General features: G+C 39.2%; 5 protein-coding genes across 5 annotated transcripts in view; 2 read left to right on the top strand and 3 right to left on the bottom strand.

Annotated features, from left to right (window-relative positions):
* Positions 1-1,660: 1,660 nt before the first annotated feature.
* On the bottom strand, positions 1,661-18,919 carry LOC139478996 (dynactin subunit 3-like). Its single transcript, XM_071261723.1, has 8 exons — positions 18,821-18,919; positions 14,973-14,993; positions 6,879-6,963; positions 6,065-6,151; positions 5,556-5,639; positions 4,396-4,454; positions 3,851-3,910; positions 1,661-2,257 (listed from the first exon to the last, which is right to left on the bottom strand). Exons 1-8 carry the CDS (start codon positions 18,917-18,919, stop codon positions 2,168-2,170), a joined length of 585 nt encoding a protein of 194 aa, XP_071117824.1. The 3' UTR covers positions 1,661-2,167.
* A 7,717-nt stretch (positions 18,920-26,636) lies between these two features.
* Positions 26,637-29,387, top strand: LOC139478987 (la-related protein 6-like). Its single transcript, XM_071261713.1, has one exon. It carries the CDS (start codon positions 26,951-26,953, stop codon positions 28,484-28,486), a length of 1,536 nt encoding a protein of 511 aa, XP_071117814.1. The 5' UTR covers positions 26,637-26,950; the 3' UTR covers positions 28,487-29,387.
* A 14,037-nt stretch (positions 29,388-43,424) lies between these two features.
* Positions 43,425-44,360, bottom strand: LOC139456120 (uncharacterized). Its single transcript, XM_071237655.1, has one exon. It carries the CDS (start codon positions 44,358-44,360, stop codon positions 43,425-43,427), a length of 936 nt encoding a protein of 311 aa, XP_071093756.1.
* A 2,217-nt stretch (positions 44,361-46,577) lies between these two features.
* On the top strand, positions 46,578-49,826 carry LOC139465061 (uncharacterized). The gene is made up of 3 exons (XM_071246762.1): positions 46,578-46,665; positions 47,494-48,153; positions 49,457-49,826. Exons 2-3 carry the CDS (start codon positions 47,524-47,526, stop codon positions 49,748-49,750), a joined length of 924 nt encoding a protein of 307 aa, XP_071102863.1. The 5' UTR covers positions 46,578-46,665; positions 47,494-47,523; the 3' UTR covers positions 49,751-49,826.
* A 5,710-nt stretch (positions 49,827-55,536) lies between these two features.
* Positions 55,537-60,948, bottom strand: part of LOC139478978 (phosphorylated adapter RNA export protein-like) — a 5,764-nt gene continuing 352 nt past the window's right edge. Inside the window, exons 2-5 of the mRNA XM_071261702.1 lie at positions 59,257-60,115; positions 57,998-58,089; positions 57,479-57,615; positions 55,537-57,138 (exon numbers count right to left, since the gene is read on the bottom strand). Coding sequence (XP_071117803.1) covers positions 56,796-57,138; positions 57,479-57,615; positions 57,998-58,089; positions 59,257-60,115 — 1,431 coding nt within the window. The 3' untranslated portion in view covers positions 55,537-56,795. The remainder of the gene's footprint in view (positions 57,139-57,478; positions 57,616-57,997; positions 58,090-59,256; positions 60,116-60,948) is intronic.

Raw genomic sequence — 60,948 nt, 5'->3', positions numbered from 1 at the left:
TTTGCATCCCAGAATGCAGTGGCCATAACTTTCTTCACTGATCTTGAAGCCTTGAAAGTGGAATAGTGCCATTTCATGGATTGACGTTTGGACTCGGGATCATAATGGTAGACCCATATAGCATCACCTCTTAATAATCTCTTTTTGAATTTAGCGAAATCCTCCTCAATTAGCTCTAAATTTCCTCTGGCAATGTCACTTATTTTTTCCTTAAGATCAAAATTTAAAACATTTGGCACCCAAAGAGCAGATATTTTATTCATCTGTAAATGTTTATAAAAAATAGTTTCAGTAGGTCCATAGCTTAGACCTTTTGTCTTTCTCAAGTTCAGCAATGGTAATACGTCACCTGACAATATAAGTTTTTTCTATCTCCTGGAATGAATCTTCATTGATGGACGTTGAGGGACATCATCAATGCTTGTTCTCCCATCCTTAAACATAGCTGCCCAACGTTTAACAGTGGAATAGCCAGGGCACTTATCACCATACATTTGTGACATGAATTTTTTGGAGAGTATTTTTCTCTTAAGTCAAAAACTTTATGACTGCTCGGTACTCGTTCTTTTCCATTTCTGGGTCTATTTCGTCCCCTATTACGTTCAACTAGCTGTCACTAATATACAAATGGCCTCAACAGACCAAATACACTTGCAATGAACTACTAAATGTTTTCACCAGCCCTGGTATTTGCTGGGATTTATTTAATCTGCGATCATTGTCAGTATAGATTGGGTTTTCGATCTTTTATATTGTCGCCCATTGATACAGCTGATTAGCTGCTAGTAATTAACCTGTGAACCTATTATCACGTTTCAATTATCATTTGTTTCTTTTTTATTGACACCCATGATCATTGGTGCACAACTCCGTGATACACACATATGAAGACTTCAATTAAGTCTCCGCTCCATAAAAATCCAGTGGTCGTCAGTGTGAATGGACCACACAAACCAGTGGTTGAAAGCATGAACAACAATACATGCCAGAGGAGTAAGATGACACTCAGTCTGCTAGTTAATGCCTGCTCTTACAATAAAAACTTACACAGCGAACGACCATACATTTGCCTTCAATAAGAACACAACAGCAAGTTCAGAAAATCTCACCCAAGACTATCCACACCCAGAAGCCATTGTGGCCATCTGCTCCCCATTTGAGTGACCATTCACAGCAGGAATAGACACCATGAGCATAAGTCAACTTGTCCACAGCTCAATCCAGACTTTTTTTTTAAAACACAACTATCCTTCTACCAGATATTCACTGGTCTCGGACAAACGAAATGGAGGCTGTGTTACCCGAAAAGATCTGGGGTAGAATAGGTCTTCAGCAACCTATGCTTGCCGTAAAAGGCTTTTGGTAAGAGGTGACTAACAGGATCGGAAGGTCAGGCTCGCTGACTTGGTTTATGCATGGTATTGTAGATCAATCCTCATGATCTCAATCATTGGATTGTCTGGTCCAGACTCTATTATTTACAGACCGCCATCATATAGCTGAAATATTGCTCAGTGCAGCGTTCAACAACAAAAAACAAACAAACCAAAACAAAGAGTCTGTGTCTGACCCTGGTGACAATAATCAATGAAGTCTTTGCATCACGAGTTCCCAGGCACATCTGATGTCAATCAGAGGAACAATATCATCATGACAATATTTTAATGATATATATGCATAGCGATATTTACAAGAGATGACAACAAAGCATCAACAATGCCTGATAAAAATACAGAGAATGTACACAGCATCTACAATAACTTTAACAAAATGATACCTTCTCCGCATATTTGTCCTATTTGTTACCAACAAGTGTTTAAAAAAGAGTGAGTGAGTGAGTATGGTTTTACGTTGCTTTTAGCAATATTCAAGCAATATCACAGCGGGGGGGGGGCACCAGAAATGGGCTTCCCATGTCAGGAATCGAACCCAGGTCTTTGGCGTAACGAGCAAACGCTTTAACCACTAGGCTACCCGACCACCCCCTTTCAAAAAGGAACAAAATTAGAAATGACAATAAGAATTCACATTTCACAAAGTAAGCAAAAAGGTTTTAAAAACATTCACCTAAATCCCTTATAATAAGTAATATGAGGAAATGACTGAGAATAAATTAGGAGACTATTCAGATTGCACAGGAAGCCAGGGTGTTGCTGTTTGGTCCTCATCAGTCCATGGACTTCCTTGGCTTGGCAGCTATCTCTGCTTTCGTTAGAATTTCATCCCACTGGATAAACTGCTTCGATAACAATGTTACCTGGAGAATGGTCAAGGAATCTCAGGAATGGACAAAACCACAATACATTTATTCATAGATTCTCATCCACACAAGCAGGATTCTCAGCAACCTTTTACACTAGTCACTGATGCTTGTGATGTGATGGATGAATGTTTCATAGGGCAAAACACAATATCTGATTTTGTAATGTAGTTGTTTGATATTTGTTATTCTCCATATATGTAACAACACTGTTGTGATTATTCACATACCTTTATGCAAAATGTTGTGATGGGTAACCATGAAGGTTGATTTGAAAGGCCACCAAATTAGATTTCTTCACCAGTCATGTAGAAAATAATTGCATATCTAAAATGTCTTCACAAGCATTCATTGCCATTGTTATCATTTGAAAAGATATCATTCTCAGTATTTCTGAAAAACTGTACACATAAATAAACTGTTAGGTCTCATAAAATAAACTTATAGGGGTTAAATACATCAGGGATACCCATGATTACTGAGCAATGATTCCTGCTTATCCACAGCACAACACAAGATTAAACAAATCTTTACCTGAAGGGAGATAACTCCTCAAGCTCTAAACCACCACAATGCTACCCACCATCAACCCCCCCCCCCCCCCCACGAGCAATCTCTTTAAAATAAGACCTTAGTTCTCGTTACTGCTAAACAAAGATCTGAAGACATCCCATTAGGGGTCACGTCAGAACAACCTTTCATCCAACCAATCAGAGCGTCACTTACCAAATCATGAAAGTGATAGTCGGAATGTGATTTCTAATCATACAACCTCGAAAACATTAACACGGGATATTCCGAACGATACTTACAGGTTTAGCAACTGAATCCATACAATCTAGACCATCTATTAGCCATTCAAGAATGTTCTTTTGTTCAGGTTTCAAATTTGTAATTGAGAATTTGTCAAAATATGTTTTGAAGCATTGTCGCCAATTTTAAATTAGTGCCGTAAAGCAAGAGAAAGCTGACTTCTGATTGGTCATTCCATTGGTCGGTCAAAGTTCACGCAAGGTCATTCTGACGTGACCCGTAATGGGATGTCTTAAGATCTTTGTTTAGCGGTAGCGAGAACTAAGATCTAATTTTAATGAGATTGATATCCAGAGATGCCCATCTTCTCGAGGCAAGGGAGTTCACTGACTGTAAAAATTTAGTTACCACAATTGCTGAAATAGGCTGGAATTATTTATATACATTTTGGCTGGACTAACAAGTCTATGCCTAGTCCAATCAAATTGTGTAATGAAAACTAGACATCCGGTTCAAAAACAAAATGGATTGCAATGTGCAGATTTCGGTCTACTGCAGGACTTGCATGGCATGTGAACTGTCAACTGGGTGTCGACAGATATTTTGCAGATATGTTTTAAAACAAGGTGGATGCACTTCGTAGGGAAAGACCCGTTCTATTCCAATATAGTTCTTGATTAGATTGTCTTGATGGGCGCTGCCATTATGTTTGAAGCAAATGCAAGTATTATGAGAGATGGAATCTGATTGGTCAATAGGAGGCACATAGAAGGGACATAACTCAAAATAGCCATCTGTGGCGCTACGATCAAACCTGTCATTTTCCCTGAAGGATACAATAGAGTTGTAGGCTTCTAAACAGGATCTGGCTTCATCATTAAACTGGGAGGCTTGGTCCTGCAATGGGAATCACAACAATCAGGACACAACTCTAGGACAACGTTTTAGCAGCCTTTAACATGTAACATTACAACACTGCATCAATAGTGGAGGGAGTATTAACAGGGGTCCGGAAACGGTCATATGTGCCGGACATGTCCAATTGGGAATCTCAAATGTCCGATTTCAAATATTGCTTACCGGACATTTAAATTTTTCTGTTCGGACATTTTAAAAAACAAACAATGCTACCTTCGGGTTCCAAATAATTGATAAGCGTTATCGTATACCTTCAACGAGGTAAATAACCCTCAGTAATATAAGCACAAGAACTAAATACCAAGGCTGACATTTCAGTACCAACAACATCCAGAATATTGATACACTGACAAACATAACTGTAGCAACAATGAGCTCACTCTGACTTAATCTCACTTGCTTGCTCTCTTGCTCAATCCCTCTCTCATTTACTCTCATTTTCTCTATCTCTCTCTATCTCTTACCTGTTGTTTGATCTGCAGCTGACTGAGCTCATGCAGTTTCCCTGCCAGTTTTGGGGCAGCTGGAATGAAACGTGAGTTTTTGTATGTCAAATCCTTTTTGGGGAATAACAAGAGTTATCTCCCTTCAACCAAACAAGCAGAACTTGTGAATTCATAGTTGACTATCTACTGATAAACATTAAACAAATGAAATCAAGTCATTCTATTACAATCTCCTATAATCTTGAGTGTGTAGCCTGAGTGTGTAGCCTAAACAATCAAGGGGCATTGAAATTACTCTAAAAGTTCAGCGGACTATTACCTATCATAGATTTCTTCACAATGACCTAACAATGATGTCATCTTGATTTCTTCACATCTCTCTTTATGCGCATACTGACACCTACCCTATCTGTGTTCATTGACACCTACTCTTTGTGTTCTCTGCCACCCACTCTTTATGTGTTCACCGACATCCACCCTTTATGCATCCACTGCCACCCACTCTTTATGTGTTCACTGCCACCCACTCTTTATGTGTTCACTGCCACCCACTCTTTATGTGTTCACTGCCACCCACTCTTTATGTGTTCTCTGCCATCCACTCTTTATATGTTCACTGCCACCCACTCTTTGTGTGTTCACTGCCACCCACTCTTTATATGTTCACTGCCACCCACTCTTTATGTCTTCACCGACATCCACCCTTTATGTGTTCACTGACACCCACTCTTTATGTGTTCACTGACACCCACTCTTTATGTGTTCACTGACACCCACTCTTTATGTGTTCACTGCCACCTACTCTTTATGTGTTCACTGCCACCTACTCTTTATGTGTTTACCGACACCGACCCTTTATATGTTCACTGACACCAACTCTTTATGTGTTCACTGACACCCACCCTTTATGTGTTCACTGACACCCACCCTTTATGTGTTTACTGACACCCACTCTTCATGCATCCACTGCCACACACCCTTTATATGTTCACTGACCCCACCCTTTATATGTTCACTGACCCCCCCACCCTTTATATGTTCACTGACACCAACTCTTTATATGTTCACTGACACCAACTCTTTATGTGTTCACTGACACCCACTCTTTATGTGTTCACTGACACCCACTCTTTATGTGTTCACTGACACCCACTCTTTATGCATCCACTGCCACCCACCCTTTATATGTTCACTGTCAAACAGCTCCTCCATGCTCTGCATCTTCTCCAGTCGAGCTGCCTGCTCACGAAGGAAGTCCTCCTCTGTGAACACAATGCCCAACAATTTAAACACCATGACATAAGTGAGTAGAACTCTTGTCTTGACCCAAGCAGTGACAATTCACAGGATGTAATTAGAGTTTAAATGACATTTGTTACAAATTCTGCTCAATAAACAGCGATGTTGAATACATAGTTGTTTGTATTCAGCATATGTCTAAGTTGGTATTTCTGCTATCTAAAATGTCTTATTGTTGATATAAATGTGATGTTTAATAATGCGAGCAAAGGCCACTCGCAGTTTTCACATTTGATTCACGCTCGCTTTAATTTCAACATTCACAGTATTCAAAAACACTTGTTGTGCTAAATTTTACAGCCAAATGAACTTTTAAATGATGTTAAACTTTAACCCAGTCTTTATGGCAGAGGAGAAGGGTACTATGATACAAGTGTCCTGGCCTAACCTGCAAGAATGATTTCTGCCTTGGTGTCATCCGACGTGGTCAGCTCCTCGGTATAGGAAGGGTCGAGGTAGCTCCGGAGATCAGACACTGAAACACGAAATGATGCAGTATATCCAGGAGAACGAGTGAGTGAGTGAGTTGAGTTCACCATTTTTCACTATCATTCAGGTATATAACAGCTGGTCAGATTAATAACGGATGAAAGACAAAATCGGTGAAGATTTTAGACATTTACCACTATGGTAAAATTCCAAGAGCACAAGTATGGTGCTGCCAAATCAATGATCATAATCAGGACAAATCTGGGATTCATCCCCATGAATACCAGCTCCTGGCACGCCTTGAGCAATCAAAGCAAATCTATGGAACCTTAGAGGAGCTGCATGCCCTCTCATGGACCAGTCGAAGTGAGGTGAAATTGGGTTAACAGTGCGTCCAAGATTATTGCACTTCATAGTCTTATATAGGGACGTGCATGCACGTGTGTGTGTGTGTGTGTGTGGCTGCTAGTACTGGGCCGGACTGAGATACCATGCCACAGTTTAACATTTAACCCACTCAGACACAATACTGTACGCATATGAAAAAAACCTTATCTGGAACACTGGTGTGTCATTGTACCCTGAAAGCACAGGCAGTGCTCATATATCAATCAATGGCTTGTCTGTTCAGACTAGACTATTTACAGGCCATAGTCAGGTTGCTGTAATATTGCTGTTGCACAAAACAACAAACACGCAATCTCTCTTCACTCAACCTTAAAGGCCAGGATGGAGTACATGAGTATGTGTGCTTCCTGATCTATTAAACTTACATCGTTCATACGCTTTGGGTATCTTCTTCCTGCCTGCAGTAGCAGCAAACACCTTGCTCTGGATGTTGGACAAATTGTCTATACACTGAAATATACATCACACAATACCTGTCACCACACAGTCCTAGCTGTCAGCCTACCCACACCCACTGGAGGTGTGGCATTAACAACACACACATGCTGGGGAGAGATAGAGACATTGTTATATGGATGAAGTGACCAACATATGTATGAGTCAACATGATGAAACATTACATGAATTATTACAGAAATGCAATGAACATGACCCTCACATGATGCTCACATGTATGCATTCAATAGATGATAGATGAGTCAAATCGTGTGATCATTAATTTGTACTCTCGACTCTCTGACTCCAACACTTGCATGTCAAATACATAAATACTACATTTACATAAACAATAAGGAATAAATATTTGTAAAATCAGCATCATTATATTATAAAACTATCCCTGTTTTTTACTTTCCATGTCAGCAACATTATACTGTAAGTACTACAAACATGTGTTTCTTGCTACCGGAAATCTCACATTAACACAATTATCTGAACTATTTGCATGATACATACAAGTTGGGTTACCATGGTTACTGCACAATGTAAGGATGCTATGTTTTGTTCTATATTTGTAGGCTATATTACCATGGTTACTAAATATCTATGAAACATCAAATATGAAAAAAAAACAATGTTCCCAAAAAACGTTTCCGATCAGCAGATAACTATGTTATCATGATTAATATTTGCATCTTGCTCGAGTATCTGCCAACTTTCAGCATCTCTTAATGATAAACTACAGAAGAACTTTTTATCAAGGGTAATTATCTCTACATGATAGAAGGCCATATATAAATATCTTTTCCATCCCTTCCAAACTGTTTTATCATTGTTTTATTACTGTTTTATGTTTCAGTCAGATTTGTAAATTTTACAATAAATTGTATATTTATGATACTTATCCTTATGGAGAAAAACCGAACAGATTCCCTTGGTGTAAACACGTCACCACTCCAGGGGGATTGGAAAGAGAACAAGTTGCCTGGAAAATCACGTGTTCGGCGCATGTAGGTAGATAGGCATGAAAAGTGGGCATGACCCAGATTGTTGGTGGGTGGCCAGCCAGCCATGGTGATGCTGGGTTGTTCGGGTGAATTGTTTTTTAGAAGCTGGAAACCTTTGTTTTGGCACGGTTCCACTTAGGATCGAACGAAGTATGATAAATGCATCATGTGAGATAGGATCAGTTTTAAAATTCTATATTCATAAACTGAAACATGTCATAGTGTAAGAATAAAATATTGATAAAATATGCCCTATACCAATTCTTCTTTTGAAAAGTGATCAATGATGATTAGAAACAAGACATTACAACTTCTTTCCTCGATTATCCAGTGCATAAACTTCCTTCTGTCTATCATCCATTTTCTGCTCTATTTGGCAAGTGAAAACACCATCTCTCTCATCAATAACCTAATCATATTAATGAGGAACTTCTTTCTCATATGAGTGTAGTTTCATTGAACCAACAGTTTTCAAGCAGTGCCTTTCAAATCAGATTGAAAACAAATCTATTGTATCGGGTGGGTCCAGGCTTTTTAATCATAACAGAATGGAAATATAACACCCTGGATTATCGAGGATGAGTGATGTCCTGTATTAGAGTCTTTGGGGAACATTGGAAACACATAATGACATGACATGTTTTGGATGTACATGACACCCATGACAATATCTAGCAGGTTGTACAGCATGTGTGCATGGTAAGCTGTGCAGGGCAGTGTGTCCAGCCCACTTCATGCAAGCTGAAACAAACACACCACAGACTACACACCACTGGGAGCATCAGAACAGGGGTTCTCACTGGGCACTGATAATCATGTCAGGTAAACTGCATAGACACTGTTTTGAAATGAAACAACATTAATCAACAATAAACCAGTTATTTGTATGGACACAAATGATATTAGGACATTCTAGAACATCTTCAAGACTCAAGCAATTTCTTGACACTACAGTATGTGACTTTAGCATGTTTAGCTACTCGTCTAAAGCCTGTGTTACAATTCTGCCGGATCTAGAAAGTTCTGCTATTGATAGTCCACATACAACATAATAATCTAATGAAAGTGGTGACAAGGACCATGTTTGGGATAGCAGAGTCCATACTCAAAAGTGAAAGGCTCATTCTGTCACAACATGAGGGATGATTTTTTTATCATTACCATTATTAAAAGAATCTTCATGACATTTACTTCAAATTAATCGTGATGTCCTCGAACATTTACCAAACAGAAACCCAGGTTCATCAAGTTGTTTCTTGAATTACTGTAACCCATACAGCTTTAAGAATATCATGAAAAGTTAAAGTTTGACTCAAAAATTTACACAATAAAATACTTGATGAATGACACGTATGACAAGGTACAATGTTAATCTACAAGATTTAAGGGCACATGAACACTGTTTGCTATTTCTGACAACATACATAACAGAGGATTTATCTACAACATTTAGATATCACATCAACATTGAGTTGAATTTGTACTCTCAGCTGGTATGAACTATTCAAGCCAACAATCCACTGCTAGGATTTTATCAATATTATGGAGAGTGGACATGATAACTAAACAGCAAAAGTAACTACAAGCAAATAACTCCACACTTCTCTCTTCTTATTTGTTTGAACTTTACATCTAAACAAATTCAAAATGTCAAATTCTAGTTCTGCCTGGCAATTTCTACATCATTAACACAAGTTAGTTATGTGAAGCAGTTTCATAAGAAAGGTCAAGTTTGAGTTCTGTCATTGCTTTTCACCCTCTACCCATTTCTACGTCAAGCTACCCTGGTTTGTCTTGACCAGAAACCTGTCTGATGAGCCACGGAGTCCATGCCATCATTATTATTACTGACATACAGTATCCAATAAACTGATATGATGAAAGCTAATTTTGAAAATGAATCTTTTTCATGAAGGTGTGTACAGCAAGGAGATACTACATGTCCCATTTCATATTAGCATCTGCATGAAGAAATGACTCGGTGTCTTCTTTCGTTCATTCCAAGTCAATTCAACATACCCTAGCACAAGTCTTGTTGAATATTTGGCAAATTTTTCAAGTGAATTTCTTGATTTAGTTTTGACAGATTAGGTTTGGAAATTTTGTCTTATGGATCTGCAAACACAAAATGTTTAATGGAATAATAAAAGAATAATTACTTCAGGCAATGCCTCTCAGTCTCACCTATGTCAGCAGATGAGAGAGTTTACCTATTTTGAGAGTAAGGGAAGTAAGGCATGTCCTTAAACAACAACTCTAAATAGCATGTTTATTTCACCCACTTTTGACAGACATGAAAAAAATAACCTGGAAAACTTACCTAAATACATGACTAATGCATTCACTTACACATGCCATTATAGTGATATTGTTAATTCTTAGGTTGTTTTTTACAATTACGAAATGAATAAAATGGAGTGTCCCAATATCTGAATGTCACACTTATGAAAAATATGTTGTTAGACATCAACTGCAGGTGTTTTTTAAAGCATGCAATGAATCATGTACGTAAGTACCCAATATGACATTTGTGATATGTATTCCTCAAAGCCAAGAGAAAAGTAAGCAGGCTGCCAAACGATACTGATCAGTTTTGTCCTCAGGCCTACAAAACCTACATCAAAGAATTGATACTCTTTGTAGATGTTATGCCACCAAGATCATCCATTCGCCAATCCCATGAATGACAAAGCACATCACTTAAATAAACATTAACGTTCACTCCAAACATGTCAATATGACAGAAATGATATATTTCTTTCAATCTCTTTTTTACGTTTTAGGGGCAGGAATATTTTTTTGTAAATAAATAAACTTTTTGTTATTTCTGATTTAATTTTATTTGTATGGGTGTTTGTGTGCAGTCTTGCAGCTACTTAATCTGGACCCAACCAATCAGTGATTAATATTATGAGCAAAGATTCAAATCCAAAGGGGTACAAGGGCAGGCAATCAACCAAGTCACCAAGCCTGATCAGTGATCACAAATCCTTTAAGTCTCCATGCCCGACAACATAGGTTGCTGGGTATCTATTCTAAATCGAAATTGCTACCATACCTCCGTACATCTGACATATACAGCAATGATTCAGTAAACAGCCAAAAAGATTATCAACAAAATCAACCCTTTAACAATAACATTAAATAAAAAAGTTAGTGGGTTAATTGTTATACCACACAAAGCATCAACAATAACAAACAGAAGCTGTTTGTTTTCTTAGGCAAAAGGCAAAAGAAAACAACTTATGTTTCAGGTAGCCCAAAGGACCCACCGTATCACTTGTATTTATCACAGATGGAAACAGCGGTCAAGAAATCCATATGTAATATTTGGACAAACATCAGCTGTTTCCACATATTATCTTATCGTCATTACCAGTGAGGCTGTAGTGCTGTAAGATGCCATGAATGCTGCAGTTCTATCATGATTACCCCACTCAGACACTCTATACTGACCAGTTCTTGTTCTATCTCCTTAATGCCAAACATCAGGAAGGGTAACAACAAGTGCCATCTTTTAAGGACCTTTGGTAAGACACGACCTGGGATAGAACCACAGACCTTCTGCTCCCTGCAGTTGGCTCCCATATCCGCAGCGGGTGCTGATGCAGGGAAAACGTCCGAGATACACTGATTCAGAGACAGTGAGTAGGGTTTGTCAATCCTTGGTTTGTATCACAATTTTGATATGTGCCCTTGAAGTGTTCAAGATATAAAGCAAAGACGTGATCTGATGTAGGTAGGCGGGTAGGTGGGTAGGTGGGTAGATGGGTAGGTAGGTGGGTGGTATGGTAGTTTGGGGGTAGGTAGGTAGGTAGGTAGGTAGGTAGGTAGGTAGGTAGGTAGGTAGGTAGGTAGGTAGGTAGGTAGGTAGGTAGGTGTACTGTGTCTAAGTGGGGTACCAATGATAAACTGACACATGGTATTTCAGCGGCTTGTACAATAAAAGTGACATAAGTCCGGACTGGTACAAGCAGCCACACATACATGAGCATGCACGTCACTATAAAGGTGCAATACTTTTTAACGCAACGTTAAACCCCATTTGACCTCACCTAACATTATTTCCTGCAAGCAAATTTGTGTTAATTGCCTATTTCATATCTGTGTACTATATGTACACCAAATTGTCACTGGAACAAACAACTGTGATTCAGGATTAGTAAGCAAATGATTACAATTACTGTGATACTGATTTTTATACACTGTAAATATTGTATTGTTTGACAGGCATTACTTAGAAGTAGACTGATGACAAAGTAGACACAATTTATGGACAACTTCTTTGATACTGTAAAAATCAACCTTTCAGTATAGATGCTTATATCTAAGTCTTGCTTGACAATGATATAAGGATCTATACCGAAACATCACTTTTTGAAGTATTAAAGAAGTTGTTATCCATAAGTTATGTCTACTTAGTAAATATTGTAATTGCATGATTTAAACGAAAAGAGAAAAATCATCAATCTCATTCAAGTCAGATCTATCACTCCAATAAAATACCTCTCTGTAAGAAGATCAGAGAACACCTCCATAATAGGTCGTGTCAGGTGAACTTCCTCATCACTCAGTCGGCATCAACTTAGAGGCTTTCAAATTCTCGTTACAACAGACAATGAGGCTGTCTTGGACATGATATCAAGTGTTTTTACATGCAAATTTTCTATAGTATTTATAGCCAAGATTATTTTTGCTGAAATTGTTGATTAAGTCAAACCTCATCAATATGAATAATGTTTACATTTAAACATGTTAAACATGTTAAAGAACATTTCAAAATATTGCAACAAAGTTTGATATCCCATAGCTTTTGACAAGAGTTACATGTTTTCACTCAATAGGGAGTTCATTAGTCACCCGAAAATGATTCCACAGATTATAATTATCATGATTATCGCCCTAGGCAATTCATACAGATTACAATTATCATGATTATCATTCCAGTCAATACATACAGTATCATAATTATCATGATTATTGCTCTGGGCAATTCATACAGTATTACAATTATCTTGATTATCATTCCAGTCAATTCATACAGTATTATAGTTATCATGATTATCGGTCTAGGCAATTGATACCGATTACAATTATCATGATTAGCATTCTAGGCAAACCAATTTGTGAAGTCAGGGAGTGAGATTTGAAGCTGGTTTTTTTCTAAATATTTCAGCAAAATCAAGACGACGATTGACAAAGAATGGACTTCTTGTTTTGTACCCATGTACAGATTCGAATGCAGGTCTTTGGCACGACAAGCAAATGCTTTTACCACAAAAGCAAATGCTTTAACCACAAGGGTATCCCACAGCTTGGAAATGTTAAGAAGCACACTTATGCAGCACTGCTGCTGATGACACAGACTTAATGCAAAGAGACAAGACACACGACACAGCCTGTGAAAGCTCAGTTGGTCCCCATTTTGTGTATACTGGTAATCACGATAAATCAATAAGTATACATCATTATATGGTAGCATACATGGTCTAAGTTCATAAATCATTTATTTTAACATACTGTCACTTAGCAGCGATAGAAACTAACTGTTTTAGTCCACTAGTCCTTATAATGATACCAGACATATATCAAAACCTTTAATAATGGCAAATTTCTAATGGTCCTTATGATACCTTACCTATTGGGCAGTTTGGCAAGGACTATAGGACTAGTGCCAATTTCTAACGCTGCTTAGCATAGATAATGTTCAATATTCCCACAGTCATACAAATAACGTCACTAGCTGCATTGTTTATTGATTAAAACCATGTAAATATAACACTCTGACGAGAGGTCCTATTACAGAACACCCCCACCATTATAATCATGGTAATACAAGACAGACTAAACCTGTTAGTAACATACATAATTTCTTCTATATAATCATATCATGAACACATTTCGAAAACATGTTAAAGGCCACATCAAATTAGTTAAGTCAAGAAATAACAAAGTTGCATCAAGAAAAGAAACTGCAAACAAATCACACACAGAATGCAAATGGAATTGAAATGTACATAAATCTCAGAACACTCCTTTAGGATAGTCAAATAAATATACTTGTTTCTGATGATTTTGTCACAATGTCTGGCTAGGGAGAGAGGATATTATTTTTCTTATTTCATTATATTAATAGGATACAAATCTATAAATGTTTACTTTATCCTAATGATAGAGCGGCCATAAATTCCCAAGTCCCGTGACGCCTTGTCCACATGACCAAGGAGATTGACCCCGTCATCAAGCTGACAATGTAAGGATCCCTTCTGTGGGACGACTCCGTGCCCTGCTACATGCCATTGGACCTTTTTAGCCATGCCCCATCACCTTGAATTATTAAGAGATGCACACATAGAAATTCCCATGGTGACATAACAGGGAGTCCTCCTTGTTCCCATGCAGTCTGACACACTTTGATGCATGGTATGTCCAAAAGGTTTGAAATTTGATTTTTAAAAAAGAAACTGACTTGGAAAGAATGTTTCTTAAAAGTGCATAAAATGTAAAAGCAATGATTGGGGCTGGGGCAATTCCAGAGGTGGGTCAAGAGAAACAAGAAATTTATTTGACAAACCATATCATTATTATCGTGTATTAATGTTAATGCTGAGAGAGAATCCTGCCTGAAATATTTATACAGATGATCAGAACAAACACAGGAGAAGTAGTAGACCCATCACCAATTCTTTATTCAAATGAACAGAAAATACCACTGATTGGGACTTAGAATGTGATTTGTTACTGTCATTTCTTTAGCAGACAACTTTACTATTCCAACATTTGTTTATACAAAGACAGAGTAGTGTCCTTTCCAACAACATATTTTTGTACCATTTCATTGGCTTTTCAAACAACAAATGTTAGCAAACATGTAAGTAATTTGTTGTGGCCTATTGAAGACATTTCACGGGTAGTACATTAGTCTGCTATATACACCAATACTTTGGATAAGCTGGGTTAGTGATCTAACTGTGCAGGCAACGAGCATGTGAAGCAAGACAAGCCGTGTTTTACCTGTGGACCTAGGCTGGAATCCTGTGACAAGAAAACAAGGAAACAAACACAAGTTAATCAGGCTGCATGCACATACATGTTGACATGTACAAGACACAATGAAGAATATGAGATACCAGGAACAATAATGTGCTGTAAGGTGGCAATTCTTTTGGTTTACAGACTGACCAACTGGTGCAGAATAATGTCATCATAAAACAAAAATTATTTTTACATTTTTTCATACCCACTCTATATGATATGGGAAAATAAAAAGTACACTTTATTTAAGATAGTGATTTTGATATTTATTATCAATTACTTCAGCATCTTATTTGGAAAACAAATGTTAAAAAATCAATCAACTTTTCACAGACGGTTATAACAGCTAGTGAGTGATTTGAGAATGGTTTTACATCACTTTAAGCATTATTCCAGCCATATCATGCAAGGTAAACCAAGAATAGGATTCACACGTGGGGAATCGAAACCCATCGTCAGCATGATGAGTGAAAGCTTGAACCGCTGGGTGGCCACATCACTTATCATTCAGTGTTTCATCAAGGATCAGTGAACAGTAATGTACATATGATCAGATAATAAAGCAAGCAGTTAAAGCCAATATGGGATACAAGCTGTAAAGAGTTTTCAAGAAAGATCAAATTCAGAACATGTGGGTATAAAGTTGATCTAAGAATATTCTGTTTCCTCCAGAATCACAACTGCTCACATGTAGCTTACTTCTACATTAACTGAAGAACAAGGAAAAAATGTTTTCCTACTTGGGTCATGTCAAAGTGGAGGCATGTAAGTGTTAATGATGTCATAAAACTGCACAGTTTGGCAATGTTTTTCTCATAGGAAAATGAATCTGATGAAAATGCTATGGCAACCAGACGAAAAACAGAAATAAGAAGAGTCTTGTCGATGTTGAATACCTGTACCTATGACTGAAGTGTCAAAAATGAAACTGTCTCATATGAACATAATGAGTGATCAGGATTGTAGCCGAAACAGGTGTAAATTATCATGAATCATATCAAAAACCTTAGTGTTACACACATCTAACACTGTCAATCGTTTTACAATATGTTTACGCCACACTCAGCAATATTCCAGCTATGTGACAGCAGTCTGTAAACAATTTAGTCTGGACTAAAGCAAACTTGTGATTCACATAATGGGTATTGATCTATGCAATTGGGGCAGGATGACATGCATCATCCAAGTCAGCAAACCTGACCACCCGATCCCGTAAGTCTCTTCTCTAGACAAGCATGGGTTGCTGAAGATCTATTGTAACCCGCATCTTCACATGTACAAAATTGTCTTTACTAGAAGTAGAAATAGGATCAACATTCAAACCCTGCTGACAAAATGTCTCTAACTAACTATGGTGAAAAAGGCAGAACCACTGTATTATACTATTACTGTATCTTTTGAAACCAAATATTGAAAGGCACAAGACAAGATATAGTGTAGGCTTAAGGTGGGCATATAATGGGGATTTTCTCCAAAAATAACCAGATCTTCATTTTCATATTTAGCAATGGTGTCAATTAACATACTGAGAATGTTACATGCACAATGTTGTAATTTGTAATGAGACACTTACTAAAAAATGAAAGTTAATTATCATGATTATGCACACACATAAAAGTTTTGTCTTTTTGGTGAACATGCTGTTATCAAATTAATGTTTAGCTCATATAAATTATCTAGACATGCAACTTTCCTATCACTAGATGGCCATTGCTGGTATCAATATTGATAATGAAATTGTTCAAATAAACATTCAATTTTAGCACAGATTTAACATAAATCTTAAAAAGTTGTAAAACAAGTAACCCCCATCCTGGTAAATTGTAACAATTTAAGAGATACACACATGTAATTACTTTGTTTAAATCCCACAGAAATGTGTACATGATGCACCAATACTGTACTTAGCCAAGAACATTTTCAACTGCAACTTTGAATGTCTCACTCTGTGTTTGTTGTTTAATGTCCCATTCAGCAATACAAAAGCTACATGACAGGGGCCTGTCAATAATTGAGTCTGGATAAGATAATCTAGTGACTGATATTATGAGCAACAATCCGTGCTGTCGGGGTATGCTGACACACAATCAAAAAAGTCACCGAGTCTGACCACCCGAAACATTAAGTCATATCTTACAACCAGCATGTATCAGGTCGCTGGTGAACTGTTCTTCTCATCTGGAATTCCCACGGGGATATGTCATAGTGATATTATCAAAGAGCATTTTTAATCATGTTAATACAGTATCACTTGCCAGAAACTATACCATCTATATTAACAATAAAATCAATAAGGAAGAGAATTTATGGAAGATAACTTCTTTATTATGAGGGAAACAATGTATCGGAGTACATGTATATGCTAACCGAATGAAGGACCTGATAAAGGAGGAGCATTTACTCTGAAACATTGTGTTCCTCAGAATAAAGGAGTTGACACACATAATTCTCTTCCTTATGTGTATCACTTTTTTAAGTGACATTCAAAGACTTGAAATCATAGCAATGTTTATCCACAACTTCTTTTTGGACAAAATGCTTAAGGACTATCCAAAAAGATCTTATACCCATAGAAAATCAATACAAAACTTATTTATAGTTTCGTATCCTAGGCTTCTTAACTGTATTTTTTACTTTCATGGATGCACTATGTAAGTCGTGGACATCAAAATCATGATACTACTTTATTTACCAACTATTTTGATGTCCAGTAAAGATTTTAGTGTGGCTGCCATCGTGTCTTACAAACGAAAATATTGTTTTTGTTTGATCAAGATTCCTAATGTTTGTTTGTATATATATATCTGTTGTTTACCGTTGCCCTAAGCAATATTCCAGCTATATGATGGCGGTCTCTAAATAATCGAGTCTTGACCAGACAATCCAGTGATTTACATCATAAGCATCGATCCACGCAATTAGGATACGATGACATGCATCAACCAAGTCAGCGAGTCTGACCACCTGATCCTGTTAGTCGCCTCTTACCACAAGCATGGTCGCTGAAGACCTATTCCACCACGGATCTTCACGCATCAGAACCCATATGAAGTAAGGTGACAGGGTTTACAATCTTAATTGGTATCAAATCATAATGTCACAGATAGGTCCTTTTTCATTATCATTCAACAAAACAAGCTAAACGTTAGATTTGTGAATCATGATATCTGCAGAAAAGGTCCTGTGTTACCAACAGTCCAGACAGCCAATATTCATGCCTGTATTGTTTCTATTGAAAGGCTTTCAACTAGGGCTGGGACAAGTCCAAATTTACAACCCGGGTACTAAACCCCCATAAGGCCACCTGACCCTACCTGGGTACCCACTGAAGGTCTCAAGCCTTGGGAACATGATGTCTGATTTTGAATTGTTTTACCGCAGCCCTGGCAAATTGTATTTGTATACATTTATCAAACGATCAGATCATGGGTTCACTGAAGCTTCATCTTTACTCAACCATATAGGCCTACAAGTGTTAAGAATGTGTGCATCGTCAAATTGCGAACATTAGCGACTTGTAGTGTAACCGCTGAGCTTTTTTGTCATTAAACAATATCACATGACTAACTATGGGTCCAGGTAGTCCTGTGGGTACCTGAGTCGTACTCAGGACCCACCCGAACTGAGTACCCGAGTTACCCGTCCCAGCCCTACTTTCAACGGTTTATCAGATAAGAAACGCAGTGAATAACATATCATGTAGACCTAGGTCTAAGTCTTTGACTAAGATAGCTGCTATATTGCATCACAGACTGAGACATCACTCAGCATGCACTAAACTGAATAATCACATACAATACACAGATATAAATAATATCATTATATACCTTTGGGTACAACGCATCTTTATCAGCGTTGCCGAAAACGAGAGCTTCTAGACTCTCAATTCTCTTTTCTAAAACATCAATTTGACAGGTGGCCGCCATCTTTTCTACACTAGTGATGTGCTCTAGAGGAACTTCCACTAGTATCTTCCTGAATGTTTCATTTATTAAACAAAAGTAAAGTAAATTGGACAGTATATTACCTTAATTAAAATGCATGCTTTAAAATAACGTGGGATTTAAGTTCCGTCAAAGCGTGAAAATATATAACATTGTCCTTGAACATCACTTTCATTGGCAATACAGTATTACCCCCCTTTGACTGGTGACTCACTTGAGGTCAATACGCATATTGTACTAGTATTTCTAGTGTGCGCAAAATGTCTAGCCAAGGTTATTTTTGTATGAGGACAAACATGTATACAGAAATGTAAAGTAGCCTCTGGCTTTCAGAAGTATAAACTCAGATGTATTTCGGACAAGAGATATTGTCAAAAAATAAACTTTCAATTATCAATTTCAAACTTTATTTGTTTTATTAATTGATCTAATATTATTAACTCTTGCCTCATTCTGGTCTAAAAAACGCTTGAAAAACAAAGTCCAAGCAAAACAGTGTATAAATCATTGGATTTTCTAATTAATCGCTTGTGACTTTTACCTTTATTACAAATCGCTTTGTCCTTTATTTGAGGTGAATGTGGAATAGTTGTTTAATTTTTTATAAGGCCACGTGATCCATTGTACAAATAATAATAATCCATTCGTTATAAAGTGTAGCGTATTTCCGAGGCCAGGAGCAGATAGCGACCATATTGCGTTGACGGAACGAATGACAAGGCTGTATACAGTTGGCAAGATTGTTTACTTGTTTATCTATAACCCTAGTCTTTCTCACAGTCCCTGAACCGTATTGTTTTCCCTTTCGCCCAGCCCTTACTGTAATGATATAGCCCGAAATAAAGCAAGTCTAGATCTTCCCCAGTATATCCCCCATCTCACTGCGGCTGCTTTCGAATTTAAATGGAGTTAGTTGTTTCTATCAAAGTATATATTTCCAGGGGGAAATTACGTACGTTTCAGAGACTGATCGTTAGTCTACTATAGCCCGGAAGCTTCGCGTTATGTTATCATAAGTTGACAAACTAGCCATGCACTCACTGCATCAATTCCAATAGTCGGGCCTGAAAAGATCTTGGGGATACGATGCCACTCTGTCGTCTCATTAAACATGGCATTCACAAGAACTGTTCTCCACGTATGGGCCGCCTCCGTGGTAGCGCGTCTGCCTGGAGAATTTTGTGGGTTCGATCCCCGGCCGCGTCATATCAAAAGACGTTAAATGATATGGTACTTGTTGCTACCCTGCCTGGTGCTCGGCAATGAAGGACTAAAATAAGGACTGGTCGGCTCGGAGTCAGTATACTGTGTCTGAGTGGGTTTTTCATGTTAAACTGCGGCATGGTATCTCAGTAGGCTAGCACTATAAAATCGTCATTAGGCAGGACTTGTTCAAGCACACACACAGACACGTGCATGCACGTCGCTACATAAGTGCAATATAATCTTGAACGCGAAGTTTGACCCTTTTTCACCTCACCTGATACATACATGTATGTGACACTGAATTTTAATTCTGTAATTGCCGACTATAATTGTAAACACACACAGAAACTTATGTAGATATAAAACCGTGGGAATTCTGGGGCAGATCGTGTTCGCGGTACGGAAGGCGAACATCAGTCCCGAAATAAAGTAATGTTATAAGGTAAAGTAGAAATACATCCCTGAAGAAACCCTCGATTTTTTAGGAACCTGCTAGCTGAATGTGTGTGTGTGTGTGTGTGTGTGTGTGTGTGTGTGTGTGTGTGTGTGTGTGTGTGTGTGTGTGTGTGTGTTGAAGCGGGGTGGGGTGGGGGATGTTTTACTACGTTCTAGGGCCAGTAAGGCGCCAACCGTTTAATATTCTGGTGAGGGGTGGGGATCGAGGGTCGAACATGGGAGCTTTTTTTGGAGGCGGCATAGTTTTCAATTTTCGTCGCCTCAAGACATGCGATTCATTCTCAAGAAGGAGGGAGCAATTTCACTCCCGTTTCTCCGAGCATCGAACATGTTCATTGAATTACAATTAATGGCAATCCTGTGGGAAAATAACTCGTCGACAGGTTTTAAAAAACAAAATATAGTAAAATGCGTTTATAAAGAACACGCTTATAACGAACTACGGTTATACCCCAGATTAGTGGTTCGTTATAATCTTAGTTCGTTATAACACTTGTCTGCTATATTTGGTTTGTAAAACCTGAGGACAAGTTATTATTTCCCATAAGTACCTATTTATGCATGATTGCCTGTGGAAAATCCTAATACCATTCACCATGTGCATGCATGCAAACCATTCTGTGCATTAATGTTGCTGGCTATATATGTGTAAGCGTGTTTGAACAACACATAATAGAAACAGTATAAAAATCCCCCGTTTGGTGGTCAGTCACGATATTTTTGATACAAGTAACAAAGTTATAAGATAAGAAAAATAGGCCTAAACCAAAGTGTAGGCGGGCCATTCCACTGATAAACAACAGCTCATTTTGTGAAATGTGCATGTGTTCATATGCGTCACGTGGGCTCGTGGAAACAGCAGTTGACAACTCCGACATTTGTAATTACCAGCACTGATTAAGCATAGGTCGTTGTCTTCAATATCAACAGGTATAAATTTAAGTTGTTTGCCATGCTTCGTAGTGCTACTGCGCTATCTGGCGTGTCTACCCATAAGCTTGTGTTGGCCTTGACAACGATTGGCGTATACAAGCAAACCTTGAATACATGCATGCGAGTTTGGCCATTGCTAACAAAACGCCTTTTCTTCTGTGGCGGTTCATACAGCCAAAGCCTATCGATCTCTGTTGCCAGTGTCTCGGTACTTACCCCACCCTTCCCCTGGGCCCACCTAAAAGACCCGACCCTGTTTCTGTAAACACGTTTGGATGCTAATTAGTTTCTGTTTTCAATTTTATACAAGTGCGTTTCGTACGAAGATAGACTAACGCTTAGTCTCTGAAAAAAATATAATTTTGATAGAAACAAACAACTACATTTTAACTGGAAGGGAAAACCAGTGAGATGGAAGATTCCTGAACCTGTGTGTTGTATGTAAATCTAGACTTTCTTCATTGAGGGCTCTAGCATTACCATAAGGGTATGGAGGAAGGGAAAGTAATATGGTTCAGGGACTGTGAAACAGACCACATAGGTAGACTGCATGTTTACATTTTTGTTTGTTGTTTGACGCCGCACTCAGCAGTTTTCCAGCTACATGACGGCGATCTGTAAATAATCTAATCTGGACCAGACAATACAGTGATTGACATCATCAGTAGCGATCCACGCAATCAACACAGTAATTACCATGTAATTAGGTACGTTTATATAATTATTTAAACCGACGTGATTTGAACAACTTTTGCGCACCAGCTAGTCCTCCTTGTAGGAGAGTATCCTCCCAAAACGCGGACCCCTCAAAACGCAGAACTTCCAAAATGCAGACCAGAAACTGATTTTCATTACATTATGCATGCTGGTCACAACTAATTCAGGAATGGATCAGTCCAAAATTATTCTTTATACTCATTTCCTAGTCTAGATACCTTAGGAAGTATATATAAATCTCTATAGGACCTAATTGGTTTTTTAAGAGATAACTATTAATCCATTGCAATACGAATTTCGAAACACTTTGTTAATACACTTGTACATAACACCTGACAAACTGTCGTCAATCACACGAGTCATGCTTGACATGACTCGGATCAAACAAACTTGCCAGTGCCCCGTTAGTCATCACTTTCACGGGACACGCGGCTGGTGTTGTATTTCTGCCAGGTGCCTAGTGTGAAAGACATGCCTCGTGGCGAACCTAGCAACGTAGAGCAATTACGCGGATATCATACACAATTTCACACTATGAAATTGATTAATCGCATACACTTCTTCTAAAATGTCAAAGTAAATGTTAGAGTTTTTCCTGTGTCGCCATACCCTGATGGCATTGAACGATGTAGGATGTGTACTAAACGACTTTAATAAAGTGGTGTGAACTGAGTTAGAAAGTTTTGATTTCCTAATGCGTAAAGCCACGGGCATCCGCGTGGCATGTGAAAAAAAGTTGTTATATGGCAGCAATTACTGGTACATTTACCACGGATATAAACAATTTCAACATAAACTTGCTTACGTGTAATTCACAAAGCAGGAGTTTGTAAGCATACATGATTTCAATAAACAAAAAGTTTTAATCGCATGAGGCAACATGCGAATTTACAGAATTATAGACATGAAAGAAGACAAAACAAATGGACCATTTGATATTCTAGGGTACGAGGTTGGGTTGGGAAAACTAATTTGCCCCAAGGTTTCACAAAAAAATATTTGTTTGCTGAATGGCCAGAAAATCATTTGTTGTAAATATATAAAAAATAATTCAGAGACAAAATATGCATGACAGAAAAAAATATTCTCTCTACTACTACTACCCTTTAGCCAAATCTAACAAAAACACACACCCACACTCTAGAATATGATATGATCGGCCCTCTGCCCACAAGTGTAGAAAGATAGACTAATGAAGGTCATGTACAATTAATAAGCTGGGCCCGTCTCGTATCACAAGTTGAGGACGCACAGAGATAGTCGGGAACCAGCTTAGTGTTATTTGGCGATTCTCTGTAATACGACGACAATTTCTTCGTCGATAAGGACACTACTATATGACGTCATTCATTGATTAAAAAATCCTAACACGTCCGCTTTTGGAGATACACCTACGGTGTTTTCAATGCAGAGTTGTCGAACGTAGACTCGACAGCTGTATACTTCAACCACTTCAGTGAGACACAATAAAATCATGTAATTTTGTAATGTTTTGTTCTAAAGTACGCACCTCTTTTGTGACGTCATAAAGGTATATAGAAGTCTATGCATTGTGACGCGGCAGACATGACGTCACAGTACGTGTTGATGTTACTGAATTTTACAATGCGCATTCTCCTACCCAGAGTTCCTTGCGGTCAACCTAGTGTGGAGTCATCACTGCGCCGTCTACAATAGTCGCTCTAAGTATTTCTTTGTCAGGTTTTCCGACTGAAATACATTTACGCACTAACTGTAAATAATGTAGGAACCAAACATATTATTTAGCAATGATAAAGAAGAAAGGCCACTATTCGAAATTGCCGAAGAAGTGCTTCCGAATAAATGTACGTTTGAGGAAATGCCGTCTAACGTAGATTCGATACCGCTAATGGACCAATCAGAAAGCTTGGTTCTAAAATGCCATGGTAGAATTAACAAAAGGTTGACCATATGTAGGGTTGAGACGTATCTCTTTATTTTCTTCCCCAAACTTAAAAAAGACTAGTATATAGAAAATATGCTACTTGAGACTAGGAAATTTTACGGATTATCTGTGATTCGTGAATGAATGCTATGAGTCCCTTGCCAAAACTTTGAGGCTTATGGCATTCATTCACTCGAGACAGAACATCCGTTCTTCACTAGCTTGTTGTTTGGTCTCACCAAATGGTACAGAGATCGCTGGTTTTTACCTGACACGTAAATGAAGTGTGGGTATTTCCGCGTTTACTCGCATTTGATTAGCCGTTGTAGAACTTACTTCCTCTGATTGGTTGAATAGCCATTTCGAAATTATTGTTACGTGACAATGGTCCGTGGGTTTTGACGTTTAGCCATTGCGGCGTTCCAAAGTCGAAACCATACATAAGCATTGGCATATTTCAACGATTTCATGGTTCTATTTGCAAGCTTGATTAAATTTCATCTTTGGTTAAAATGACAATCCAAATACTTCCATGTCACGTGGAATTTCGAAACAGCACACCAAAGCTTTGGCTCCTGTCGAAGGTCGAACATAATGTACAAGTTTTTTGTTTGTTTGGGTTTTTTAGTGTGTGTTTTTTTACGTTAACTCGGTTGAGATGACTATGAGTTATGAGCAATAAAACACTGAGTCATAAATGCCACATGTATCGTCTCGTACAGACACGTATGTCTCCGGGTAGTTAACGGGTAGTTTTACTGGGTCAGTGGGAAGTTCCGGGAGTACATTGCTGAACACCCATACTATGTTCACTCTAAAAAGTAATAAACTGGTTCATTGTAGGCGACTGTCACACCTGAAATACGGGGAACACCATTCAGTTGGGGGTTCGGGATAAAATATGATCCCATCATACTCCTGTACGTACTACTCCATGCTTGACATGAGATTTATGAGCCGATCGAAATGAGTGAGTGAGTGAGTTGGGTTTAACGCCGCTTTTAACAGTATTCCAGTTATATCGCGGCGTGCCAGCTTAATGTGGGAGGAAAGCCCGTAGTGATGCAGGTCTCAGACGTTTACCACTTCGGTGAAACCCACGAGCACGGGTATGATGCTGACAAACCTAGAAACATAATCGGGGCAAACCGGGATTCGAACCCACATCATCATAGGTTTCTGGCGTGCCCAAGGGACGCAGCTCTGCACAGCGAATCACGGCGCCTTAGACGACTGGGCCACCCGTGCCCCCCGACCGAAATGAGGTGCGGGGTATATTGTAGTCTGTGACGAGGATATGTGTCATCATAACCGACTACGTGGATTCTTGCAAATAATATGAAGGCAACAGTATCCATTTTAAAATTGTTTATGTTTGAATACCATTTAAAAATAAGCTCTTCGCAATACGGTAACAACAAAACCATACTGTTTTCGTATTCTAATTCCCCATTCAAGTTACAGGTTTTAATGTGCCCCGTGAAGAGGTGCCAGGAAAGTTATCTAAATTAAACCAAGTAAGAATAAAATATAACCATATATATGACCATCCGATCTAATATCTTTTAAAATAATGAGGTACAAGAAAGTGACCTTCGGGGTCAAACATCGTTTTTGTTTGTTTTGGGTTACATACATAAATCGTATTTTTGTACAAATACATATTGATATGTGTGGCATAAATTGTTCTTCAGTTAAATTATGAAAGGATTAAATTTGAAACATATTTTAAATTTGTATAATTTCATATTGATGATAATATTGATCGGTGTTGTTAACCAGGCGCGTATATTATAACAGGAAGACTTGTTCGACCAATCAGGGCCTCCTCTGCTGATAACGTGTTTATAGGGATTTTATATCAGACGAAACGTGGGAAGAGGAACCGATATACACCTGAGTTTCCTGGAGAGGTGCAACAATGACCGCTGAAATAATTACACAGATGTACACAATGAGGTGTCATCTCGTGGGGTTTCAAAAAACAGGAAGTACCTTTTCCTGTATTTCCTGTATTTATGGAATATATTCTATTTTTAGTCAATTCTATCCATTTTGTAAAAGCTGATTGACACAATGAACACACAGTTGGTGTTGTGAATACGATTAAGTTAATTGAGATTAAGATTATGTTATTTAAATATTTTATAATGTCCTGTCCACGAAACTGCATATGAATAAAAACACTATTCATCTGTCAAGGATATATTTTTAGTTACGGTCACATTCTGAATTTTATACACCGTTTATAACGATATATACGTTATGGTTGTCTTTTCGTGTTTGAAGGGTTTCCCCAACATGACGCAAGCGATGCCTCTTTATCATCAGAAACCGCGTGTCATTCTCAAAGATGAATGACAAATGCGCTGACGTGGCAGCTAGGAGTTGGGTTTCTATCTCGAGTGGCCATATGTGCCGTCTATAAAACCTCAACAGTCACTAATAACTCGTGTAGTTAGTGGTCCGATCTAAACGAATGATGATTTTAATGGTATTTCATAAATCCGCCGTCTTACAAACATGATTATTGTTATGCTTGTTGACTTTGTTTACACACAGCTATCCGCCTACGTCACGAGAAACAACCCCACGTGTTTTGCAAATACCACGCAGTGACGTCACAAATCTAAAAATAGCAGGGATCACATCGAGACAGTCGGCACACAACAGCAGTCAGTGCGAGAGTGTGGCGGTGAGTTGGGAAGCCAGAAGTTTCTGTCTTGAGCGGTATATAGACCCAGGTAAATCAACCCACACGGTTTTGAGTGTCCTGGTGTGTTACCAAGGCAGAAATGAGCAACGATACAACCACTGAGGCACCAACTCCTGCCGAGGAGACGAAGGTAATTGTGAATATCGAGTCAGTGGGTCCGGCTTCCGACCACGAGGAAAACATGGGACGCGAAACGAACGACTCAGAAGTGATAGTTCGTGTGCCGACTCCAACACTTCGAGTTGACCGTATCGAACAGTTGAAAGAGGAAGACGGTGGCAGTAGCAGCAGTTTTACCTACACAAGCGAGGAGGACGTAGGGAGTCACGGGTCCGATGAGTGCGACCAACCCCAGTTTGAGGCTCCGGACGATGAACTGAAGGAAAAAATAATTAAACAGGTGGAATTCTATTTCTGTGATGTCAACATATTGAAAGACGCTTTTCTACTGAAACATGTTCGAAGGAACAAACTGGGGTATGTAAGCTTAAAGCTCATTACATCATTCAAGAAGTTAAAGTCCCTGACGAAAGATTATCGTGTTGTTGCATACAGTTTGAGGCAATCTGATAAATTAGAAGTTAACGAGGAAGGAACGAAGGTTCGTCGTTTGGAGCCCCTCCCGGAATATGACGAAACCACTCCTTCGAGGACAGTCGTGGCTGTCAACTTGCCCACAGAAAACCCCACGATAGAGACAGTTGCTGAGATTTTTTCCAAATGTGGAGAGGTAGTGTTGATTCGTGTACTTCGTCCAGGGAAGACCATTCCCCCAGATGTGAAAAAACATTCAGCCAAACATCCCGAAATTGGAACAACAGTCTGTGCGGTGGTTGAGTTCGAGAGACACGAGCATGCCAAAAAGGCCTGTGTGGAAATGAACGACACTAGTGACTGGAGAAAGGGCATGCGGATTGTAATGTTGGCACCCCCAAAGAGAACAAATAAGAAGAAAAATGATGATAAAAATGATAAGGATGAAATTTCACCAGATGAAGGAAAGGATGAGAAAAAGAAGCGCAGGAGGGGTGGGAAGAAAAAGAAGACCAGGCTGGAAGAAATTGCTGGCGAAAATGAATCCTCATGTCACAGTAGTGGTTCCGAAGGGGAGGGGCCATGCAAACCTCAGAGGCTCAGTCCAAAGATTAAAGACCTTGACCCTAACCACCTCAGTCCAAATCACTCTCCACGAACCTCTCCCCGTACCACACCTAAAACTAGTCCCTTGTCTAGTCCACGATGTCAAAGAAGAGGCCGAGGAAGTCACGGCAAATCTCCATTGGCTGAGCTAAGTCCAGGAGACAACCGATTGAGTCCTAGAAGTAGTCCAGAAATGTCTCGCAAAAGGTTTGAAAATTCCTCAGGAGGCGAAAGTACCCCGACTAGCCCATGGGTTCAACGGAGATTGAAAGCAGCACAAGAGCTCCAGGATCGCAGTCCAGTTGGAAGTCCTCGACTAGGCCGCAGGAACCCAGATGGTACCTTTGCCACGGGAATCACCCCCAAAATGCTGGACATGGAAGGGGTATATCGTCACCCCAAGGGACCAGATGGCTCACATGGGTTCTATGGTGGAATTGGTCGAGGAAAGCCAAGAAGTAACACTGTGTCCTGAGATAGAACTGATCATGGATAATGCTGAACTGTCTGTTCTTTTGCATATGCCAAACTACATTAAATGTGTATTGGTAAATTGAACATTTGAAAATTGTACTTTATTTATATAAATTTGTTAAATGTTAATAAGTTCATCTCAAGACTGTATTGATGACAAGTCTGTGACTTAATATACTTCTGTAAGAATAGTATATTTAAGTGTTTAGATAGATATTTCCTTCAGAATTGATCTTTGTAACTTATATTTCTGACTGGTTCATGAAATCGTCGAGTAATCAAACTGGTATATTTATAAAGTGTTTTCATGAGTGTTGCTCGAAATTGTCTAAGTGCTTAGTGTTTATTTTTTATTTTTTTTATTACAAATCAATTCTGTTTTGTATGAGTATTATTTGTGCAATGCAAAGAGGTGTACAACTTTGCATCAATCTTCCATGCAGTGCTCAAATGTTCAATAAATAGATTGTGTTCATTTCAGATGTTTCGTCAATGGAGGTTACCAATGGCATTTATGAATAGACATGCCCATTAGAAGCAAGGCATTTTTTTTTTTACTGAATGTTTTAGTATACTTTTAGTGTACTTTTGATATACGAACAGCATCATTTTAGCGATGTTAATGATTGAGCAGTGGGCAAACATCTTTCATCCATACATTTGTAAATATTCATGTGTTCATAGTTGTTTTGGAATACCATCGCTGCCGAAGCAGCACAGGTATCATTTGGAGGAGGATTGTTCCAGTGAAACTGGTCCAGATTGGAGGAACATTCCACTGATTTCTTTTGTCTTTTTTTGAATATTTATATGCAGAAATGTCATAAGTTATTTTAGTGTTTTGTATATCATTAAGATTGTTACGTTTATTAAAATGCCAGTGGTTGATATTTTGTCAGTAATGTCTTTTTTTGTTATTTTTCAAGTGTCTGTAAAACTAAGAATTTTATCAGTTATTACAACACGTTGTGCATTTCAGTGGTGTTAATATATTGGGAGGAAGTGGGGTAGCCTAGTGGTTAAAGTGTTCACTTGTCATGCCAAAGACCCAGGTTCGATTCCCGACATGGGTACAATGTGTGAAGCCCATTTCTGGTGTCCCCCGCCGTGATATTGCTGGAATATTGCTAAAAGCGGCGTAAAACCATACTAACTCACTCACTCACTACTAGTGTTTAACACATTCTCACTCTGAAAACCCGGGTTCTATTCCCCATATGGGTACAAGGTGTGAAACCCATTTCTGGTGTTCCCCGCAGTGATGTTCATAGAACATGACTAAAATGCGGCATTAAAACAACCAACTCAAACGATCGAGTTAGTTGGTGTTTAGGGGATGAGATAATTTTAGTTATTGTGTGAACCACGTTTGTTTTGAGAGATAGGGACTGATACTGCTATTAGCATGATTAGTCAATAGATATAGTCTTGTTAGTTGAAATAGTTTAAGCACTTTAAGTTGTTTTCCAAAACCTCGTTACAGTAAACTACTGTTATAACTGACTGAAAGGGACCATAAATTTTAGTATATCATAACCATATATATATACAGCAGATGCCTTGGACCAAAATAACAGTTCATTATATGTGTCAGGTTAGAAATGGTCCAGACTTTGTTTGCAGCCGTGTAGCTGGAATATTGCTGACTGCTGGGTTAAAAAACAAACACACACCTGACAATGGGAAATGTTCCCGTGCTATCAACCACTGGTCAATCAAGTGGTTGGGTTGTCGGACTTAGCGACTTGGTTGATTGCCTTGACATTTGTACACTAACATCATGGGTCGTTGCTCATATCAACATAATTAAGCAGGCACCCTTGTGAGGTGACTTCATGTCTGCCTGTCCTAAACATGTAACATTTATGATGTCTCTTAACTCATTTATCAATAACATCCTGTATATCCAGATAAAAATGTACACTTAAACAACAAATGACTATCAAAATCAAGCAAAAGTTAGTTAATTAAGCTTATCGAGCAATTTGAAATGGACATCTCAGTTAAACAATTTGACATTATTAGAAATGCTTTTTCTGCAATTTTGAAAGTTGTTCATTTTTGTAAGTGGGGTCTGAAATATTTCTTTAAGGGTGAACTATTTGAGGTGGGTATTGTAAAGTATTGTCTTTGTGGACAATTATTTCTGTCTATGATGTGTCCATGTGTCAAAGGATGACATTCACTTTTCGTATTCACACAATGCTAGTGCATCTCCAAACCTGGGATGCCAGTTTGTTTGAGCCTGTGAATTTGGGGTTTGGCTAGTATAGTATTAGGTATAGTAGAATTTCAGGATTGCTGGGGGATGTCCTTATATGTTATTATCATTCACCTTAGTTGATGTTTCAGGTTAAGCTTCATCCCTGCAACAAGTGTGGTGATTGTTGGTCACAGTGGTTCCTTAGTGGACACGTGACTGATGTTGTCTTTCACACTACCCCGTGGATATGTGCTCGCCATACTCACATCCTCTTGGGAGGGAGGGAGGGGTACCTGTGTGCTTTGTCATGAATCCTGTTGGGATTCTAGGTCAGAATAGGTTCCTAGTAGGGCTGGGACGGGTAACTCGGGTACTCGGGTCGGGTGGGTACTGAGTAGGACCCGGGTACCCACATGACTACCAGGACCTGTGGTTAGTCACGTGATATATTGTTTAATGACAAAAACTCACTATACCTCAGTGGTTACACTACAAGTCACTAATGTTCACATATCTTTCTGACGATGAACACATTATTTTTTACTTGTATATGTTTGAGTAAAGATAAAGCTTCAGTCAATTTTAGTGTTTATGTAGGATCTGATCGTTTGCTACATGTATCTAAATAGTTTCGGCCAGGGCTGCAGTAAAATAATCACCTTTCAGACATTTTGTTCCCAACTCTTGAGACCTGCAGTGGGTACCCTGGCCGGGTAATAGGGGTTCAGGTACCCAGGTAGTAAATTTGGTCCAAGCCTTAGTTCCCAGTACCACATGCTTATCATGTGAGCCCTCCAAAGTAGCTTGGGTGGGTATGATGTGTTTCATGTCATGATTGTGTCAGTAATCCCACATCCCCATGAAGACCAGGGTCTTCGGCAAACCATGCTTGCCATAAAGGGTGACTATTCTCCTCACAAGAGGTGACTGATGGGATCGAGTGGTCAGGCTCACTGACACTTTTGATGCATGTCATTGCTTCCCAATTGCGTGGATCGATGCTCATGATGTCAATCACTGGATTGTCTGGTCCAGACTTGATTTTTTACAGACTGCCATCATATAGCTAAAATATTGCTGAGTGTGGTGTTAAACAATAAACAAACAAACATTACTCCCACATCAATCATTGCTCATGCTATCAACCTCTGGTTTGCCATGACCAATTTTGATTATTTACAGGCTGCTGTGATATAAATTGCCGACTACAACTAAACGTCCTTCTTAAGTGACTCATCCTAAGTATTAGCTGTGTTGTGCCAGCACAACTGTTTAAAGGAAGTGGTGCCATTTGTTAGTTAATCCTTTGAAAGAGTCAAAGGTCATGAGTGTGAATTTGTCATGCTGACCTTCCATAATATTTCAGGAAGTTTGTTAAATATGTTGCTTCACAACTCAATAATGCAAAGCAGACGAAGCATCTTGCTTGTCATTATACCTGATGGTTCTGGTTCGTTGTCTGCTTTCAGTTTGTCTGGTCCAGACTTGGTTCATTACAGAGAGGTCTCAATTGATAATAGATCGCCCACATCTTTGCATCAGTAACTGTGTGGCATGAGGGCAGATCTTTTATTAAGGTTTTAAAACAAGGACTGGTCGGCTTGGAGTTGGTATACTGTGTCTGAGTGGGGTATTCATGTTAAACTGTGACATGGTATGGGGTGGTACTAGTGCGCATGCACACGCACACACAAACATGTGGCTATATGCTTACAATAATCTTGAACACATTAAACCCCATTTCACCTCACATTAGTTAAAGCATGTCTTGTAATGTCAGCTAACCACCCTTGCATCCTGCAGGTTGCATGAAAAAAAACATGTTCAGCGAGGAGATGGATGGAGAAGCAAAACCTTGGGGAAACTGGACTTCTGTGTGGTTTTGTCTTACTTTGACCATCTCACATCAACTTAGGCATAGAAGGTGGTCACGGTCATTGTCCCAAAAAATGTTTTTATTTTTTTAAAACTTTTTTTGACATGGTTTTTGACATGATCTGTCTAAGGTCAAGGTCAGTATTCAGACATGGTTATACCTATTGCTAGTTCGGAGGTATGGTTACCACTACAGTTACAAGACTTACTGCTTGTATGCATTTTTAGCTCACCTGACTAAACGTCAAATAGAGATAATGTCGTAGCATCTTTGTGGATAGTGGTGCATCATGAACATCCTTGAAACCACTGGACCAATGAAGCTGAAACTTCACTTCCACCAGTGGTGACACATCAATTCGTTCAAGAGGTTTGAATCCATTTTTCAATATGGCTGCCTACTACTGCCTACTATTTTGACTACACTGAAAACTGAAACTACTTATGGCAATTGCTCACAGAATGAAATTTGGTACGGGTGTAGTTAGTGGTGGGGTTCAACACCCAAATTCTATTTTTCGAGATATTTTAAATCAGAATATTTCTAAGTTTCGAATTAATTTTCAATTCGACTGCTCCAGTATTTTTTTATGTGTAGTGAGAAGAGGGTCTCACATATGTGGTTTAATATTGACCTTGTTTTGACTATTAACTTAAAGCAATTCGACTCTGTAAACATCGCCCTGAAATTGACAGACAGGGGGAGATTAACTTTGGCATGTATGTTTCTTGGTTTTAATGTTAGTTGTTAGTCCTAAATATTTATGAAGAAAACGTTTGAACATCTATGCTAACCGCAATTGTGCCTGTCTGTTTTTGGCATTATAAACTGCTGACACCATATCCAGGTGAGCTACAATGCCCTGGTACTCCTTTAGAAAACTCCAGCCTCTGATGTTGTTAGCACATCTGTATAAAGTCAGGGTCACCATTAAGGGGATGCTGAAAAAGAGTTATCAATCTTTCTTTACTAATATCTTATATCATAAACATCAAATGTGGACTTTCTGTCAGAGATCAACTTTTGGCAATTACCAAGAACTGATTTACATACATATATTATAGGGTTTAATTCAGTTCTTTATCGGTAGGGAACTACCACAGTCATTACTGTTTCCATTAAATGAAAATATTACTAATAGAACTCACCCGGAACGACACCCAATTACTAAATATATTTTAATGTTAATTCATATTTAGGGGATTTGTTGTTTTCCTTTAAGAATGATTCCTAGTGTCAAATGAATCTAGCAAGGTGGAAACAGGGAACAGATGCAACACTCAAACTGAAAATTGTATGAGGTGGGTGAAAGTATCATCACTTTTTTGTGTTCACAAAAAAATCAATTAGGGTACCTCAAGCGAAGCTGTATATTATTCATGTGAGACGTAGGCGTCATTTGCAAAGTGATCATTAAATAATTGCGAAAACCTATTAGACAAATCAGGGAATGACTTCATATGATGGACTTAATTATTGATAGTCATTCTGTATGGAAAGATAGATACCTTTCTCCAGCAGCGCTGTCTAGGGGAGCCATCTACGGGCTCGTCATATATTTATTGTTCCGTCGCTGTAGTTTATGAGAAACCAAATGAGTTCATACGCACACACTGTCAGCATTTGCGTCAAACATTTGTTCTTATTGATGAAAGCGAAATGTGTCAACACACATATATCTGTTATTTCCTTTGTTAAAGGATGGAATTTGCGATTGTAGGGGTGATTACAGTTTACCAATGGTCGCCCCGAGGGTGTAATTCGTCTTCTGTGCAGAGACAGGAGGAAGGGTTTACACATTATTAATGTTTTCCTTCCAAACTATGAAATAAATGTTTGATTGCTGACGTTTTATTTTCATTCCCTTTGCGCTCACGGTCGCAAAGAAGACATACGCCCTGCTTGTGTAAATAACATGTTGACCAACGTGTGTGTCTTCAGACAGACTCCGACAAGACTGGACTGCTGACGAAGTGTCTCAGCCTATCCTCGGGCTGTTGCGTCCACGTTTGATGATGTGCACTGCTAACGTCATTGGTACACATTGACATTGCCGTCTTTTTATCTTAATTATATACAGTTTCTTAGACTGTCTATTGCAATAATGCAAATTTAAACGAGTGATAAGATATACTCCGTGCGTTAACTAACCAACAACACAAACACGCATTGTAATGTTATGTAAGTATCTTGGATTTGGTTTTTAAGGTGTTTATGTCTTATGCAGTATATATACTAAAGTACTCACGGAAATGAAAAAAACCTGTTTTTTCGATCTCAGATTTTAAATAAATGCAGTTAATATACAAAATATTTAAACAACTCAATTAGTACCAATTGGGCCTTGGTACAAATACAGCGTATCAAAGGTTATGTCTTTTGTGAAACTGAGCATAACCAGGTGTTAGTAGATCAAGGTGAATGTCCATGACCTATGACACCTTGACGACAGGTGAAAACAGGTGCTTGATATCCACGTGCATGTGATTTGTCAGTGGTTAGTGATTTGTGAGTGGGATAGTGAATCATCGTCAAAATATAAGAACGTAAAAGTAACATATTCCCTTCTCAAACAACTTACATGTCATTATTATTATGTACATAAACATAGCTGTTATTTTTATTGTTGTTTTGATAACTTTTTTTTCCAGGCTAATTTGCATAATGCCTATAGCCTATTTCTGCCATGTCAATTTGGACTTGAATGTTGAAAGTGCCTACAAATTACCTCCTGTAAAGTACATTTTGTATTGAGCACTGAGATAAAACTAGCAAATCCAGAATAGTACTTTTCCAGTTGTTTTGTTATTTTGTATTTACATCTACGTAATGCTTTGTGTCGATTATTAAATCCAGCAAAACAGTTTGTTTTCATTTCCATGAGTACTTTTTTTTAGTGATGGAAAATTACATAAACGTAGGATGATGAAAAACGTTCAAGTTACACCACGGCTAGACAGCCCGATGACGGCGTTAGTATCTACATCAGTGAATGATAAATATCCAAGCTGATAAATACTTGACGCTTCTATTTAATAACGGTGAATAAAAAGTGTTTTTAAATTTGCCAAAAATTGTTTGCTTGGAAATGACGTAAGCCTGAACAATGGGCACGTTATATCTGCAACAACCACAGGCATATAAGCAGTCTTGTTGCCCACTCACAGGGCGTGATGATTGCACGAATAAGGTACCGAACATTAGATGTTTTCATGTGTGTGTTGGGAGGGATAGGGGAGGAGAGGCGTCTTGCTTTTCATCTCATCAGTTAGCAACGTATTACAGCTTCGCGGCAGTCCCATCGATTAATTGACCCCACGAGAAAACACTGGTCATGCAGTCTCACGACTTCGAGGTATTATGGATGACGTGAGGTGAAATAGGGTTGCACTTATATAGTGATTTGAAATGTGTGTGTGTGGGGGGGGGGGGGGGGGGGGGGGGGGCTGATTTATAGTGCTGGCACACTGAGATACCATGCTGCAGTTTATTTTGAATACCCTACTCAGCCACTACTCCGAGCCGACCAGTCCTTGTTTTAGCCGGGTAGCCTAGTGGTTAAAGCGTTCGCTCGTCACGCCGAAGACTCGGGTTCGATTCCCGACATGGGTACAATCGAACCTGGCGGACGCTCTACCACGAGACCACGGAGGCGGTCCTATTATGGATGACCAACAACGTATAGTAGCCCTGCCCTGCATGTGGAATACTAAGGACAAACCGATACTCATTTCATTATGATATAATATGTTGAATGCATACTATAATAGTGGTTCCAGGTTAGAATAGCCGAGAGTGATCGGGTGGTCAGGCTCGATCACTCTCTAACTTGTCTGATTTTCTGAACCTATTTTGTGGCAATTTATATCATAGGTAGATTTCGACGCGGATACAAAGCATCAGTTCTAATCTGTGTATTCAGATCAAACCGTGTATAAGCAACAAAACGCTTAATTATTTCAACATCAAATCAAGAAAATTCAGTCACAGGTTAAAGCATCTGTACGCCACGTGTAAAAGGATGACGAAATCTCGCACCCCGCCTCTCTCCACTCCGCCGCCATCCTTATCGTCCCCACTGCGAGTTTATTGCCAACGCTGGTGTGTGCTGTTCAAATATATCTAGCAAGGTCTGTTTAAATATCTTAGATTTAGGTGTGACCTCTGGACTACTGCATCTTTTGTTGCCATGAACAGCTAACAAATCACCAAGCAGTTTGTCACGTGACGTATTTAAAATGTTTAACTGGCTTCGTGCGTGATACATTATGACGTAGCCTGCACATGTTACAAATAAGAAAGCAGTGTAGTAATATGTTATGCGTGCACCACCGTCATCATTATCATCATCAACATCATCATCATCATCATCATCATCAATGCGACTATTCTTGTCGTAAGAGGCGACTAACGGGATATGTCATCGTATCCCAATTGCTTGGATCGATGCTAATGATGTCAATCACAAGATTGTCTGGTCCAGACTAGATTATTTACAGACCGGCATATAGCTAGAATATTGCTGAGTGCGGCGATACCCAACAAACAAATAAATCATCAGCGTCATCAGTACAAACTTATACAATCACCACCACCGTCGCACCATTTCCACATCATCATGATTAAAACCATGCACAAAACAAACAAAAACCGCCATCCCAAACATCACTCTTCTACCAGAATGGCTGACCATGACACTTCGACATCATAATTTTTCAGACCCCCCCCCACCCCCACCCCCACCCCACGTCCTGCCGCCTCACACTCCCCTCCGTGGCTGATTGTATTTAGTTTCTTCATGCCTTATTAAATGATTGCCTAACCAACAAACCACTGTGGCACATTTTCTGATACTTTTTAACGTTTATTGAAAACAATTGTCAATGACTAGTTATGTTGACAATATGGTTGCAGTTTATGCAAAAATCCGATCGCAACAATACAAATTAAGTGATACAGAAACACACATACCCCCAACCCCTTCTCGCTTTCACAAGTCAGCTGAGGGTTCGTCTCGCGTGTTATATACATTTAAGGGTGTATGTTTGCATTGTGAACCAAGCCACACACCTATTGCTTACGTTTCTTAACAGCAAAACACACGTAAGTATACACTATACTAAAAATAGCCCCAGCTTGAACAATCATTACAGTGCATTCTTATACATAGTATCTTGTGTCTATATGACGGCAACGCATGCAGACGTCCCTGAGACCGCTCAACACTTCCGCACCGCGTGTAACGCTATGGACTGCGTTGGGAGTAGATCCAGCGATGTCATCATCGTACCGTGCTTACCTACCTACATTCAGTTGTCAGAGTGATTTTTCTAAAACTGTGTTGTCGACTTAGAAAAGTCACACTGCCAAGTCATACCGAAAAACACAAAAAGACATTTAAACGTTGATCACTTGTATCATGTCGTGAGAAAAAGATTTACTGTTGATTCTATATTTGGGGAAATCCCTTTTACATAAGCCATGTCGTTGGCGTAGAGTGCAGATGTGGGCGGAAAGCGGAGTACGACACGCGAGCCTTTACTCGTGGGAGTTTCAGTAGTGTTGTATAAGGCTGCTGTAAAAACACTGTGCTGGCTGATAACGATATTCTGGTTAGAAAAAACACACAAAAAACTCGTGTCATCCCACAAGGCCCGACACTTCAGCTGTGAAGCAGAGGCGACACCCACGGATTGCGAGGCTGGTGTCCACAGCCGGGTTTCGAACAGGAATAGGAAGATATGATTAAAAGGGACTGTATATAAACCCTTTCAATAATCATAAGACATCTGTGCTAAAGGCACAGTCCATTGTGCGATTTCGACTACATTATAAGCATGTGTTTATGAATCGCTATCAAAGAGCTAGTGATGACACCAGGGATTGCGAAAATCCGAAGTTGTGATTATAAACCTAAAAACATGTGCCCCCTTATATATCAATAGTTTAACGCCCTTTCTATATATAGAGAGGATAGTACGTGATTGTCGTGTGTTTATTAAAGGTAGAGTGGTTGACTTGTAGTGTTTGTATAGAGAGAGTGGTTGACTTGAAGTGTTTAGTATAGAGAGAGTGGTTATCATGAAGTGTTTAGTATAGAGATAGTGGTTGTCATGTAGCGTTTAGTATAGAGAGAGTGGTTGTCATGTAATGTTTAGTATAGAGAAAGTGGTTGTCATGTAATGTTTAGTATAGACAGAGTGGTTGTCGTGAAGTGTTTAGTATAGACAGAGTGGTTGTCATGAAGTGTTTAGTATAGAGATAGTGGTTGTCATGAAGTGTTTAGTATAGAGAGAGTGGTTGTCATGAAGTGTTTAGTATAGAAAGAGTGGCTGTCATGAAGTGTTTAGTATAGAGAGAATGGTTGTCATGAAGTGTTTAGTATAGAGAGAGGGGTTGTCATGAAGTGTTTAGTATAGAGAGAGTGGCTGTCATGTAGTGTTTAGTATAGAGAGAGGGGCTGTCTTATAGTGTTTAGTATAGAGATAGCGGTTGTCATGAAGTGTTTAGTATAGACAGAGTGGTTGTCATGAAGTGTTTAGTATAGAGAGAGTGGTTGTCATGTAATGTTTAGTATAGAGAGAGTGGTTGTCATGTAATGTTTAGTATAGAGAGAGTGGTTGTCATGAAGTGTTTAGTATAGAGAGAGTGGCTGTCATGAAGTGTTCAGTATAGAGATAGTGGTTGTCATGAAGTGTTTAGTATAGAGATAGCGGTTGTCATGTAGTGTTTAGTATAGAGAGAGCGGCTGTCATGAAGTGTTTAGTATAGAGATAGCGGTTGTCATGTAGTGTTTAGTATAGAGAGAGCGGCTGTCATGAAGTGTTTAGTATAGACAGAGTGGCTGTCATGTAGTGTTTAGTTTAGAGAGAGCGGATGTCATGTAGTTTTAAGTATAGAGATATTGGTTGTCATGTAGTGTTTAGTATAGAGATAGTTGTTGTCATGTAGTGTTTAGTATAGAGAGAGTGGTTGTTATTAAGTATTTAGTATAGAGAGAGGGGTTGTCATGTAGTGTTTAGTATGGAGATAGTGGTTGTCATGTTGTGTTTAGTATAGAGATAGTGGTTGTCATGAAGTGTTTAGTATAGAGATAGCGGTTGTCATGAAGTGTTTAGTATAGAGATAGCGGTTGTCATGAAATGTTTAGTATAGAGAGAGTGGTTGTCATGTTGTGTTTAGTATAGAGATAGTGGTTGTCATGAAGTGTTTAGTATAGAGATAGCGGTTGTCATGAAATGTTTAGTATAGAGAGAGTGGTTGTCATGTTGTGTTTAGTATAGAGAGACTGGTTGTCATGTAGTGTTTAGTATAGAGATAGTTGTTGTCATGTAATGTTTAGTGTAGAGAGACTGGATGTTATGTAGTGTTTAGTATAGAGATAGTGGTTGTCATGTAGTGTTTAGTATAGAGAGAGTGGTTGTTATTAAGTATTTAGTATAGAGAGAGGGGTTGTCATGTAGTGTTTAGTATAGAGAGAGTGGTTGTCATGTAGTGTTTAGTATAGGGATAGTGGTTGTCATGAAGTGTTTAGTATAGAGAAAGTGGCTGTCATGAAGTGTCTAGTTTAGACAGAGTGGCTGTCATGTAGTGTTTGGTATAGAGATAGTGGTTGTCATGTTGTGTTTAGTATAGAGAGACTGGTTGTTATGTAGTGTTTAGTATAGAGATAGTTGTTGTTATTAAGTATTTAGTATAGAGAGAGGGGTTGTCATGTAGTGTTTAGTATGGAGATAGTGGTTGTCATGTTGTGTTTATTATAGAGACTGGTTGTCATGTAGTGTTTAGTATAGAGAGACTGGTTGTTATGTAGTGTTTAGTACAGAGAGAGTGGTTGTCATGTAGTATTTAGTATAGAGATAGTGGTTGTCATGTAGTGTTTAGTATAGAGAGAGTGGTTGTTATGAAGTGTTTAGTATAGAGAGAGTGGTTGTCATGTATTGTTTAGTATAGAGAGAGTGATTGTTATGAAGTGTTTAGTATAGAGATAGTGGTTGTCTTGTAGTGTTTAGTATAGATAGAGTGGTTGTTATGAAGTGTTTAGTATAGAGAGAGTGGTTGTCATGTAGTGTTTTGTATAGAGATACTGGTTGTCATGTAGTGTTTAGTAGATATATAGAGAGAGTTGTTGTTATGAAGTGTTTAGTATAGAGATACTGGTTGTCTTGTAGTGTTTAGTATATATATAGAGAGAGAGTGGTTGTTATGAAGTGTTTAGTATAGAGATACTGGTTGTCATGTAGTGTTTAGTATATATATAGAGAGAGAGTGGTTGTTATGAAGTGTTTAGTATAGAGATACTGGTTGTCTTGTAGTGTTTAGTATAGAGAGAGTGGTTGTCTTGTAGTGTTTTGTACAGAGACTGGTTGTCATGTAGTGTTCAGTATACAGATAGTGATTGTTATGTAGTGTTTAGTATAGAGAAAGTGGCTGTCATGTGGTATTTAGTAAAGAGATAGTGGTTGTCTTGTAGAGTTTAGTATAGAGAGAGTGGTTGTTATGAAGTGTTTAGTATAGAGAGAGTGGTTGTCTTGCAGTGTTCTGTATAGAGAGAGTGGTTGTCTTTTAGTGTTTTGTATAGAGACTGGTTGTCATGTAGTGTTATAGCATAGAGAGAGTGGTCGATATATTATGGAATATATTTATTTTATGAAATAAACACAATGTAGAAACGTATACAAAAGCCAGCTCTAGCTAGCTCTTTTCCACATGAATCAGCATCGGGACAATTATTTTCAAGAAATGTATTGTGTAATCTAAGATTTCATAGACTAAATGTTAACATTCACTGCCACGTATAATACACCATCCTTGCGTGCACACATTCTGCAATGTTCATAAATAATAAGAAACTTGTAATCACGAGACTACAATGACATTAGTGTTGACATAATTATAAAGATATAACATAGTTACGTCTATATGAGCAGATGTTGGCGAATACAATTTCCACGCGGACCTTGAAAACTGACACAATATAAACATCCTTCTGAGACAAGATAGCTGACATTTATTAGTTCACGTGTCAAAGGTCATGTCACTTTCATGGCTACCTCTCTTACGGATCACAATGTTTGTGTTTTATCTGCGTCTTTCAATACACGTAATAAACATCTTTGAAGCGTTTGTTGTAAACAGTGGTCTCACCTCAAATAGTACTGGCAAGACACTGTTGAAATCAACAACGGTGTTCGGTTCTTGTACACGACCATGCTTTTCAGACAGAGAATCCACGTGGCGGGCGATATTTTTTAGTTATACCCAAAGGCAAAGTAGATTATGGGATTATGTTCAAGGGCGGAACCAGCATTTTTAAAAGGGAGGGGTCCAAAAAATAAAACTCTTCTCTTAGTCAAATTTACTGCCTACATGTTCTAATTTTAATTTTGTATTTTTCAAGAACCATATAGCTCTAAACTCTTTGGGCATTTGAAGTGCAGACAAAATGGATCAAAATGGAACTTTTCGCGTCTGTCTTTTTCACTCAAACACACATCAAACGATATCAATCTATGTCTGTCTTGACATGTGTTTTGTTAAAGATTGATCAAACTATTAAACCATGCATTATCCATATCATCATAAATATAATCAATTTTCCGTATCAGTTCGTTCATACAGACAGATCACAGACACGTTTGGCTTTTAATATATATTTGCATTCATTGCTAATATTCCACAAATGACAAGTGCATTGTTTGCATAAATGACAATTCATGCTTCTTGCCTAGGGACATAAGGCAGAAACATCGTCTGAATTTGTTCAAGCCTGAGACGCCCAAGGGCTCATTCATCATAAAATACTCCCTTCTGTGTCGTCCGCGTGTAAGGTTATTCCCGAGTACATTTTTTGCGTGTCATTTTGGTATGAAGTGCAACTTTGTGTTGCAACCTAATTAAATTATTTTTATAAATATATCTTAAACCGTTTATGAATAACCATAGAGATTGTAAATTTTAAAAAAAATATTGTTCCCAGAGCAACATGACATTTTATCATCGGAGCGCCACGGAGTGCACCAGAAAACGGACGTTAAGTGGTATCGACATATAGGTCATCTGTCATCTTTTACTGCGCTGTAAGACGTGCATTAATGTCAAAACAACAAGCGATGAACTCGCCATCACTAATATGTGTCGGTCACCCCGGGCAGGTTTTGGTACATTAACATTTAAACTCATGTATGGAAATCGGTGACAACATCTGTCGCGTGAGCGCAATATATTGAAGGGAACATGTTTGTCAGTTAGAGTGACGCAACCTGGTTGTTTGTTTCGCTGACGTTTTGACCGAATTACAACGCAGGACATAGTAAAGTGATATCATGTTGAAATTTAAGACGACAAGTGGAGATAATGCATATTTCTCTAAGGGAGAACTTACATAGTTGGTAATCTATACGCTTCAGTGATTCATTAACATAGATAGTACCATCTTCCCGAGACAAGCGTGTCCACTAGCCCATACCAAAGCTAACAATACTTTATAATAAAATAAGGCTTGTAGACTCTCTTGCCTCGGGAAGATGATATAGTACAAATGAGTGAAAATATCGGATTAATGAACACATAGTAAGAGTGTATTCCATATAGACCAATGGCCAAAATACAAAATAATTAAAAAATATACCTTATGCGCATGTTTGTAGCATGGACAGATAGTTACTTCACACCCGTCCCCAACCCACCCAAAAACCAGGCCCACGACCCCCAGTGATTAAACAGATAACATATATTTCAAAGTTTGCTCATTGACATAAGAATTTAGAATTATCTATAACTTTGATCGTATGAAATATGTATTTAGATAAATTATGCCATTATGGTGGATGCTTGACTATATGTCATACCATGTGTGTCTTACTTATGTACCTCGGAAATATTATAGTAGCCGAAAGAGTGAGGTTCGGGTGGAGCTTGGGGTTGTGAATGAGAGGTGGGGGTGGGGGTGTGACTGAGGAGGGGTGGAGTGGTGGGGTGAGAGGGCGTGTGAGTGGCGGCGGTGGGGTGAGAGGGCGTGTGAGTGGCGGCGGTGGAGTGGTGGGGTGAGAGGGCGTGTGAGTGGCGGCGGTGGAGTGGTGGGGTGAGAGGGCGTGTGAGTGGCGGCGGTGGGGTGAGAGGGCGTGTGAGTGGCGGCGCTGTAGCGGTGGGGTGAGAGGGCGTGTGAGTGGCGGCGCTGTAGCGGTGGGGTGAGAGGGCGTGTGAGTGGCGGCGGTGGAGTGGTGGGGTGAGAGGGCGTGTGAGTGGCGGCGCTGTAGCGGTGGGGTGAGAGGACGTGTGAGTGGCGGCGGTGGAGTGGTGGGGTGAGAGGGCGTGTGAGTGGCGGCGGTGGAGTGGTGGGGTGAGAGGGCGTGTGAGTGGCGGCGGTGGGGTGAGAGGGCGTGTGAGTGGCGGCGGTGGGGTGAGAGGGCGTGTGAGTGGCGGCGGTGGGGTGAGAGGGCGTGTGAGTGGCGGCGGTGGGGTGAGAGGGCGTGTGAGTGGCGGCGGTGGGGTGAGAGGGCGTGTGAGTGGCGGCGGTGGAGTGGTGGGGTGAGAGGGCGTGTGAGTGGCGGCGGTGGGGTGAGAGGGCGTGTGAGTGGCGGCGCTGTAGCGGTGGGGTGAGAGGGCGTGTGAGTGGCGGCGCTGTAGCGGTGGGGTGAGAGGGCGTGTGAGTGGCGGCGCTGTAGCGGTGGGGTGAGAGGGCGTGTGAGTGGCGGCGGTGGAGTGGTGGGGTGAGAGGGCGTGTGAGTGGCGGCGCTGTAGCGGTGGGGTGAGAGGGCGTTTGAGTGGCTGCGTGAACCCTAAATGTCTATCCATAAACAATGCATCTCACTTTGGTCAACGAACAAATAATCTATGTTTATGGTCCCAGAAAATGTTTGTCTGGGATTCGTTTTGTATAGGGCATGGTTGGGTAGTGTAGTGCACAATTCCGAGTCAGGGTAGGTCTTCTGTAGCCTAGCTGTGCTAGTCTAATGCCGAACATTATAGGAAAGTAATGCATAACTGGCTTGGCTTGCTGACGAAATCAAGTTGGGTTTGATGAAACACTTCTCTACCTATACAACTATCGTGAAGCAAACTATATGACGTCGCACCAACGTTTCAGAAACGTAGTTACGAAACAAGGTTGTGTGATGTCCAAGCATGCGTTGAGGTGTACATTTACATTAACGTGGCGTTGCATCTGAACGCAACAGTTCATCACAGTGAAATTTCAAACCATGCATGAACAGTACGTGATGCACGTGCATATAGGAAGCCAACATATAGGGAAACTCAAAATCATTAACGAAATTGTGCTAAGAACACGCTGAAAAATGCCCCAGAGACAGTATCTAAATGAAAATGAACAGACAAAATGGCGAATTGTAGGTGCGATAGATCCTAGTTGCCTGAATGTTGGCAAATAAAAAAATGTAATTTTTCGACTGTGGGACAAGTACTGTCAAACGGTCGGGGTTGCTATGAGACAGGCAGGCCTAAAACGACACATAGACAATATCTTCTCATTACATAAATTGCACTACGCAATAGATCAAATCTGCCCCTGTAATCAATAGAGAATTCCGTACAATAACAGGAAGGCGAATTTCAACATCTACCGTTTAAACCGACTCTAAGCAACCCATCTGAGAGCTAGGCGTCATGTGCATGTATAAGCAAAGGTCTGTTTCTCATATTTGACACTCCCATTGTACCCGCTTTACAAACTAAGTTTACCTATTTAGATTGATAGATTATGTGATGAGAAAGAATATTTTTTTTCACTGCGGTCACCCTGAAATCCAAGATGGCCGCCAATATGGCCGCCACTTTTCTACCTAACTTGTTAACTGTATCATTTCTCCATCAGATGCATTTTATCCGTAATTTCCCTTGTCTTATAGATTATTTTACATTGTAAATATACTTATTTGGTAAGAGAATGTAGACGTCACCCATTGTCGTCATCTAAATTACATCCTTAGCAATTATATTTGTTTGTTGTTTAACGCCACAGTCAGCAATATTCCAGCTATATGACGTCGGTCTGTATAAAAATCGCGTCTTGACAAGATAATCCAGTGATTGACATCATGAGCATCGATCTACGCAATTGGGATACGATGTCATGCGTCAGCCAAGTCAGCGAGCCTGACCACCCAATCCCGTTAGTCGCCTCTTACGACGTAAAATGACGTTTCGTTCTACATGGCCAAAACAGTTTATCCGAGATCACAACTGCTTTTCTCAGCATGAATTACTGAGCATATTTTCTATTTTCTATCCATGCCTCCATTGTTAATATATCCAAAGGTTGTAGAGTTTAAAATATATCATCATAATAAAGGGAACAGACCAAAAGGTTAAAAGGGCCACAAATCCAAGACAAAACGGACCCACCAAAGTGAAAAAGGACACGTGAATAAGCATAAAAATACAGCATAAATAGTTTTAGTTTCTAGTTGTTTGTTCTATATACATGTATTCAGAGATTTAAAACATACCAAATGTATTCTTTTCTATTAAAAACACCCCCTGTTTTGGTTTGTGACCGTTTGACTTTTAGGTGTGGCCATATGGACCCTGGGGATTGTGGACTGTATAACCCGTAATAGCTTGTTTGTTTGTTTGTTGTTTAACGCCGCACTAAGCAATATTCCAGCTATATGACGGCGGTCTGTAAATAATCGCGCCTTGACCAGACAATCCAGTGATTGACATCATGAACATCGATCCACGCTTGAAGACCTATTCTATCCAGGATCTTCACGAGTCTAATAACCCGTATTGAAGACGTACGCTGTTTTACAAATTGAATGTTTTGTTATCATGTAATGTTCTTTTTTATTTGGAATATGTGTCGTTAATGGCGTTATGTTATATGTTACAGTATTTTAAGATAAAAAAAACAGTTTAAAATTCAACCCAACTGTTCGTTATAGGGCGTACATTTCAATTAATGAGTCGCATTCCTTAGTGGTACGGAGGCTATCGTTGGACAATATATAGAGAGAATTGTCTCCCCTGGAAGGAATCCGGAAATACGTAATGGCGCAAAATAGAGCCTGATTCAAACTAAGTCAGCTAGCTGTTTACCAGACGTGTAGACGGTACCATATGTGACAACAGCTTATAGGTATGAATTGGAAAATACATGCAGTTGCTTTATATGTGTTAGTATGTACCTGAAACTGGCATCTGTGAGACCAGAGACCATATAATACGGTCTCTGGTGTGAGTCTGTGACTAACTTCTGAGTAGTCTGTAACTATAGGGGTTCAAACCGTAGCTAAAACCTTTTAAACTTGTAATTACTAGAATGAAGTTATATTACAGGTTCTTTAGAGTCGTTATTACGAAAATTAAAGTCGTTATTACGAGTTCTAAAGTCGTATTTTAATAAAGTACGGAAGCCTATTGGGGTCAAAACCGCACAACTATTTTATTTTTTCCAATGAAAGTCTTCATTACGAGTTGTTAAAGTCGTGAAAACGTGAATAAGGTAGTTACAACAAGTTCATAAAGTCGGAACAATGAGTTACTTAAATTACCGGAATATAGTTGGTATTCAGAGTGCTTATGAGCATGATGAGTGAGTGCAGGAGTAAGTATGGTTTTACACTAGCTGCTTTTAGCATTATTCCAGCAATATCATGGTGGGGGACACCAGAAATGGGCTTCACACATTGTACCCATGTTGGGAATCAAACCTGGGTCTTTGGCATGACAAGCAAATGCTTTAACCACCAGGCTACCTGACCGCCCCTGAGTTAGGAAGTATATAGCAGTTAATAGAACAATGTCAGTAAATTTCATGTATATCATGAATTTATAGGTATGGAAACCTATTGGTCAAAACCTCACATTTGTTTTCTTTTGTCTGAAAGTTGTAACTGATTAGGATAATTCATCGATTCCTGAGTATTTCTGTGTCAGAAATTGATGTTTAACCATTCTCCCACAGGTGGCAAGAGTTAATCCAGCTGTCAACACGATGCATGGCCAGTCATCAACTTGCACTGGGATTGAACACAAAGTTCAACAGAGGTCACTGGAATGGTTTTCACTGCGTAGAAACACACTGATCACAGCATCACAATTTGGAGATGCCATTGGAGTTGGAAGAGGGAAGCCATATGACTTCTTCCTGTCTCTCATTTCAGAAGATTCAATATTCGAGCTGGATGGCAATCTGTTGTCCCATCTACAACATGGCATAGACACGGAAATCATTATAAAAGAAGCTTATGAAATGTTGACGGGGAACAGTGTAAGGGATTCAGGATTCTGGGTTCCAAACAAAGACAGCCCTTTGAAAACTCTGATCGGTGCTTCCCCAGATGGTGTGGTCGTTGATAGAGATTGTCCTGAGAATATTATTGGACTTACAGAGTTTAAAGCCCCTGTGCATAAGATGTACTCTGGAAACAATTTGGACTTGGGTATACCCAGGCAATATATGGCCCAGATTCAGGGTCAGATGGCAGTGGTTGGTGCCCCCTGGTGTGACTTTTTAGCAGTGTGTACAAAAACAAGGGAGATAATGCTGAAAAGAGTGCACTTTCATCCCCTGTACTGGCTCCATGTGTCGGATGTCATAAGGCAGTTCTGTCATACATTGCAGGTATCCTTATACAACTAATTACTCTGGGCAAGGTCTTGGACTGGTGGATCCACATCAACTGCACTGCAGTGAATAATGCACAAAAGCACTAGGTCTCGCATGTTGTAACTTATACATATATATCGCTGTTGTGGGTTTATATACGAGACATGTGGCACTTATGAACATTTGCAAATTAGAAATCACCTGAAACAGCATTATAAGTAGAAATATTTTTCAGAAAGGTCTACTCATTGGTTAAAGAATGCCCGATGGGCTGGACCCAAGGAAGTGGAAACACTGAATACTCAAAGAAAACTATCACTAACCTATGTGAATAACATGATAAATGCTTGATGGTTAAAACATCATCTAGAGCCCTGTAGAGGGAACACAATATGGCATAAGTGATTCACTCACTAGGCTACAAATACAATGTTTGGAAGTTCAGTCCCACTGAAATATGTTAGCAACATTTGTGACCCACTAGGGGGAAAAGGGACCTAATGGGTGCTAGGATACAATTGTGCTCATAATAAAAGATGTTTTGCATCAATTAACTTACTTCCGTGTGGACTGTACAAAAATGTCCTTTTTTTTTTCTTGTTAGTTCGTAATGTTATAAAAACATTATTTCAAAACATTTCAGCATAGATGTCAATAAATCAGACATTATATCTAAAAACTACAATCATTACATAAACAATTATTATTCTGAAAATAGGACTTTTGAGAAAATGAGTCCAAATGTTTGATGCATATGTATCTATGTAATATATGAATTGAAGCTCATGAATATTATTTTTGTGCTCCTAGGATACTCTTGTTTGAAGATTAATAAAAAGGCAAAATGTGATTTTTTCACCCATAAGGTTCCTTATCTCAGTGTTGGTCACATTTATTGTTTGATTTTGCATCATTCTGCACATTTCTTTAAGTTAGCATTGTACTGTGTGATGTGTAGATAAAATATATGTCTAATGAGGATAGTGGGACTTTCAATAGAATATTTCTGTGCCAGTGGGTCTTTCTATAGAATATCCCGGGACAGAGGTATATTATGTCGAAAGTCCCTCAGTCCAAGGGATATTCTGCAGACAGTAGGGCTGGGACAGGTAACTGGGGTACTTGGGTACCATTGGACTACCCGGACCTGTGGTTAGTCATTAGATATATTCAATGACAAAAATTCACTGACTCCATGGTTACTTTTTGCAAGCCTCCGCTAAGAGGTTATTGAATGAAAAGATGGTCCTGTTCTTGCGTGAAACATGACTGCCCCGTCATCTAGTCGCCATTTGTCGAAATCTTTTTCCTGTTACAGGAATCCCAGGTGAGGGAGACTTTCGGACAAGATCCTTTAGAATCTCTGTCCGCGAAGAAGCTGAGGACAATACCGATGCACAGACCCAAGTTCCCGGGGGAGGACAGCATCACTGTGGTGGACCTTCTGGAACAGAAAGATGGGATGTTCCGCGGGCCTTCCAAGTTGTTCATGTCATTTGACCTACTTATGGGTTACCCCTGTACCCAAGGTAACTCAAGCCTGAATATAGACCATGTGTTGGAGAGGATAGACAGCCAGATACATAATCCTACACAAAGTCGAGTTGTGTGATCCTTTACATGTCTTTAAGATGTTATTTATTTTTATTCAGATTTTAAGTGATGAATATTATCATTTTATCCAGTTTATCTGTAACCTATTTTATTATTGTTATTTCAATAATTTGTTCAATAAACTATTAATACATGTCAAAGATACCATTGAATTTTTTTGGGAACGATAACAAATATATATACCAAATATCAAGTTACCAGTTATTGGGCTTATTTTTACTAATTCAGTAATTGGATTATCACAACTTGCCATTACTTCAGTAATTGCATTATCATGGCTTGCCATTACTTCAGTATTTGGATTATCGTGACTTGTCATAACTTCAGTAATTGTATTATCATGACTTGCCATTACTTCAGTAATTGTATTATCATGACTTGTCATTACTTCAGTAATGTATTATCATGACTTGCCATTACGTCAGTAATTGCATTATCATGACTTGCCATTACTTCAGTATGTGTATTATCATGACTTGCCATTACTTCAGTGATAGTATTATCATGACTTGCCATTACTTCAGTGATAGTATTATCATGACTTGCCATTGCTTCAGTAATTGCATTATCATGGCTTGCCATTACTTCAGTAATTGTATTATCATGGCTTGCCATTACTTCAGTAATTGTATTATCATGACTTGCCATTACTTCAGTAATTGCATTATCATGACTTGCCATTACTTCAGTAATTGTATTATCATGGCTTGCCATTACTTCAGTAATTGTATTATCATGACTTGCCATTACTTCAGTAATGTATTATCATGACTTGCCATTACTTCAGTAATTGTATTATCATGACTTGCCATTACTTCAGTAATTGCATTATCATGACTTGATATTGCTTCAGTAATTGCATTATCATGACTTGCCATTGCTTCAGTAATTGCATTATCATGGCTTGATATTGCTTCAGTAATTGCATTATCATGACTTGCCATTGCTTCAGTAATTGCATTATCATGACTTGCCATTGCTTCAGTAATTGCATTATCATGGCTTGCCATTACTTCAGTAATTGCATTATCATGGCTTGCCATTACTTCAGTAATTGTATTATCATGGCATGCATCAACCAAGTCAGCGAGTCCGACCACTCGATCCCGCTAGTCGCCTCTTACGACAAGCATAGTCGCCTTTTACGGCAAGCATGGGTTGCTGAAGACTTGTACAGAAACTGACATTGTTTACCCGACAACCTTTCTAAAGCAGAGGTTATTGGACTACTTCAGTTGCTTTGATTTTTGCATATTATATGATTCAGTACAAGCAACAATCCAATGATGCTCGTGAACCTCAGTTTCAGCAATAATTGGTGGTATCTTACACATTTATAAAAATGGGATCAGTGTCATAATATGTCGATATTTAGGATACATGAAAATTTGGAATATGTACAGAGAAATGAAGAGTCTCTGAGCTCCTTTTTACTATATAGCTATGATAATCATAAACTGTTTTTATCTGTAAAATATGTTCATTTCAGAAACTAGATGTTAGTCTAAAAGTATATATTCTCAGTAAAATGCTTCTTCACAGCCAAACTCAATCAGAAGAGTCTACCGGTAGGTTTAAATATAGGAGTTACTGTAGTCGTAGCGTTACGATCGCTTTGCGAAATGGGGCCCAGGGTATTGATCATAATAGAAAGGAGAAAAAACACCCTGGATCCTTGCGCTTGAAGGAAGGGTTGATGTTTCCAGGTGTGAATACAGTGTATGGCGACTTCTGCACTCGGAGGCTGTTGAGACAAGAGTTGGTTGGTTGGTTTGTTGTTTAACCCCGCACTCAGCAGTATTCCAGCTATATGATGGCAGTCTGTAAATAATCGAGTCTCGACAAGACAATCCAGTGATTGACAGCATGAGCATCAATCCACGTAATTGGGATCGATGACATGTATCAACCAAGTCAGCGAGCCTGACCACCAGATCCCGTTAGTCGCCTTTTACGACAAGCATAGTCGCCTTTTACGGCAAGTATGGGTTGCTGAAGACCTATTCTACCCCGGAATCTTCACTGGTCTTGAGACAAGAGAAATAAAGACCAAGCCCATCTTGCATTTTGAGATTTTTTAATGATACAAAACATATGAAAATATACACCTGAAAAATCTCAAAATTTAATAAGGGACAGTTCATAACCAAGATAAAATTGCTTTTCACTGTTTGTGTTTCTTGTTAACATTATGTCTTGGAAATTGTTTTAATGCATGACTTGGAATCAGCCTCCACAGCAAGTGATTGTAGCAACTCTCCCCTGAATGCAATGTGTGAAAATATAGTCCTGCACAGCCATGTTACAAAATTCTCAGGTTAGCATAGAAAAGTGAGCAGATTTATTAGCGTTCATATCACAACAGATGGGATTTCCTTAGTGTTTGCAGTGATGTTCCCAGTTGTTCCTCCAGCGCAGTAGCTTCATCTGCAGTGAATGCATTACACACCATCCCTTGCAGAATGAGATCATGTTGTAACAGGTAAAGTGTCTTTCACAAAGAGTCAACACACGGAGTTGACATCAAAGGTGGAAACTATCCAACTCAATCATATCAAAACATCATTATGAGTGAGCCATTTGGGTTTAATACCGCTTTTAACAGTATTCCAGTTATATTACGGCATGTCAGCTTAATGTGGGAGGAAAGCCTAAAGTGATGCAGGTCTCGGACGTTTACCACTTCGGTGAAACCCATGAGCACAGGTATGGTGCTGACAAACCTAGAAACATAATCGGGGCAAACTGGGATTCGAAACCACAATCATAGGTGCATAGGTCCGCACAGTGAATCGCAACACCTTAGATAACTGGGCCACCCATGCCCCCCTCATCATTATGAACATATATGGAGACTGATTTTTCAAAATGAGTGTCAGTCCAGAGTGAGAGTAATACATGAATTCTTACACAAGTTTCGTATGACACACATGCTTGTTTAATAGTCTCTCTGTTACCAATTTCTTAATCCTTTTGAGCTCCCCTTTAGAAAAGTGCACTGATCATGACCGCCGCCATAGAAAACCACAATTGTGGAATGACGTCCACAATCTTCAGCTAAGACATTTCTAGTGTGATGTCATTCAAACCTAACATCACAAAAGCTTTGAAAGATGTCAACTATGCCGTCCAGATGTTGGAAACAATACACCGATGCACTTGAAGCGCTACTTGCACGAGTGCACATACGATGTTTATAAACTTTTTGTTATTTGTAACCATATGGGCAATATATATATATATATACTACTCCAAAGTTATAGAACACCTGATATTTTCAGGGCATAGTTAATCTGTAATGGCTGGTGCGTAGTGCAACCCACAGCCTTCCAATTGTGGGTGTTCTTTAACTTGAGAAGTGTATTTTCATCTTGGCTTGCCAAGTTAAATCTCCCAATTTCTGCCCAGTAGATACTTTTTTTTCTGATATCTCCCATAATCTACATTGACCAATGGTTTCCATGTACAAATTAGTTATTTCAATACAAGAACTATTAAATACACTACAGTATCATACAATATATACTGAAGTACTTCTCCCTGATACAAAGCATACCATGTTTGGCCCAGTGCACGAATCTACACTCAAACAGGCTTCCTACCACAATGCCCACATGCTGACAACGATGTCTTGTTTTCAGTTTGTGCACACTGTTTGTAGAAGGGGAGCCAAAGTGGACCTTCCCTATAATCAGCAACACCATGCATCAGTCAAAACAGATTTGACCTGACAAACAGTCAACAGACCAATCCGTGTTTACAACATGTAACATGACACGTAATTCACAAGATCACATTACCACGGGACCTGTGAAGATCCTGGGTAGAATAGGTCCTCAGCAATCCTCAGCAACTAACGGGATTGGGTTGATGCATGTCATGGTATCCAAACTGCATGGATCAATGATCGTGATGTCAAACATTGGATTGTCTGGTCCAGACTTGATTATTTACAGACCGCCATCCTATACCTGGAATATTGCTGAGTGCGGCGTTAACAACAAACAACATAATCACTGGATTCTCATCCATATGGGATCTAAGGAGGTTCTGGGGACCTATTCCACTCATGACAAACAGGCATGATCATACAGTTTCTAGAGTTGCTAAGGGAAAGCTACTCACTGTATGACAGTAAGAGTGTCCTATAAGGAACCTGACATGCTACATACTCCCTGACAAGTTCTGTAATAGTCATGATAAATTTAAGTTAACAGATATAACAACAAGACTAATAAGAATGAATAAAATGAATACCCTCACAGTTACAACAATGACATGTTTAAAAACTCAGAATTAAGTATTTCTCCGTTACCATGGTTACTATAACCTGGAAACAAATGAACAGTGAAACTATTTCTTGCTAATCTGCAGCTTACAAGCAAGCCATCATCTTGACCTTTTTACTTTCAGTCAGGGAAAGTAACCATGGTAACGTGACATACATGCAATCCAGTATTCAATGAACCCATGTAGCCAAAAACATTGTAGACACATATAAAATTCACATAAGCAATAATTTCTGATCTGTTCTGGGATTGAAACAAAAGATACATATTATTTTCCTGCTGTTGGATGAATAAGATAGAAAAACATGCCTCACACATCACTAACGTGAAGGTGGTCGCCTTCATCAGCAGTATTGGTGTTCCATGTTGGGTGGAATATTATGACAACACAAACCTTCACAAAGTTGAACAGAATACACCACATGCAGACTCGACACTACCTAGTTGGATCAACACAAGTTTAAAAATAACAAAGACAAACAAAACTCATTCTCATTAAAATCAGACCTTAGTTCTCGCTACTGCTAAACAAAGATCTGAAGACATCCCATTAGGGGTCACGTCAGAACGACCTTTCATCCGACCAATGAGAGCGTCGCTTACCAGATCATGAAAGTGACAGTCGGAATGTGATTTCTAATCATACAACCTCGAAAACTTTAACACGGGGTATTCCAAACAATAGTTACAGGTTTAACGACTGAATCCATACAATCTTGAACCTTTATTAGCCATTCCACAATGTTCTTTTGTTTAGGTTTCAAATTTGCAATCGAGAATTTGTCAAAATATGTTTTGAAGCGTCGTCGCCAATTTGAAATTAATGCCGTAAAGCATGAGAAAGCTGCTTCTGATTGGTCATTCTATTGGTCAGTCAAAGATCGTGCAACGTCGGTCTGTCGTGACCCGTAATGGGATGTCCTCAGATCTTTGTTTAGGGGTAGCGAGAACTAAGGTCAGATTTTAATGAGATTGAACAAAACTTATTCTCAATTTGCCCACTTAAAACCACAACAAAATACACCTCTCCCTACTCACACATTCAAAGGGACACAGTTCATTACCACAGACAATACTTACACTTGACGTAACACCTCTCATGGTTTTGCTAATTTTATAGGTCCTGTCTACTAAAAGTGGGCAGTGATACCTCATTCACATTTCCAGGTTAACTCATTTGTAAAGCGATATGACCTTATTTCAGTCAACTAATTCCATGGTTATGCTATTTCTAACTTATATATATATATTCAATACTAAATCAGACTGAATATTTGTTTCGTGGCAATGTTGAGTTACAAACAGATATTGGTTTGATATTTTAAACTCTGCTTGAACCTCAAGCTTAATCAACAATAAGCACGACAATTTACCAGATTTTATTTTGATGTGTTCAACATGTTCAAGCAGAAACGTCCTTGCTGTGATTTGAACTCCTGTTAATGCTGATGCTGTTCTTATTGAAAAGATTAAGGTGCAAAAATGTTCCATGTTCCATGTTCCAGTAACCATTGAAAAACTTGCATGATCTCAATTTTGTTAGTGCAAGAATACATGGAATAATACTGCCATGCTTTCATTTTTGTCTCGCATACTTCAACAGTGTTCACAATAAATGCCTGTCTGCGGCTGTAACATTTGTCGGGCAGCATGAAATTTCGCTCCATCTGCCCGAATTTAAATATTAAAATTATTTATGTATTCAGTTTTACCGGTATTATGTATATTAATACTCCTTGTAGATTCACTAGTGATTGTTTGCAATATTTCAACTGAGTTAAGACGCGATTTGTCTCTTATCTTTATATTTACAATTACAAAATATATGATTTCAAACTCAAAGATATCGGAGATTTGATGATTGAATTTAACTGCCACAAATTTGACAATTTAAACAAGTTCCTCATATGAAACCATTTCCACATTCAATCACATATTTAAGATAATTCAAGAAACCTGACAACTGTGATTGCTTTAGTCTTAAACCATGTAGGTTTGAAAATGTTAGGATATATTTTGAAAATAATGTGTATTTTTCTATCAGAACTAAATGTGGAAAATGTCGATTCATCTGTACCGTGTTTAATGTAGCCTCAAATGTTTGACATCAACAAGCTTTTTTACAGTGCCTAAAACAATTTCAGCAGGTAGGATTAAAAACTGTCCAGACTGAAGCATTTTATGTAGCCAAGAAATAAACACAGTACCACAGGAATTAACACAAAAAGTTAGTGCTTGTTTATCGAGTGATCAACCAATTGGTTACATTTGGACATTTGTGCGGTAGCTACTTCTTCCCTGCGAAACTTGAAACTTTTTACTACAGATTGCATTGGATTAACTTGCCTTATGATAAGAAAGTGGTACATAAGCTTAAGGATCGCCAGTGGGTTTTTCATTTGCAAGGGGTACTCAACTATAAGGACTGTGGCTTTGTTTGATCATGTTGAACAGAAAGGGGATCCAAGGGCTAAGTGACCCTAACACATCTAACCCTAATGATCGAACATGCACATAAGATCAGTGAAGTGAGAGACACAGGCAGAGCTGATTACCCCAGCGCTATATATCGCTGGGTCTGATAAACCATGGTAAACTGTCTTGCCTACAAGTATCCTTCACAACAAATGTCAAAAGTAACAGGCCAGACATACCAGGCAGTCTAAAGATGTGAATTACTGAGAATCAATGTCAAGGTGTGGGGAAAACAACATTCACATACTAATCCACGTTGTGCTACTGGCCGAGAATCATTCACTCAATTGTATCCTCCTCATCCACAGTGATGGTCAGCATATCCTCCTCCCCCTCCCCTCCACTGACCACGGACGTGCCTCCCTGATGGCTGCCAGTGTTAAGGCGCTCCCTCTCACCAGAGGTGTCAGGAGTTATCTCCCCTTCTGACACACTGCTGTTATCACTGTCACTCTCTCTGTGGAAACCGTTACTATGGTCAGGGTCCATTTGCATACTGGCACTGTTATTTTGGCGTTCGTGGTTATTGTTGGATGTCTCGCCGTTCATGCCACCTAACTGCCGTGCTTCCTGGATTCTCTTCTCTTGGCGTGTCCGTCTCTTCCTCGCTTTCTTCTCAGCACTGAAATAACAACCATGTCAACAATGTATGTCAATTTTTGGTCAAAAGAACTGGAGTTAGTAATAGTATTGTTCAGTTTCTACAAAACTACAAAGAAAAAAGTTTTAAACACTGTAATATCAATCAAACCTGTATTTCAAAACTATTTCTTGTATTGTATTTTATTCTGCAAAGCAATACAATAAACAGTCAAACATGATACACTGATATTGATAATGCCTAAAGAAATAGGCTTGATTTCTTTTATAATTGTTCAAGGATAAGTGAACAGGATGCATACAACTATGATCTGATACATTTGCTACAGAAAGCGACTGCATTCCAGTACAGATTTACTGACTTCTTTCTCCTGATATGTTCAATGTACATCTTGTCATTTTCCTCAAAGACATAGTCTATGTCAGCCTTTGTAACGTCTGAGTCCGACTTGAACAACTGTAAAAACACCCCACCGGGACTACGGCGCCGACTACCATCCTGCAACACAGACACAACACAATGGAGATTGTGTGACAAAACAAAACATTGGGGGTGAACCGGGATTCAAACCCACAATAACAGGTTTGTGGCGAGCCCAAGGGACGCAACTCTGCACAGCAGCCACCCATGCCCAAACCCTGAAAAACAGACGCTGGCACGGCAAAAGGTTTAATGAGCAATGAATTTTATGAGCAATGCAGTTCCAGAGTTAGACACTGCCCATTGTTTGTTAGTCTGAGACTGGTACAAATCCAGAGTGTCTAGTTGCTTTCTATTAACATCTGGTGATTTTACATAAACCACTAGTCCTAAATGAGCTGCAGACAAACTGGACTTGACTAATGGTGTCTATCCCTGGTGTGCACAGCTTTATTCTTACCTTAACCAGCATTCCCCCGTGGTCCTCTACATCTTCGGTCTGGCGGAGGAGCTGGATGCTCTTCTTCTGACCGAGTCGCTTCACAATCCGAGCTGGAAAGTAGAACAAGGAAATTACCAGTAAACAATGTCAAAAGAACAAGAGTTAGTAAGTGAATGTTATTTTACAGTCAGTAACATTCCCACCACTGCCCAATCTCATTAAAATCAGATCTAAGTTCTCGTTGCCGCTAAACAAAGATCTGTGGACATCCCATTACGGGTCACATCAAAACGACCTTTCATGAACTTTGACGGACCACTGAAACGACTAACAAGAAGTCGACATCAGCCAATTAGAACGCAGCTTTCAAGAGCTATACGGAACTCGTCTCAACCCGGCGACTTCCATTTCAGACTATGCTAGAAAAATATGTTGGCGCAGTTCTTGATTAAAACTGTGAAAACTGAACAAACGAACATTCCGGAATATCTAATATATGATTGAGATTGTATGGCAGTGCTTCCCACGTACTGTGTAATGCCTCCTCCATTCAAAAGTGTATACCACGGAAACGAGAGACAGACGGAATCAGTCGTACGCGCCGTAACTGGCGTTCGTAATACCCTGTGTTATCGTTTCCGAGGTTGCATGATTAAAAAACACATTCCGACCATCACTTTCTTGACCTGGTAAGCGACGCTTTGATTGGTCGGATGACACGTAATGGGATGTCCTCAGATCTTTGTTTAGCGATAGTGAGAACTAACATCTGATTTTAATGAGATTGACCACTGCCAGTGATTGGTGGCATGATCAATAATCAATGCCATTGGGGCATGATGACAATCAGCTAGGTCACAACCTGATCCCCACAACCTAAGCTCTTCCCATAATTACAAATAAATCTGAATTTTGGGTGACCTAGTTTCCCTGGAATCGGCTCGACGAACAGGAACAGGAAATTAATTGGATTGATTGAAAGGGTATATCTACCATGTTCATAACCCCTTAACTAGAAGAATGATTTCTAAAGATTATGCTCTAAAATGAACCTCTCACAAAACAACAACCTCATAGTTATTCCATGTATTTCAGTCCATTGTTTACTTTCAGTCTAAATAAAACATTAGCATCTCTTTTGGATGAATCAGTGCAAACCCATTTCCACATACCATGGCCTTTTAATCTAAGTCAGTAATACTCTGATACTAGAACTAATCATGCTAATATCTAAGATTATCCAGTTATTCATGAAAATGAAGATTCAAAGCACATACTTATGAGATCAATTTTAGGTTCATCAAGAACCTCCACAATAGCATCTACAACCACTGGCACTGGGTCCTCCTCTGACACACTGACATTCGGCCTGGGTCTTGGCCCTTGATAGTTAGACTTGTATTTCCCTGAGTTTGAACCAAGACGGCCTTTGACTGACCCCTTGGATTTGTGTCTATGTTCACGCATCAACTTCTCCCCTAACCTATCAAGATTAGACCGATCACCAATTCTGTCTTTCACGGGACGTTTCCGCTTCCGTTTCTTTCTCTCTCTGTTCTTGGCCTCTTCATCTGGGTCTAAATCTACCACCCCACCAAATAGTTCATCATCAGACCTATCCATTTCATCTTCCTCCTCACGGGCAAAAGGTCTCGGATCTTCACGAGCCTTTTTGTAGTTATAACTCTCTACACTACGGTCCTGAGTGTCAAGGTCGTCATCAGAGTCTTCCTTGTCAACACCAAAACTGACCATGTTCTGTGTCAGAGACTGCTCCTGCAGCACAGAGCCCCAGATGTTGTTTGTCTTCTTCTTGGGGGGTGACTGAAGCACTGGTGATGATCTGTGTCTGTCCCGCAAGGGATTGAGGAACTGGGGGGACTGACTCCTGGATGCATCAATCCCTTCCATTTTGAGCTTATTGAGGTATTTGGTTCTCTTGCAGTTCCACAATGGGGAGTCTTCATCACTGGTGTCAATTGAGTCATCGGAGCTGTTACTATTCCTTGCAGAACTACGGTGTCCAAAGGAGTCAGCCGGGGTTGGTGAATCTCTGTGCCGTGAGAAGCTGAAGCCCTGTGGTTTGGTTTGGTTGAGATTAGATGGCACGGATGAGGATTGACCAAAACTGTACACCTGCAGAAACAAATAATATCCATATAATTATTATCAAATCTGAAAATCGTAATTTTGTATGCCCACAGTGCAAAATGTGAATATGATCTTAATGATTAAGCATTCATTTGTTCATTATTTGGTTTACAGATTTCCCTCTCTCTCAAAGCATACAAGAGTAAAAGATCTGATTAAAATGAGATTGCTTCTAGCAACATTTCATTCCAAACTAGTTTCATGATCATGATGATGGGATGATAAGCATGATAACATGTACATGCTCTAATCATGTAATGATGTGTGCTGAACACCACAAAAACATCATTAACATCATTGCGTCAAGTGAACTTTATAATTAGCCAATCAGCGCCAGGTTTCAAAATTCTCAGTTCTAAGTGAACGAAGCAATAAAATTTTCTGCATCTCAAAATCTCAAATCCTATCCTCATGATCATGTCTAGTCTGTGGCCACTCATCTACTAGTAGTTTACTACTGTTTGTCTAACACCTTACTTGGCAATATTCCAACCATATGACCATGACAATCGCCTGAAGATAACACAGTCTTGAAAAGACAATCCAGTGATTGATTATATAAGCAACATGATGGATTGAACATCCAATTTTGTTGAGGTACAAAGACAACATCAGCCATTTTGTCCATGTCACTGTAATCCACATGGGTGAAATAACCACCGTTCTTATTCACAAGTGGATGAACGTAGTTGTGACAGCGTGGAAACCTTTACTGACATTTCGCAATGCTTTCAGATACTACCTTGCTTATATGCTTGGTGCAACCATTGTCATTTAGTGAACGTATATGGATCGTCAGACTTACAATACATACGTCC

Source organism: Haliotis cracherodii, unplaced genomic scaffold, assembly GCF_022045235.1.
Source record: "Haliotis cracherodii isolate W230 unplaced genomic scaffold, xgHalCrac1.p SCAF_1, whole genome shotgun sequence".
Taxonomy (NCBI): Eukaryota; Metazoa; Mollusca; class Gastropoda; order Lepetellida; family Haliotidae; genus Haliotis; species Haliotis cracherodii.
Note: the sequence above shows the minus strand (reverse complement) of the source record. Positions and strands in the feature narration are given on the sequence as shown.

Excerpts from the sequence above, each read along its gene's own strand:
- LOC139478996 (XM_071261723.1), bottom strand. The coding sequence starts at position 18,919 with ATGGCGGCCACCTGTCAAATTGATGTTTTAGAAAAGAGAATTGAGAGT. Across the intron at positions 6,152-6,878 it reads ACCCAAAGCGTATGAACGAT|TGTCTGATCTCCGGAGCTAC; the intron begins GTAAGTTTAATA and ends TTCGTGTTTCAG. Across the intron at positions 4,455-5,555 it reads TGACAGTGAACATATAAAGG|CTGCCCCAAAACTGGCAGGG; the intron begins GTGGGTGGCAGT and ends GTTTCATTCCAG.
- LOC139478987 (XM_071261713.1), top strand. The coding sequence starts at position 26,951 with ATGAGCAACGATACAACCACTGAGGCACCAACTCCTGCCGAGGAGACG.
- LOC139456120 (XM_071237655.1), bottom strand. The coding sequence starts at position 44,360 with ATGGATAGACATTTAGGGTTCACGCAGCCACTCAAACGCCCTCTCACC.
- LOC139465061 (XM_071246762.1), top strand. The coding sequence starts at position 47,524 with ATGCATGGCCAGTCATCAACTTGCACTGGGATTGAACACAAAGTTCAA. Across the intron at positions 48,154-49,456 it reads AGTTCTGTCATACATTGCAG|GAATCCCAGGTGAGGGAGAC; the intron begins GTATCCTTATAC and ends TTCCTGTTACAG.